At 45.9% G+C, this 72,089-nt stretch overlaps 1 protein-coding gene and 1 pseudogene across 1 annotated transcript; both read left to right on the top strand.

Annotated features, from left to right (window-relative positions):
* Positions 1-61,134: 61,134 nt before the first annotated feature.
* On the top strand, positions 61,135-62,323 carry Ccnq (cyclin Q). The gene has a single exon (XM_027426130.2). The coding sequence runs from the start codon at positions 61,188-61,190 to the stop codon at positions 61,941-61,943; it is 756 nt and encodes a 251-aa protein (XP_027281931.1). The 5' UTR covers positions 61,135-61,187; the 3' UTR covers positions 61,944-62,323.
* A 1,504-nt stretch (positions 62,324-63,827) lies between these two features.
* On the top strand, positions 63,828-70,667 carry LOC113836745 (annotated as a pseudogene).
* Positions 70,668-72,089: the final 1,422 nt, after the last annotated feature.

Raw genomic sequence — 72,089 nt, 5'->3', positions numbered from 1 at the left:
AACCAAGGAGAGAAGAATGAAAGGGTGTGGGTACACGACCATGTGTGCACATTTGTGCATGTCGTATGACAATGGAAGTCCCCCCTCTGCCCTGCTTCCCCTGCAGCCCCAGCTCCAGCTCACAACCACCTGCAATTCCAGTTTCAGCGAGAATCCAATGCCCCTAGCCTCTGTAGGTACTTGCACTACCTCCTAATCAGACATAATTAAAAATAAAATAAATCTTTTTTTAAAAAAATGACAGTTGCTTTAGAGCTGGGGGTGTGGCTTGGCTAGTAGAGTGCTTGCTTAGTAACCATAAAGCTTAGTAACCACAAAGCCTTGGCTCCCAGCACTGCATATACCAGATGTAGTGGTGGCTGGTACATGCCTGTAATCCCAACATTCAGGAAGCAGAGGCAAGATGATCAGATTTTTGTTTGTTTGTTTGTTTGTTTTTGTTTTGTTTTTCAAGACAGGGTTTCTCTGTATTATTTTGGAGCCCATCCTGGAACTCGATCTGTAGACGAGGCTGGCCTCGAACTCACCAAGATCTGCCTGCCTCTGCCTCCTGAGTGCTGGGATTAAAGGTGTGCGCCACCAATGCCTGACTAGATGATCAGAATTTAAGGTTGTTTTTGCAACTATAATAGTTACTTTTCTATTACTGTGATAAAACACCATGACCAAAACAGCTTATAGAAGGAAGGGTCTATTTGGGGCTTATGGCTCCACAGAGGTAGGAGTCCATTACCATTATCAGGGCTGGGAGAATGGCAGCAGGCAGGCATAACAGTGGAGCTGTACTAAGAACTCACATCCAGACTCACAAACAGAAAGCAAAGCGAGGACTAAGAATGTTGGGAGGTTTCTGAAATGTTAAGTTCACCCCCAGAGACATACCTCCTTCAACAAGGCCCCGCCTCCTAATCCTTCCCAAATAGTTCCACTAACTCAGGATCAAGTATTCAAATATATGAGCCTGTGGGGCCCATTCTCATATACACTACCACAGTTACATCACAAAATTTGAGGCCAGTTGGGACTACATGAGACCCTGCCTCAAAAATAAGACCAAAAATTAAGCAAATATAGAAATAGCTGCTTTACTTAAATGTCCAGATGATCTATTATTTGAGGTTCATTCATTGTCAAAAGGGTACTATAGTGGGAAATTACCAATACGGAGTCAGGTAGAAATATAAGGGTATTTAATAGGGAAAAGCCTTACTTACAGAGCAACCTAGCCAGCTGGCGTGGAAGCAGTCTGTACCACAAGTACAAAAGAGAAATCGAAAGAGAAAATGCAGTCCCATTCAAGTATTGCTTTACGTCACCCTGACCACGCCCTCGCAAGCGTGGTCAGGCACATCTGTAGCCAGCCCCTAAGTAGGCGTGGCTACAGCTTCCACTACAGGGTGCCTTTATTTTTCAGATACAAATTTCCCTTGGAGGGTGTTATGATTTGTATATGAAATGCCTCCCCCCACCCAAAGTCTCATGGGTTGAAGGCTTGGTATCCAGCTGGTGGATCTCATCATGAAGAGATGACAGGATTATAAGGGCATAAAGGTCATCCATGGATTAACCCATTGGTGTTGAGACTGAATGGGCTATAAAGAAATGGAGTCAGAGCTAGATCACCAGGGACACATCTTGGAAGGGTGCATCTTGCTCTGGTCTCTATTCTCATCAGATTCTCTGCTCACCTCATGGTAGCTTCTTCTGCCATATGTTCCTGCTATAGTGATATTTATTTCTCTTTCCTCGGGTAACAATGCATCCAGCTGAGCATGGACTGAAACCTTTGACCCTGTGGGCCAAAGGAAATTTTCCCTCCTTATAACTATTCTTCTAAAATAGTGTCACAGTGACAAAAAACAAAACAAAACAAATAAACCCGATAACACTTTGAGTTCAATGCAACAGCTACTAAGCTTGCTGTAGAAATCAGTAATATTGGCTGGAGTAGATTTAAAATTCCACAAATCATTTTGTTTTGTTTTGTTTTTTGTTTTTTGCTTTTTGAGACAGGGTTTCTCTATGTAGCTTTGAAGCCTGTCCTGGAACTGGCTCTGTAGACCAGGCTGGCCATGAACTCAGAGAGATCCTCCTGTCTCTGCGTCCCTAGTGCTGGAATTAAAGGTGTGCACCCCTACACCTGGCTAAGACTTGCTTCTAACGGAGAAAACATAGTTGAGCTGACATTGTGTGGGTTCCCAGGAAAGGCTGGGAAGGGCTTTGCAGGTTCTTTCCAGTCCTCTTTAGCAGACTGTTCACCACAGGAGCTTCTGTTATGAGGACACACAGAAGCCTAATGGTATGTTCAAGGATCTGAGGCCTCCTACCAACAACCCCTGGTGTGTGTTGTGTAACAATTTCCTACCAAGCTCTTCTTAAAGATGTAACAAGCCTGAGCTACTGGCCGGACATTTATAATTCATATTCAGCCTCTGAGTTGGTTGAGACTGGGCAGTAGGGACAGGAAATGTCCAATTACAACCCCAATTAAATGTTTTACTTTATAACAGCTGTTGTGGTCATGGTATCTCTTCACAACAATAGAAACCCAAACTAAGACATTGAGTGCCACTACCATCTGGTTTTGATTTAATTCATTTTCAACATCATAGTGTGTGTGATGGGGCAAGTCCTTCTGTGTATGTTTATCTTATTGGTTGTTGAATAAAGTACTGTTGGCCAATGAGGAAGCAAGTTAGGTGGGACTAGGAGTCAAGGAGGATTCTGGGAAATGTAGTAAAGATAAGTCTTGTGATCCAGGCAGGAAGTGACATAGCAGGTAGACTCAGAATATAAGCAGGGACAAGCAGGAAATTGTGCTCTTCCTCTTCCTCCTCTCTTCTCTGTGGAGCTACCTTGTGAGCCCTGGGAAGAAGGATGCATAAGGCCGGTATCCTCAATATGATAAATCTTATAAAATATATAGATTAATAGTTATGGTTGATAATTAAGACTGAGCTAGCATGGCGAATTTATTGGGAGGAACAAAGGGAGTGTCTAGGGGTATGGAACAGTCTCAGGATTGGTGCACTTCTGGGCTTGGACGACCTGTCCTGTGTTGATTGGTTACCTGGTTGCTATGCTCTGCACATCACTGTTACACCACTTTTACTGTATAGCATTCCTAGAGCCACCAGCTAGCATCTGATTGATTCCTTGCCACGTGGAGGGTATCTGACCTCTTGGTGATCAGGAGGACAGGCAAGGTCAGGCAAGCACATGTTGCTGAGTCAGGGGCCTTTGTCTTGTTAGGTCTTTTCTGCAGCCTGTCATGGCTGCCTAAGCAGGGGGCTGGGTGAAAGTCTGAGTCCTTCAATAACCAGAGGATGGGGAGGAATCCTGTGAAATACTGTCTTCTGGATGGCATGGTCACTGTGTTCATGAACTCATAGCAACAGTGACCAGCAGAGGATTACATCAACACTCCATCTTTCATGGTGGGTCAGGGGATGGGGAGGAGAGCCACGAGACTCAGGAACCCCCACCTCTCCATGAGGAAAAACAGGCAGTTAATGGTTGCAGAGGGAGGGTCACAATCAGCATTAGCACCACTGCTAAGTTGCCCTTGCTCAAGTAAATAACCCCCAACCCATGCTCATGTAGGCAACTTTAACTAAATGTAGTGGGTTATGCATAAAAAAGATATGGAAAAGTAGGAGGAGACTTGTTGTAGTAGGGGAAAGGGTAAGAAGGGGTCATGGGGAGGCTGGAGAGACAGTTCAGTGAGTTAGGATGCTTGCCACCAAGCCTGGCAACCTGAGTTGGATCTCCAGGATCCATGTGGTTAGAAAGAGAACCAGAGACTAAAGGTCATAGTCTCCTACACATGTGCTCCATCACACACAAACACACACACACACACACACACACACACACACACACACACACACACGACACGCACACAGCACACACGCACACACGCACACACGCACACACGCACACACGCACACACGCACACACGCACACACGCACACACGCATACGCACAAAATAAATGAAAAAGCATTTAAGAGAGAGTGATGGGGGAATATGATCAAATCATATTTCATATTTATGAAATTGTGAAAGAATAAATAAATTAACAACAGCACCAGCAATAACAATAAGAACAAACAAACCACTGTAGTATAAAGCAAGGGGCTCAGATCCACAAATGCTCACTGAAGAATGAATGAGTGAAGCCTGGCTGTCTCCTGCAGATGAATGGCCCAGAGCTTAGGGGCCTTGAGCGCAGCACAGGGACGAGACCGTGGCTTGCCGGGTTTGTCAGTAGAGCACAGCCTGCTGCCTTATTTATGTGCCAGGTTTTCACCCTTCGATATACACACTTAGGGGATTAATTCCAGGGACATGCAGTCAGGAACAAGCCAGCCAGCCAGACGACAGATACAGATAAGAGCAGCCAGGGTTGTAATTCCCATCCCATTGACAGGCCTTCAGCAAACAGAGGAAGAATAGGGCAGCTGAAAGCTTCTATTCAAAGTCAGTAACAATGAGTTACAAGTGACTGTGTGTCAAGGGCAAGGGCGAGGTGGGCGGGAGGAGGGTGGGCGGCCAGCAGAGACCACAGGCCCAGACAGACAGATTGTGGGCTAAGAGCCTGATTAGATTTTAGGGAAATGATGAAAGTTTTTCAATTTAGAAAAAAAAAAAAGAATATAAGAGCCTATATGCCCTCTTTGCATACAAAGTCTTTCAAACTTTAAAATTTCTAAGGTGAATATGATCAAGGTATATTATATGCATGTATGGAAATGTCATAATGAGGCCCATTACTCTGTACAATTAATATCCGCTTTAAAAAAAAGAAGGATTCCTTCATTAGGGAAATAGCAATTTTATTGATGAATATAATTGCCGAGGAGCACTGGAATCTGGAAGGACGTGGAACTCTAAAATGAGTCTTAGCCTGAATCACCAACTCACCCTATGCCTCTTTTTATTCTTATAGCCATGAAAATCTTCCTATGATCTCTGAATAATTAAATAGGGTAGATTTGGACAGTGTTGTGTCAAATGGTGACTGCCCCGCTGTTCTCTCTCAGGGCATTGCTCTCTCTCAATGAACCATTATTCCTAAAACATAAAATACAAGATGATTGTTGTGGATGGACTGGGGAGACAGCTCAGCTGGTAGAGTATTAGCCATGTGAGAACAAAGACCTGGGTTCAACTCCTCAGAGCCTATGTAAAAGCAGGGCACAGTGCTCTTGCAAGGAGGAGGGAGGCAGAAACAAGAGAAGGGCCAGTGAGCCAGGAGTACACTGCAGTGAACAGAGAGACTCTTCCTTACACAAGGTGGAAGGTGAGAGCTGACTCCGAAGCTTGTGCTCTGAGCTTCACACCCATGCTCATATGTGCACACACATGACCATGCACACACATGTACACAGAATGACTTATAATGCAATTCTACTACTTAGGTATATTCCCCAAAGAACTGAAAACCAGTCTCAAGCCAGCCCATGCACAGGGATATTTGTTACAGATTATTCAAGAGCCAAAATGGTCATCAATATATGAATGGATAAACGAATTGTCGTACAGCTATACCCTGGAATGTTATTCAGCCATAAAAATGAAGGATATATTGGTACCTGCTACCACGTGAGTGCACCTTGAAGAGATGATACTGAGAGAAGCCAGACACAAAGAATATATATATATATTCTTTTTACATGAAATATCCAGGATAAGCTAATCCATATGCACAGAATGCAGATTGACAGTTGCCAGGGACTGGAGATAAGGAGTAAAGGAAAGTTTCATATTGAGTACAGGGTTTTATTTCAGAATCATGGAAGTTTTTTGGAACTAATAGGAGTGACAGTTGCACAACTTATATGTAGGACACACTCTGGAATCATTCACTTTAACATACCTTTTTAGTTAAGAGTGTGCTTCAGTGGTAAAAACCTTGTAGAGTATCCCCAATACAAAAAAATGTTTGTGGTTTTTTTTGTTGTTTGTTTGTTTTTTAAGACAGGGTCTTATTATGTAGCCCTGGCTGTCCTGGACCTCACTATGTAGACCAGGCTGGCCTCAAACTCAGAGATATTCCCCTATTCCCCTGCCTCTGCTTCCCAAGCACTGCTTCCCAAGCCATACTTGGATCAATCAATAAATAAAGTTAATTTTATGATATAAATTTCACCTTAATTGATTATCTTTGACATTGTATTAATTAGGGCCAGCAAGATGGCTCAAAAGGTAAAGGCACCTGCCGTCAAGCCTGACAACCTGAGTTCAAAACCCAGGACTCACATAATGGAAGGAGAGAACCTACTTCCCCAGGTTGTCCTTTGACCTCCTGACAAGTATCATGGCACATACACATGAACAAAAAATAAGTAAAACTGTAAAATAAAAATTTTAAATTGTATTAGTATACTTATTTCAATACAATGCAAATGAAAAAGAAAATTCCAGTCCCACAGATGGAGATTCCTCTTTAAGCTGAAGCTTAGTTCTCCCCATAGACAATTGTTAGAAAATTTGTGTATTCTTTTGGAGAGAATTCAGTCTATGATGTGTATGTATGCATGTGTGTGTTTCTACACATATTAAGTAGGAGCATACATGCACAATGTTCTTTCACAGAGAGTGTTTCTCAGAGCTCAGGCAGGTCTTTAACTACTGACCCATCTCCTAAGTATTAGCATACACCACCATGCCCAGTTTATTCCATGCTGGAGCGGGAACCTGGAGATTTGCACGTGCTGGACAAGCATTCTACCCACTGAGCTACAGTCGCCTCTCTGAGGATGTTTTAAAACTACAGCTCTGGGATCTCAACCCAGATCTACTAGATCAGAATTTTCAGGGTAGGGCCCAAAATCTGTTCTGAGGCTCACCCGGGACTGACTATGCATGTTCAAGCAAGTGGTTGGCAGGGAGTGGGCTGCCCAGTGGGTGATGGTTTCCTTTCCTGAGTTTCTCAGACCTCCTGCCTCTTCCTGGTTGGTTTTCAGAGTCTTCTCAAAGCCTGGCTTCCAGATCTCTTCAAATACTCATTGTTCCATCTTCCACTCAGGCCACCTCCAGCCCCTTCAGGTGCCCAGAATCTGCAAATACTTCCACATGGGTGAGCCCAGCCCTTACTTGGTTGTTTTTAAAGCATTCTCAGAGGTTTTTTGAGCTTAGATTTCAAGAACCTGGTAGAATTCTCACTTTCACCCTTGTTACCTAGTGCTGTGCAATAAACTCACAAAAAAACTGATTGACTGGGCTGGAGAGATAGCTCAGAGGTTAAGAACACTAGCTGCTCTTCCAGAGGTCTTGAGTTCAATTCCCAGCAACCACATGATGGCTCACAACGATCCGGAATGAGATCTGATGCCTCTTCTGGTCTGCAGGGACACATGCAGGCAGAACACTGTATACATAATAAGTAAAAAATATTAAAAAAATGATTGACCGCCGGGCGTTGGTGGCGCACGCCTTTAATCCCAGCACTTGGGAGGCAGAGGCAGGTGGATCTCTGGGAGTTCAAGGCCAGCCTGGTCTCCAGAGCCAGTGCCAGGATAGGCTCCAAAACTACACAGAGAAACCCTGTCTGGAAAAACCAAAAAAAAAAAAAAAAAAAGTTGACAAGCTTTCTACAGCAATATGTCTTAAAAATATCTAATCATAAAGCCAGGCATGGTGTAACTCCAGTACTTGGGAGGCAGAGGAGGATCTTGGGCTCCAGGGAAGCCTGGGCTACACAGCAAGACTCTTCATTTAAAAAAAAATCTAGCTGTTTTTGAGCCTTTATATACTCAAAAATATTGCACTATCCCCTTGTGGGGGGTGTTATTAAACCCTGTCTTGCAGAGGAAGGTACAAAGCTTAGAAACAGAAGAACGAGCCAGCTCATGAATGCAGAAAAACTAACTAGAAAAGCCAGACTCTTTTTTCACCACATAGCCACATAGTTCAAAAGCCATCAGGCATAAGAAGTGAGTTTCACCAGCAACAAGGATGTGTGCACCTGCTGACGAGTCCCTGGGAAACTACGTCCAATCTGAAGATGAGAAAAACAAAAACGGGGGAACAGAGGAGCACCCTAGGCATTCAACGCCCACGTCAGGACTAAGCTCTCCTAATGTGAGGCTCTCTCAGCCTCTTTCGCCCAAGGCCTGCTCTTGTGGAGGTGGCATCAACTGTGTAAGTTTTTCATCTTGCCCTTCTTTACTGCGACACCTACCCACAGTATCAGGGTATTAGACTTGGGAATCCATGAACCTCAGTTCAAATCCCAGCATCTCCTCTTATTAATGCTGAGGCTTCAGACTTGAGAAGCATCGTTTCTGTGCCCCAAATATTTGTGGCCCTCTCAGCTCAGAGCTCAGTTACTCCAGGTTCCCTTCCCTCCTGCCAGGCATCAAGCAGTCTCTGCTCTTGTCACATTCCAGGTCTGAGGGTTATCTCCGGTCACAGTTCTGGACCTGGGGTGACTCTTAATCCCTTCTCTCCTCAGGGTTCCCATCCCTTCTGCCCTCAATCCACAGAGGCATATGATCGGGTCCTGGCCCCAGACACAGGGTGGATATGAAAAGGACATTGTATCTGAGCCCAGAGCTCCATGGGTCGGATTTCTACCTCCCACAAACACTAATCAGGTCTGCAGAGTCACATGAGGTCCCGTGACCCCAGCCCAGATGGTCTTGTGTCTCCCTGCAGACTGGATGAAGCTGGGGGGCACAGTGCCTGACTCCCAGTTACACAGGCTCTATCTGCTCCCCAGGGGAATGGTCCCTGGGAAAGTTGGGAAGTACATGAATGCATGGATCAAATCTCCTTACCCCAGTCATGCATGCCATTTCAGAGACTCTTTATCCCCTGTTTACAGTCTCAGACAGTGTCCCCTTCTACTGTGGAGCTGAGCTGGTCTCTCTAGAGTATGCACAATACACTAAGTGGATTATATATGAGCAGCCTCATTTCATGCTGACAGTCTTGAGAGGTTGAGTGCTGTTTCTATCCCCATCCTGCAGACCGCAATGACCATGGATGGACAGAATGGGGCAGATGCTATTCTCCATGCCTAGGGACAGTGGCTCCTTCTTCTGTCACCGTGGCTTCCATGGTGTAGATGTTACAATCATTGCTCATTAAATAAGACTCAGAAATGTAGGTAAGTGGCCCAGGTCACCCAGACAGCAAATGACAGAAGCTAGTATTCCAAGCTGGCCATTCTGGCTCCTGGGACTCCTGACCATTCTGCCCCATAGTCCCTTGTGTTTCTTGAGGCAGCCTCTCTGTGTCACCTTAGCACACACCACTTGTATTACAAATCAATGGGTTGTGAGCCAGAAGGGCCCTGGCTCTGCCAGGGAGGTCCCACAAGTGCTGAAAGACAGACCGTGATGATTGATTTCCAGACTGAGCCTTTAAATGTCAGAGTGAACGTGACCACCTCAAACCCTGGGTCCATAAATAAAATGCGGAGGGAGAGGACATTCTAGTGTGTGAGATGAGGAGGAGGAAGAGGCAGCCAGAGCAGCGATGTGGGGTGCACATGTGCGGAATGTGTGGGCTTCCTGGGAAGCCCGTGGGGAGTGGGAGCAGGGTAAGAGCAGCACACTTGACCTTGAGCAGCTGTGAAGCCATTTATGGTATGACACTGGTCAGGGAGAGATGGGTGGTAACCTGATTTACTGTCTGTATTGATTGGTCCCTGTTCAAATCAGCTCATTAGATCAGACTGACTACTGAGCCCCACTCACCCACTCTCACAGCTCACACAGACCCAGTCCTGCATGGCTCTGTGAGCCTGCCCAGTCCAGTCATTATCTGTCCTAGGAGCTATGGGACAGACATACCCAGGACAGATAGAAAGCTCCTCCTATCACATAGTCTACAAGGAGATTGACAGGATAAGGGAGGATACAAAAAATAGATCTAAGGTGAGTTACAGATATATTGTGTGCAGTAAGGCCAGAAAATGAGGTCATAGGAGAGACTTATAGGGAGGGGGTAAGGGAAGGAAGCACAGGAGGGCTTCTCTGAGGACATGGCACTTCAGAAGCTTTCTCAGTAGTGGGGAAAAGGGAATAGTCTGTCTGAGATTTGAGGGGAGAGCTTCCAAGCCAGGGCACAGCAGAGACGAGGGCCCTGTGGTACGAATAGGCTTGGCCTCTTGGGCTGTAAGAAGGCTTATTTATATAGCACGGTAGAGGAGAAGAGATCTGATGGGCACCTCACCCTTATCCCACTTGGATGGCTGTCCTGTGTGAACAGCCTAAGTTGACTGGTCGGTCTTTTTTTTTTCCCCTATCCCTCTCACGACTCTAGACTCAGCTTTGGGCTGTGCTTCCTTGCCCCTACAGTCTGGGTAGAAGATTCCAGACTGTGTAACTTACCCAGCCTTGTCTTGGAAACAGTGTGGAGGATTAAGGCAAGACGCTGGAGGCTGGAGAAACTTTCTGATCTTTAGGAGTCATCCACACCACCTTTCTCCTCTAGCCCACCTCTAGCTCACCTCAACCCCAGACCACCTTGAGCCTGATCCACTCTGCCCTGGGCACATCTCTGGGCCTCCGCTCTAGCTGACCTAACATGAGGCAATGGCCTCATGTCTTCACTGAGGAAAATGCTCTCAAATGCTCAGTACAAAGGATTCCAGCTTGGTGACAACACTCCTGACCCCTGATCCTGGTTATACTTAAGGAATTCCTAAAGGTTTTGAGCCTGGATTCTAGAACCTGATGGAATGAACATCCAGTTAGTTTAGTTGGGGTTGTTGTTTGTTTTTTGAGGCATGGTCTTGTGTAGGCCAGGCTGGCCTCAAACCTATTATGTAGCTAAAGATGACTTGACCTCCTAATCCTCCTGTGGCCGTCTCCCAATTGTGGGGTTATTGATATTTGCCACCACACTTGACTTCGTTTGAAGTTTTGGGGAGTGGGGGCATTTCTTTGTTTTTTTTTTGGGGGGGAGTTTCTTTGTGGCTTTGGAGGCTGTCCTGGAACTAGCTCTTGTAGACCAGGCTGGTCTCGAACTCACAGAGATCTGCCTGCCTCTGTGCCTCCCCCCCCAGTGCTGGGATAAAGGCATGAGCCACCACTGCCCGGCTCTTTGTTTTTTATTTAAGACAGGGCCTCACTGTAACTCAGGGACATCTAGAATTCACTATGTATACTAGGTTGGCCCCAAACACATGACAATCTTCTTGCTCAGCCTCCTGAGTGCACTGGGATTATGGGAGTGAGCACCCATGCCTGACTTTTGGTTTGTTTGAATGTTCCACTGGCATTTTGAATTAATCAGGGTTCTTTAGAGTAACAGAACTTATAGAATGAATCTCTCTCTCTCTCTCTCTCTCTCTCTCTCTCTCTATATATATATATATATATATATATATATATATATATATATATATATATGGGATTGGTTAGAATGACTTACAGGCTCTGGTTCAGCTAATCCAACAATGGCTGCCTAAGAAGGGGAGTGAAGGGACCAGCTCCCCATTTTGACAACCATAACAGCCTAACACATGTTTGCCTGACCTTGCCTTGGTCACTAGGAGGTCAGATGCCTTCCTCATGGCAAGGAACCAATCGGAAGTTAGCTGGTGGTGCTATGCTTTACGGCTCTGGGTGTGCTTTATGGACAAGTGCACAGCAATGACATGCAGAGCAGAGCAACCGCCCTGGGAGGGCCTATAGGCCATAACAACCAGTTGACCAATCAACACAGGGCAAGTCCTCCAAGCGTGGAGGCACACCAATCCTGAGCCTGTGTGTACCCCTAGACATTCATTCCCCTTACGCTGCCCTATAAGATCTCTGTCCTATGGCTTCTCTGGGTCTTTTCCCAGCCATCCACCATGGTGGATGGATGAAAGGCCCAAGATAATGGGGTTAGCTGGTTAAACAACTGCAATAAAGCCTCTTGCTGTTTGGATCAAGCTTTTGCCTCCACCTGGTGATTGGGGTCCCTGCAGTCCTGGGCTGAGATCCTGGGGGCCTGAGCCTCCGGGTGTCTTTCAGGAGGTCCAAGAATCCAGTAAGTATCCAGTCCAAGAGCCTGGATGTCTTAGCTGGTCTTCAGTATAGAGTGGAATCTTGAAGAAGCAGGCTCCAATGCCTGTAAAAAACAGACTTGATATCAAGGTGAGAGCAAGCAAGCAAAAGGCAAGCTTCCTTCTTCCATGTGCTTATGTAGGCTTCCAGTAGAAGGCACAGCCGAGATTAGAGGTGTGTCTTCCTACCTCAAAGATCCAGATTAGAAGTGTATCTTCCTAATCCCCGCACTTGAGAGGCAGAGGTAGGCAGATCTCAGTGAATTCGAGGCCAGCCTGGTCTACTAAGTGAGTTCCAAGACAGCCAGAACTGTTACACAGAGAAACCCTGACTTGAAATACAAAAAAAAAAAAAAAAAAAAAAAAAAAAGTGTATTTTCCCACTTCAAATTAAGGAAAAATTCCTCCCAGATATGTCCCATTTTTGGGTTTTAGTTAATTTTAGATATAGTCAAGTTGACAACCAAAAATCACCACCACACATTGGTTTGGCCTTTTGTTTCTTCTTGTCTTGTACTGCAATCTGCCTAATACCCCCATATTCTCCCTCATATCCCAATGGCCTAGGAGAACAAGAATTCAAATGTGGCTTCTGCCATATCCGGCCCTGAGCTTTGACAAGGCATTTCACTTTTCAGGGTCATAGCTTCCTTTGATCCCTAAAACCAGGATTCCAAAGCTCAGGTTTATCTGGAAGGGATTCCAGGAAATCCTGATGTGGTGATTTGAATAAGAATGCCCATAGGATCAAATATTTGAGTGCTTAGGGAGTGGCACTATTTGAAAGGATTAGGAAATGTGGCCTTCTAGGAGTAGGCGTGGCCTTGTTTATCACTGGGGGTGGGCTTTGGGGTTTCAGATCCCAAGGCAGGTCCAGCGGCTCACTCTCTTCCTGTTGCCATCAGATATGATGTAGAACTCTCAGCTATCATGTCTGCCAGTGTGCCACCATGCTCACCACCATCAGGATAATGGACTAAACCTCTGAAACTAAGCAAACACCAACTAAATGCTCTTTGTTAAGAGCTGCCATCATTGTGGTGTCTCTCCAACAATAGAAGCGAAATGGAGAAAAGAGAGAACCCATACAGGTCTCCATAGCTGCAATGTGCCACACAGCAGCTTTGGGGGCAGCAGAAAGTGCTGTTTCTTGGCCTGGCTGAACACTACAGCACCTGGACATGTAAGGTCTGTACACACCCAAATCCAACCAAGGGTGAGAATTTAGTCGGTGGAGAGGTAGCCTGGCATCTGGATTCTTCTTACGTCTCTAGGGTGGTAGTGGTCTGTGTATGTTAGACCCCCGGAAAACTCAGGTATCCGGGGTCCCAGGCCACGACTGCGGTCACCCCAATCACCAGGCGGATTCGAGAGCTTGATGCAAACTGCAGGAGGCTTTATTGTAATTTAACAAGTTAACCCCATGTTAGCTTGGGTCTTTCACCCATCCGCCATGGCGGATGGCTTACAGATCTTTATAGGGCAGCGTAAGGGGAGTGTCTAGGGGTACGCACAGGTTCAGGATTGGTGTGCCTCCAGGCTTGGAGGGTTTGCCCTGTGTTGATTGGTCAACTGGTTGTTATGGCCCATAGGCCCACCCAGGGTGGTTGCTATGCTCTCTACGTCATTGCTGTGCACTTGTCCGTAAAGCACACCCAGAGTCGTAAAGCATAGTGCCACCAGCTAACTTCTGATTGGTTCCTTGTCACAAGGCAGGCATCTGACCTCTAAGTGACCAAGGCAAGTTTATGGCAAGCATGTGTTCGGCTGTTATGGCTGCAGAAAGGGGAGCTGGTCCCTTCATGTATTGGGGGGGGGGGTCCTCACAACCAGCCAAATGTGAGACTGCTGGTTTAGAACACAGAGATGTCCCATGCAGAGGTAACACCTTAGAGTGTTTATCCATAACTGGACCATCTTTGCGGCATTTCCAGCTGCCTCTTCTCTTCTTCCTCTTTTTCTTTCTTTCTCTTCCCCACACTCAGACAGGGTATCATGTAGCCCAGGCTGGCCACAAGTTTGCTATAAATCTGAGGAGGACTTTGATCCTCCTGTTTCTGCCTCCCAGAGTGCTAAGATTACAAGGGCACAACACCATACCCAGTTTATGCTGTTCTGGGGATCAAACCCAGGGCTTCAGACACAGGCAAACACTCTGCCAATTGAGCTATATTCCTGCCCTCTAATTGCTTCTGAGAGTGGTTCTAACATGTTCCCTCGACCTGAAATAACAACAAAAATTCCTCTCAAAGCTGGGCGTTGGTGGCACACACCTTTGATCCCAGCACTCGGGAGGCAGAGGCAGGCAGATCTCTGTGAGTTCGAGGCCAGCCTGTTCTACAGAGCTAGGATAGGCTCCAAAGCTACACAGAGAAACCTTGTCTCAAAAAATCAAAACAAACAAACAAACAAAAATATTTCCATCAAATTCACCAGTGCCTGCAGCTTTGGGTGTTATGAGGACACAATGAGAAGAACATTGGTGACCACCACGCCTTCCTTCCTTCCTTTTATTTTCCTTTTTGAGACAGGGTCTCACTATTTAGCTCTAGCTATCCTGGGACTCACTATGTAGACCAGGCTGGCCTTGAACTCACAGATATCTGCCTGCCTGTCTCTTCAGTGCTAAGTGAAAGGTTCAGGCATTATGCTGGCCTGCCCCTGTTACCTGGTGGAACAGGCAGTACCCTGGTCAGCCTAAGGCTCCATGGGAACTAAGTCTGCACGCAGGTGCAGAGGACCCCTTTAAAAGACAGGTCCCTGCCCATTTACGCTCTCTGTTTCCTCTCTCTGTTTCCCTGCTCTGTTTCCTCTCAGCTTCCTTTCTCTCTACTCTGTCTCCCACCTATGCTCTCGCTCTGTCTCTCTATGGCGACCGGCCATGGCGGTCAGCCATTTACCCCTGTTCCTCTTCTTAGTCTCCCCATTCTGCCGGGCCTTATAACAAACTTATAGTCAATATGTCTCATGTCTCAGCATTTCTCTTTTTTTTAAACAAAACAATAACACTAAGATCAAAGGCGTGGGCCCCTATGCACAGCTTACAGGTTTCTAAAACAGGGGAACCAGTTTGTAAATTTACATAAGGATTAGCATACAACAGGTACAGCACAAATGCTGGTTTTATGGTCTTTGAGATGGGTTACAGCTCTGTCTCATCAGCACCCAGATGCAGGCTTTGTGAATAGTGAAGGCCCAGTAAAACAGCAACTCTCTGAAGCAGCAATGCAGGAAGTGTGTGACTCAAAAGGGGCTGCCTGGATACAGCTCCTCAAAGTTGACATTCCCAAGACTGGGCAATGATACCTTCCCTGGTGATCTGGTATTTTTAACCTCAGCTACATACTGGAATCACCTGAGGATTCTAAAAGAAAACATGCATGCTTGGGTCCCATGGGTAAGGATTTCTGATTTCATTGGTCGGGGTAGTGCCTAGACACTTGGGGTTTGAAACAGCTCTCTAGGGATTTTAACACTGCAGACTTGGTGATTAATTAAGGATGCAGGGCCAGGCGGAGGGATGAGGAATGAGCAGGAACAAGGTCACATCTCCCCTCTCCTGTCCTCTTCTCTGCGGTGTCCCTTTGGCGTCAGAGGCAGCCTGGAGCTCAGGGTGGTGGGAATCTTGGGAATCCCCACCACCAAGTTCTTATTTAGGTGCCTTTTCACACATTCTGAAATGTGTATTGCCCCCACCCCCCAGACAGTTTGCATAGTCCTGGGGGGGTCACACTAGTTCATCCTTGGATCCCCACTGAGTGTCCTGAAACCTGGCCTCAGGTGAGACACAGGGCACAGAGATACTGAGGGGCCTCCCCAGCACAGGATGGAGCAGCCCTATGCCGGAGGGTCAGAATGGCAGTCTGTGTCCTTGAGTGCTCACAAGAGGTTCTCTGGAAAATCTTGCTTGAGATGAGTAGGGACAAAAATCATTGTCTGGGGCTTTGAGATAAGGTTTTGCTATGTTACCTAGGCTAACTTCATGCTCCCAGACTCACACAATCCTCCTGCCTCTAACTCTGGGGTAACAGAGACTGCCGGTGTGCACTGTTGCTCCTGCTAATATCCTATATAAATGAGGCTGCTGGGTACGGTGGTACACAACTTTAATTCCAACACACTCAGGAAGCAGAGGCAGGGGGAACTCTAGGGTTTTCTGCCAGCCTGGTCTACAAAGAGAGTTCCAAGATAGCCAGGGCTCCATAGAGAGAATTTGCCTTGAATAAACATACAAATGAATAAGGACTCTAAGTCATTGGGGTGAAAAGCATCTCAGACTTTTCTTGATGTTCCAGATAGAGCATAATTACATAATTAATAATGGAAATGATAGTTATGTGGGACTGAGTTAGCAATATGAAGGAAACCCTGGGTTTGAATCCCAGGAATGCCTGAATGGAGATTGGTTGTATACAATTGTAATCCCGACACTTGGGAGGGAGAGTCCAGGGAACAAAAATTCTAGGTCACCCTTGTAAGAACAAAACACCTGGATGACCCTAACCCCGCCCCCTAACAAGCGGGTACTCACTCACCCGCCATGCCTTTCGACCTTTGCCCTACTGCGCATATGCAATCTTCCCTTTAAAAGGTCCTGCCCCACACCCCTCTTCCCTTTTCTCTCGGCTTCCCTAGGGTTGGCTGACTGCCCATCCCCCCTTTCCCCCCTCTCTGATAAATAAACTCCACGTGGGTTGATTATTCGTTGTTCCTTTCCTTATTAGCAGCTGCAGCTTAAACAAAAGAACAACATTTGGCGCCTAACCAGTCTCACTGGCCCCCAAACGGGACATTAGACCCCGAGGTTTTACGGGACTTATCTAACTTCTGTCAGCAAACCGGAAAATGGAAGGAGTTACCTTATGTACAGGCTTTTTTCTATCTATCTGCTAAACACTCTCTCTCTCCCTCCTCATCCCCAATTCTTCTGGCTATGGAATCTAAGCCTGAATTAAATCTTATAGACTTGGATCCAGCTGATGAACCTCCACCGGTTCGCCTTCACCCTTCAGCTGCGCCTTCTAAAGCTTCTACTAAGATCCTTGAACCTTCCCTCTCTTCTGTTTCAACCGTCCCCGCTCCGGCTTCCTCTGACTCAGCTACTTCTAAACAACCACTCTTGGCTCCTACCTTCACCCCACCTATTACCCGTTCTAGGACCGGATCCAGGGCTACTAAAGCTGATCCGGCCACCATCCTCCCCTTGCGTGAGGTAGCTGGTGTGGACGGCGTGGTTAGAGTTCACGTTCCCTTCCCACTATCAGAGCTCTCTCAGATTCAGCACAGATTAGGATCTTATACTTCTAACCCCACTGCCTTTATAAAGGAATTTCAGTATATTGCACAGTCTTATAGCCTTACTTTTCATGATGTCTTCATGATTTTAAGTAATAACTTACTACATGAGGAGCGCGAGCGAGTTTGGAATTATGCAAGGGCATGTGCAGATGAGATACATCAGACTCAGCCAACTCACCCTACTGGGAATGATGCTGTTCCGGAGAAGGAACCCCACTGGGATTATAACACCCCGGGTGGTATCCTGGCTAGAGACCAATTCGTAACCTGTTTAATGTCTGGTCTCCGTAAGGCTGCCCTAAAGCCCATAAATTATGATAAACTCCTAGATATAGTTCAGGACAAATCAGAGAATCCTTCCCAATTCCTACAGCGTCTTAAACAGGCCTTTTTACAGTATACTAACTTAGACCCTGAGACGCTAGAGGGAAGACAACTTCTCATGACATACTTTTTTGCTCAGAGTTGCCCCGACATTAGGGCTAAACTTAAAAATTTGGAGAAAGGACCCCTAACTCCACAGGATGAGGCCCTAAGAGTGGCGTTTAAGGTGTACCATGGGAGAGATGGCCAGACCCTTAAGAACAGATACCAGATGCTAGCTGAAGCTGTCCGACCGGCCTCAGCATCCGCCCGGGATCCCTTGCCCTCCGGGGCCAGAGTACCACAGCGTCCATGCTTCAAATGTGGTCAAAAAGGGCACTGGGCCCGGGGTTGCCCGAACCCCCGCGCACCACGAAAGCCATGTCCTAGATGCCAGGAAGTAGGCCATTGGTCAGTGGACTGTCCCCGTGTCCCAGGTGACAAGAGGACATCAAACACAGGCGGCCTTCCAGTCGATCTCTTAGCTCTGGCTATAGATGAGGACTATGAATGACGGGACCCTGGCTCCCTTGACCCGACCACCATCATCTCTGAAAGGGAGCCCCGGGTGGACATTAAAGTATCAGGGAGGTCTATCTCTTTCCTTTTGGACACCGGTGCCACATACTCAGTCCTAAAGGAGTTTTGGGGACCTACCTCCCCTTCTCGTCTTCCTATTGTCGGGGTAGGAGGACAGCCTTACTTACCTCAGCAGACTCCACCGCTTAGCTGTATTTTTAGGGGGATTCCCCTTACTCATTCGTTTTTGGTTATACCGACTTGTCCGGTACCTTTACTAGGGAGGGACCTCCTAGCTAAAGTGGGAGCGTCTATTTCCTTTGCTCCCCACATTCGCCTAACTCCAGACTCGCCTGCTGCTCCCCTCCTCCTCCTTCTAGCTACTCAACCTACGGGGTCCAATACGTCATTTCCTTTACCAGCCTCTCAGGTAGACCCCAAGGTCTGGGACACCCAGAACCCTTCTGTGGCTAGACACCATCCCCCCATTGTCATTCAGTTACAGGATCCCTCTAAGTACGTTGCTCAAGTTCAGTACCCACTCCCACTCCAAAGCCTTAAGGGACTTAAACCTATTATCTCTGACCTCCTAAGGAAAAAGCTGCTTCGTCCTACCTCCTCCCCCTTTAACACCCCTATACTGGCAGTAAAAAAACCTAATGGGACTTTTCGTCTGGTTCAGGACCTCCGGCTAATTAACTCTGCGGTCGTGCCCCTGCATCCTGTGGTTCCTAACCCTTATACACTCCTCTCTACTATCCCCCCGGGGACATCTCACTTCTCAGTTTTAGACCTTAAGGATGCCTTTTTCTCTATACCCCTCCACACCCGGTCTCAAAATATCTTTGCTTTCACCTGGACTGATCCAGATACTCATGTCTCCACTCAGCTCACCTGGACTGTCCTACCTCAGGGTTTCCGGGACAGCCCACACCTTTTTGGTCAGGCCCTGGCTTCTGACCTGCTCTCTCTGTCTTTCCCTAAATCCAAGTTCATACAGTATGTAGATGATATTTTACTTTGTAGCCCCTCCTTGGAAGTTAGCCGGACTGACACTTCCACCCTCCTAAATTTCCTGTCTAGCAGGGGTTACAGAGTCTCACCTTCTAAGGTTCAATTGTCTACCACTCAGGTTACCTATTTGGGACTAACCATTACCCCAACCCACAAAGCTATTACTGTAGACAGGAAAAACTTAATCGGGTCTCTTGCAGTTCCTTCTACTAAAGAGGAGATTTTATCATTTCTGGGAATAGCTGGCTTCTTACGTACCTGGATCCCCTCTTACTCCCTCCTTGCCCGCCCCCTTTATGAGGCAGCTCTCGGACCTCCCCATGAACCCCTCCTTAACCCTGTTACTAAGCCCTTTCAGAGACTTAAACAGGCTCTCCTAAAAGCCCCTGCTCTTCACCTACCAGATTTAACTCGTCCTTTCTCCCTCTATGTAACAGAAAAAGAAGGATTTGCCCTTGGAGTTCTAGGTCACCAGCTAGGACCTTCCTTTGCACCTGTAGCTTATCTGTCGAAGAAGCTAGACCTAACCACCCAAGGATGGGCATCCTGCATACGTGCTTTAGCAGCTGCTGAGCTTCTTATCCGTGAGTCAAAGAAACTAACCTTTGGGTCACCCATCACTGTCTTCTCTCATCACAACCTGTCCCTTCTCCTAACCTACAGAGGCTTACAAACTCTACCTCCTTCCCGAGTTCTTTCCCTCCAGGTGGCATTAATAGAAGATGCCACACTTACTTTCCAATCTTGCCCACCCCTTAATATCTCAAATCTTCTACCTCAACCTAATGCTAACTATTCTCCAACTCATTCCTGCATTGAAACCTTAGAGGAACTATTGCCCCACCCTTCACACATACAGGAAGGCACACTACCTCAGGCCACCTATACCTGGTACACAGATGGCAGCTCCTTTTTACATGAGGGGACCCGTAAAGCGGGCTATGGCATAGTGTCAGACACCAGGGTGGTAGAAGCACGGGCACTTCCTGCCCACACTACTAACCAACAGGCTGAATTAATAGCCCTCACCCGTGCCTTTCAATTGGCACAGGGACATTCTCTAAATGTTTACACAGACTCTAAATATGCTTTTCATATCCTCCTGTCCCACGCAGCTATTTGGAAGGAACGTGGGCTACTTACTACAAGAGGAGGATCCATAACTAACTCAGATTATATTATGGCTATGCTAAGGGCCTCTCACCTCCCCAAAGCTATAGGAATTATTCACTGTCGGTCACACCAGACTGACAGCTCCGTTATCTCTAGGGGCAATAATCGGGCTGATAGAGCAGCTAGGGCTGCAGCCCTCCGAGGCCCAGATCTACCTCACCCACCACAGGGAGTTCATACACTACAACCCACATCCTCACAGCCACCTCCTAACATGAGACAAATTCTGTCCTACTTACACCAGCTTTTCCACCCTAACAGTAAGGCTCTTTCTCTGTTTGTCAAGGCTCACCTCAAACCTACTTCTGAGGACTTAAATTTCTTAAAAACTATCACTGCCTCCTGTAAAACCTGTCAGATGTCAAACCCTAATTCCAAGTATCGTAACTCCCCTTTTCCCACCCACCAGGCTAGGGGCTCTCTCCCAGGGACTGACTGGCAACTTGACTTCACCCACATGCCCACAGTCAGGCGAGTTAAATACCTCCTGGTACTAGTGGATACTTTCTCAGGATGGGTAGAAGCGTTTCCTACTACTAACAAGAAAGCTCAGACTGTCTCTAACATCCTTCTCAGGGAAATTATCCCCCGGTTTGGGATTCCAGCCTCTCTTCAGTCAGACAATGGTCCTGAGTTTACCTCTCAGATCTCTCAAACCCTGTCTAAAGCTCTCAATATTCCTTGGCATTTTCATATTCCGTACCACCCCCAGTCCTCAGGGAAGGTGGAGAGAACTAACCGTTCTTTAAAGACTGTTCTGGTTAAAATGTCACAGGAACTTCACCTTGACTGGGTAAAGCTTCTGCCTCTGGCCCTTTTCAGGCTTAGGGCTCTCCCTAAACAACCACTTTTCATCTCACCCTTTGAACTCATGTACGGGCGGCCGGCTCTAACACCTGGCCTCTCACCTAAACCCTCGCCTCTCCCTGATCGCTTGCTCACACCTTTACTTCATCACCTCCGTTCCCTCCTTTGGGAATTTGCTGACCACTCTCTACCTCGGCCATGTGCCACCCCCTGTACCTCTCCAATTAACATAGGGGATCAAGTACTTCTTTCTCCCCCAGACCAGAGCCCCTCCCCCCTGTCTCCTAAGTGGAAGGGCCCTTTCAAAGTAATTCTTGTCACTCCAACAGCAGCTAAGCTTGAGGGCCTTCCCCACTGGATTCACTTATCCCACCTCAAGCCCTTTACTTCTCCACCTGAGACTCGCCCTTCATACACAGTTTCTACAACAGGACCCTGTTCCCTTAGGTTTCAGAGGACACTGAAATCATCCACTTTACCTCCTATTTCAGAAGAATAAGGCTCAATTTTTACAAGGCTGTTTTAAACTTTCCTGCTTCTAATTACACTCTGCTCATTAATTTCCAAAGTATCTCACAATAATTTACTTAGCTGTTGTTACAGGAATGCCAGCCTAAAAACCATGGATCTAAAGATACAAGGATCACCAAGTGTTTGTGCCTTCTGGTTAAAGGTAACCAGAAAGATTTCATACCACCTAGATATGATTTAATATGTCTAATCTTTATTTTCCCAAACTTTAAGGACTCTTATAAGTTCCAGGGAGCCGAATCAGATCCAAACAGGTCAGATTCACTCCAGGTAATATCCAACCCTTCCCCAGTCCCAATTTCCCTTCCCTCATCTTGGGACTCCTCGGGAACCCCTCCCTCTTCCCGTCAAATGACAGGACCTAAGAAAATTTTTTTTTCTCTAAACTTAACCTTGTCCTCTATTCTACAAACATCTTGCCAGGACTAAAAGGCATCAGAGTGGCCCGGACTACAATGAAACAACAATCAACTCCAGGACGTGGCAGCACCCCAACCCCCCAAAGACGATCAACGCCCCAGGCCAGCAGGAAGCAGCCTTAAGACATCTTCGCCCCTACTTCCCTAACCTGCCACGCCCAATTCTCTAACTTTTATAATAAACAACAGCCGGGATTGTAAGAACAAAACACCTGGATGACCCTAACCCCGCCCCCTAACAAGCGGGTACTCACTCACCCGCCATGCCTTTCGACCTTTGCCCTACTGCGCATATGCAATCTTCCCTTTAAAAGGTCCTGCCCCACACCCCTCTTCCCTTTTCTCTCGGCTTCCCTAGGGTTGGCTGACTGCCCATCCCCCCTTTCCCCCCTCTCTGATAAATAAACTCCACGTGGGTTGATTATTCGTTGTTCCTTTCCTTATTAGCAGCTGCAGCTTAAACAAAAGAACAACAACCCTGGTCTACATAGCAAGCTTGAGGAGCCCAGTCTGGTTACATGAGATCTTGTCCAGAAATGAAAGAATCTCAGCTGCTGTGGGAGGACATTCAGCTGTGAGGTGTCCACCAGAGAAAGCTACTTGGACATGGGTTTAAGTCGATAGAAAGTATTAGTGTAGCCCTGAGTCTTTATAACCACAAAAAACATCCTGGGTTGACATACTTCAGTTAACAAGAACAGTTAGCCAGAAGCAGAACTACAGAAGCCAAAAGGCAAGGTTAGTACATTTAGAGACTTTCCCAGAACTATGGACTTTGATGGATTAGGTCTTTGTTTTAGTTTTGACAGGTGGTGCTGCCTGAATGGTACTTCCATTATGGAGCCAGTTGTGCTAAGATCTCAGGTCCTACTAAGGTCTTTGCCTCTATTACATCAAATTCCTACAACTCTCTGCTCATCAAACCCCCACAACACACCTGTGAGGCACATATGGGCAACCCGGAAAATCTGAGGTCTAAGGGACCAGGACTGCACCCCAAGCTGTCCACTGGGCTTATTCGTTTACCCTTCAGGTCCATAGCCCCCATCACCCTGTCCCATCCTCCCTACTAAACCCCCAGAGGGAAGATTACTGCCTTCCTCTTTATCAAAGATAATTCAGAGCTCAGAGACCACTATTGTAGGATGGAAAGCTGAGTCTAGTCCTGGCCTCCCAGACTCTACAAGCCTAGATTCTTCACATCAATCTTCCCACAGAGCCAGCCAGCTTCCATGACCCCACCTGTTTGGCCAGGCTGCACTCCATTTACAATTTCTCTTCCTTGTAAAGAGTCCAAAGGGCAGACCTTACCAGTCATATTGGGGCTCCCCTGCCATCACAGACTGCAATGGGAACTCTCAGGGTCATCCAGGTGGGGCTGCAAAATGGGCTTGCCCAGCTGATGCCTAGTGGCAACCCCAGAATGGCCTGACATTCCCTGCCCAAGTTTCCATATATTTTTAACCAGGGATGTGGGGGCACCAGGAAGTCTATACTTTGCTGGGGTGAGCACAGCCTGGGCTGTGTTTGAATCCCCATAGCTCCCTTGAATCCATTGCCCAGATACATGGTACTAAGGCCCCTCTTCTAGACTTTGAGTGCATTTGAGAAAGTCCAAGAGGACCCCTCTGCACTCTGGGAAACACTGTTGCCAACTCAAGGGCTTGGCATGAAACGAATTATGCTGAATTAATTGGATGTCATTAGTACTGTCAGGGAGGGGGCTGGGAAGCAGCAACAGCCTAGAGAACAGAAAGGCGGAGACAGGATGGCCCCTGGCCTCCAACACTAGATACAGCTTGTGAGAAAGAATTCCTATTGTCAGCAGGAGCCAAAATAGCCTCAGCACCCACTATGCAACCGGCAACCCGAACACCCTCAGCCAGCACCTCTATTCTTCAGCAGCCTCCCAGCCTGAGGCTTTGTACAGTGAGCCGTGGGTGCAGCTGTCTCTATTCACAGGAGTCATGGTGAGGTCTGGATAATAACACTGAGCCTGTGGGGGTCCCCAACTCCCCACTGAGCACTGGGTTTGAATTATAAAGGAATCTGAAGTCCCTACCTCGTGACTGCACTTCCAGCTCCCAGTGGGAGAAGCTATGAAGAGTTTTCACGCTGGTCATTGTTAGGACTGAAGGAAAACTCCAAGTGCCCACAAAAGGGCAGGCCCACTCCCTTGGTCTAAAAGCACAGTCTTGGCTTAGCTCCCACTGCAGATACTTTCTGCATTCCTCAGGAACCTGTGAAACTGTCTGCCAGGAAGAGCCACTTCCCTATCTCCCATCCCTCTGTCAGATAAAGCTTCTGGGTCCCTATTGACAGGCACCTCTGGTGCACACCAAATGCCAGCCTGGAGACTCCTCCAGTCCCTAGTCACAGGTACTTGTTATGCATCTCAAAGCCCACGCTAGCATCTAGGCCCTTCTCACCACCTCCTCTACCCTAAACTCTGAGGCTGCTCCAGCTCACCCGCTCCCCTCCCACAGCTACTCATCCTGCTTATAAACCACACGATTTTTTTCCATGCCCTGCTTCACTAGCCCTTGTCGTGTCTGATCTGCTGCTTCTGCTTTCTGCTCTGAACTTTTCTGGATGCTCTCTATCTTATTCACAATAAAAACAAAACAAAACAAAACAAAACTGCCCTCCAGTCATGGAGTGGCCATCTCAAAGTGTTATTGTTTTTCTTTTTTCTTTCTTACTTCTTGGTTTTTCAAGACAGCATTTCTCTTTGTAGACCTGGATGGCCTCAAACTCACAGAGATCCGCCTACCTCTGCCTCCCAAGTGCTGGGATTAAAGGTGTGCACTGTCACCACCAGGCCTCAGGGGTTTCTTTACTGAGCCCTTGAATACAGTCATCACATCTAACATGTGCATCTAAGATTCACATGTGCACATGTGTATACATCTGTATGTGTAAAAGCCAGAGGACAACCTCACATGCTGTCACTCAGGTGCCATCCACTTATTTTGTGACAGGTCTGTCTGTGACAGACTGGTCAAGCCAGACTGACTGGCCAGGCTGATTCCTGGAATCCTCTAGCGCTGTGGTTATAGACTCTTGTCCTTACACCTGACTTTTTCATTGGTGTGAGGGACCCAAATGTTTCTGCAGCAATCACTTTATCCACTGAGTCATCTCCTCAGTCCCTGGTGTTGTTTGTTTTGTCATTTTGTTTTTGAAACAGTGTCTTTCTGTGGATCTCAGGCTGCTCTTGAGCTCATTATGTAGCTCAAGGTGGCTTCAAACTCACCATAATCCTCCTGCCTCAGTTTCTCACAGAACTGAGATTTAAAAAATGTGCCATCACACTTGACTTTTTCTTATATAGGTTCTGGACATAGAACCCAGGTTCTCATGATCATAAGGAGGACATTGGGGGCTGGAGAGATGGCTCAATGGTTAAAAGCACTGGCTGCTCTTCCTGAGGTCCTGAGTTCAATTCCCAGCACCCATATGATGACTCATGACCATCTATAACTGTAGTCTCTTCTGGTGTGCAGAAAAAACACCCATATACACATGGTTGTACTGTCATCACCACTGATCAACTTCTGAAATTCTTCACACTCACAAAGTTGTGCTCATTAAAACATGTCCCATTCCTCCTTCTCCCAATTTCTGGTTACCAGTGGTTATTTTTTATTATTATTATTTTCTTAAATAAAAGACAATCAAGGGTTACAGGTGTAGCTCAGTTGATAGAGTGTGTGCCCAGCATGCACAAGGTCCTGGGTTCAAACCCCAGCTCCCATAAAACTGAGTGTGGTAACGCACACTTGTAGTCCCAGCATGTAGGAAGTGGAGTCAGGGGGATTAGAAGTTTGGTTGCTTCCTCAACTACATAAAAAATTAGAGGCCAGCTGGGTGGTAGTAGTGCACACATTACTCCCAGCACTCAGGAGGCAGAAGCAGGTGGATCTCTGTGAGTTCGAGGCCAGCCTGGTGGGTTCCAGAACAGCTGAGTCTTAAAAAAAAAAGTTAGAGGCCACTTGGGATCCATGAGACCCTTTCTCAAAGCAAACAAAGAACAAGAGCTAGGAAAGATTACTTGTTCTACAAACATGAAAACTTGAGTTTGGATCCTTACATCCATTTAAAAATAAAAATGGCCGGACAGGATTGCTCCCACCTGGAGCTCCAGGGCTGTAGAAGGCAGCAACAAAAGGATCACTGGCCTTGCTGGTCACCAGTCGAGCTCCAGGTTCAAGAAGAGACCCTGCCTCAAAGGCAGAGTGATAGAGCAGGACACACAGTGTCTTCTTCTGGCCTCTATGTGCATTCATGCGCATACACACACACACACACACACACACACACACACACACACACACACACACACACACAAATGCAGTGGCTCTTCAAGGAGAGTCCACCGAACAGCTTGATGGTGAAGAGGAGGCCAGCTTCCTCAAGCCAAGGTGAGATACCTTAACTTTGTAGAACTGAGACTTAATTACTCTGTTTTCTAATGACAGTAGGAAAAAAAATAGTCAACCTGTGAATCGTTTACTGGGATGATGATAATTATCCTTTTCCTTTATGTACAGGGTAGCAGTAGCATCTGTGGTAGAGTTAGCAGAGAAGTCAGAGGATGAGTGTGGGAAGGCTTTAAGAGCAAGAATATTCCAGATTTAGATCTAACAGTAGTCATGTGAGTGTGTACCTCCATTTAAAATGATCATTGATTTGTCTACTTCAGACATATGCACTTTTCTTTATGTATATTATACCCTCAATCAAACCATCTAATCAATCAATCAATCAATCAGTCGATTGATTGATTTCATTTTATTTGGTATTTTGAGACAAGGTCTCATGTTGAAAGACCTCAGAAGAGACCCGCACCCAGGAATCAGCGAGGCCACGAACTGGATGTAAAAACAAGAGGCTTTATTGGAGACGCGGGTACCCGGGGCGACTTAGCTTTTCTGAGGCCAAGCGCGCCGAGCCAAGGGAAAGGGGTCCTTATATAGGGAAAAAGGCGCAAGCTAGGAGCAGGGATTCTATTTGATGGTTCAAATGAGGCACAGAGCCATTCCAGATCAGCATATTCTCAAGGTCTGGTGTCTGGTACAACAGACTTGATTCCTCCCTCCGCGCCCAGGTGGCTGACCTTGGGGGCGGAGACCTTGGGACGGAGTGTTTCTCAACGGGGGGGGGCGTGGGGGCGAGGGGTGCCCTTTCCCTGCTCGGCCCCAGCCCCGGCGCGGTGCCAGGGCAGCCCCGCCTGGGTGAACCGGCTTGGGAGGGAAAACGGCAGCCGGGGGAAGTGGAGGCCGGCGGGGGCAGGGACAGCAGGATGAAGGTGAAGCAGGGCGGCTCTGCGGCAGCTCGCAGCTCCCGGACAATTATCGCCCCGCGCTGCACTCTCCAGCCCCTGGCCGTATCCTGGCTCTGCCCTGCTCCAGAGAGAACACCCAGCATCAGCATAGGCGGGGGGAGACAGAGAGGCAGCGGGCCTTTCATTCCCCCATTTCTCTTGTGACTGAATGGAATCTTTCATTCAGAGGTCTCTGGATATTCTGGATAGCTGGTGGTATTATTGAGTTAAGACTAAGGCCTGTATTTAGAATGCAGGGACCAAATATGAGGATCAAAAATAGGATAACCAGAGGTCCCATGAGCGTGGATATAAGGGTAGTCAACCAGGGGGACTTAGCGAACCATCCTTGTTGAGATTCAAATAGCCGTTGTCTCTGTTTAAGCCTTTCCCTAAGTTTGGCCATGCTGTCCCTAACTATACCTGTATGATCTGCATAAAAAACAGTATTCTTCCTTGAGGGCAGCGCATAGTCCTCCTTCCTGTAGAAATAACAAATCTAACTCTCGTCTGTTCTGCAGGACTACCTCAGAGAGTGATGTTAAGGATTTCTCAAGTGCGCTTACTGACTCTTCTAGGGCCTGGATATCGGTATGCATGGCTTGCTGTAGAAGTTTGAAATGACTAGTTTCCCGTAAGGCAACCGTACCGGTTCCTATGCCAGCTGCTATACCTCCCATAGTTATTCCCCCGAATAATAGGGCCACGGTTAAGGACATTGGCTCCCTCTGATGTCGGGTTGACTTCTCTAGTACCCTATAAATATATTCAGGTTGGTGATATGTGACCCTGGGCCAAAGTTCTGTCAATATACAAAAGTCAATAGTGGCATTGAGAACGGTAGTAGAGACGCAGGGGGTCAAACCAGTACTGCCTATGCATAGCCCCTTTCCTGAGACCTCAGACAATGTGAGCTTGTGCTGCATGGCAGTTTCACAACTGGTAGGCGCTGAGGTCTGGTGACGCCGGACCCAGACAGTGTCCCCGATCTGGTAGGAATGGGGAATGGTAGGATGGTCCCTCTGGTCTTTATAAGTTTTTTTAAAAGGTGTGAGCCCATATGGCCTAGGGGTATGCTAGGGGGAGTAGGAGGACCCAGTCTCTAGTGTCCCCATCAGGGAGTGATAGGTACTGGCATCCCCTCGCAAGGAAGTTCCCTTTGACTTAGCATTTCAACCAGGGAGAATGGACGGCGAAATTCTTTTCCAAACTGCTTCCTGCTGACTTTGGGACGAAGTTAAGGACCCCAGAAGGTTGAAATGCTAGTCAAAAACAAAAAGGAATTTAGGCAACGGGGAATCCATCAGGGGCTTCTGGTTAGCAGACACTGTTGCAGAGATAGGGGGTGTCCATATCAGCAGACTAGTTCACATCCATAGCAAGTCTAGGGTTCGCAGTCTACTTAGAACAGTCTGAAGTCAGCAACTGGTACTCAGATGTCTGTCAGAAGCAGAAACCTGTTTAAGACATATTTAAACTAGGAACAGAGGTTAAAACTTATTTATAGAAGCCCACAGTGCAGAAAAAGCAGATATCTGGATATCTGTTCAAACAGCAAGAACACATTTATAACTTTGAGTCCTAGCAAAAACTACAGATTTGGGCTATAAGCATGTACATTTTTCTTCTGTCCAGAGAGCTAGGTATGGATTGGACAGGGGTGCCTTTGGCCTGATGAAAAGCCCTTTAAGTTTGTACTTAGATGACAACCAAAATAAACTTAAAAACCTTGAGCTTGTGCCTGAACAGTAGATAGTCATTATTTTATCAGCTAACATACTGACTAGTCTATAGTGGATCTGACTGTCTGATGCTGTCAAGCTGACAACCAGTAATATTTCAGAGATCTGAGAAGGGTATATTTTATCCGAATCTACTAAAAATTGACAGAAGCCAGTTAGAAGCAAGTCCATATACAGTTAGCCAAATCCAAGTTTCTCCATTATCGTTGGAGGCAGCTGTCTCAAAGAACAACAATCTTCGCCAGGCCTATATTGTGAGAGGTTTTATTTTCTCTCTGTGGAAGAGGGACATGGAAAAGACTGACCTTGTTTTGTCTAGGCAAAGGGGTACAATCAATTTTCCAGTGCCCAGCAGCTTTGTCCACAGTCTCGGCCAGGTTCTGGCAGGCGGCAGGTTTCATATCTGAGCATCTGCTCATTGGTCCAGGTGCAGGAACTGAGGTGCCTGTAATCTTCGGGTCATTGTCAGGATCTGGCAGTCTGTCTGACATTATAAACTTTAAAGATAACAATTTAAATGCCATATTCTGAAGATCTCTGAAGCATTAGAGGTCTGTTTGTCTGTTTTAATTACTTGCCTTAAGCACACATTAAGTATACAGGTGGCTAGGTAAGGTCTTATTTCTGTAAATAATTTTTAGTCTGACTGTAACTGGTTTTAACTTAGTAAGATGTTTGAAACAGCACAGCTGAACTTAAAACTGCATAGAGCTACCTTATATTCCTTAAACAGTAGCTTAACTTCTTTCTTAGGCAGGGTTTTTCTGTGACTTTGGAGCCTGTCCTGGAATTCGATCTGCCGGACCAGACAGGCCTTGAACTCATAAAGATCTATCTGCCTCTTATTCCCGAGTGGTGGGATAAAAGGCGTGTATCCCCAATGTTCTAAACTTAAGGCGTGTGCTACCAACATCCTGAGCTTAAAGGTGTGTGTTATCAACATCCTAAACTTATTTCTAAAATATAAACTGTAATATCATATAATAGATCAGCATCTTTCATAAAACAAAAACTTTACATTGTCAGGCTTTGCTCAAAAATAATTTTAAATTGAAGCTCTTTAAGTATAAATATTAATAAAAACAAACATTAAAAAAACTGGTTTTAAAAAGAAATTTAAATTCCCTTAAGGTCTTTCTGTAATATATAGAAGTATTAACATTGTAAATCTCAATTGAAAAACTTGTTTCTAAGATGGTACCTCTAATTTCCATGCGGTCATCTTTAGTCAAGATGGCGGTTTAAGTATTCTTTTTTTTTTTTTAATTTTAGCAAAATGGCGACCAGTCAAGTCATATGAACATTTTAAAACAAGTATATATAAAACAGAATTAGCTTAATATGGTTAAAATTTTAGACATGAGAAACCATAGCACAGTTTACATTTTTCTCTGACTTATAATAACCTTTTTTCTGACTTTTAACAACTTTCCTCTGACCTTTTACAACTTGCTTTGACCCTCCATAACTTTCTGTAACAATCTTCTCTGCTATGACTTGCTTGCTTTAATTTTCTATAACCTTTTAGTTCATTTCTCTGACTCTCTTAGACATTCTTAGACAAGTTTCCTTTTTCCTTTCCCTCTTTATTATTTAAGTCTCCTACATTTTTTTTTCATTTCTCAGTTAACATCAAAATTTTATCAAAGTCCTTTTTACAGTTCTTAATAACTTTAAGGCCGTTTAGATGTCCGGATCAGGCCAGATAAGTTTATACGCTCGAGCTGAGGAACAAAGAGTAATTCATTTGCGTTTATGCACATCAATTACAAAACAAAGGCCAAACAACATAGAACACAGAACAGGTTTTCGCAGCGCGGTTTCGACAGAGAGTCGAAAGAATTGAGGGGGGGGTCGAAGAAGGGGGCCCTCCTTCTTCGTCCCCAGTAAAGATTGCAAATCCCTCAAGCCGAGGGCCTTCTCCAAAGAGACTGGGAAGATGTCCAGTCATAGATCTAAGTTCAAAGTACAAATCTCTCACACCGAGGGCTTCCCAAGTTCAAAGTACAAATCCCTCACACCGAGGGCTTCAAACGCTACCAGGACGTCTCCTGGAGCCGCCGTCGGGAGTTCGAACCCGTCAGTCCCTCCTCGGATCCGCCTACAAATGTACACAGCTGTATACTACAAAGGCAAGCGCAATTCACAAGACGGACTCAGACCAGACAAGACAAAACAGCGGATCCGCACAACACTTACCTCCCAGACGTGGGTCGGTGGTCCCTGGGCGGGTCTCGATCCCGGACCAGCCCCCAAATGAAAGACCTCAGAAGAGACCCGCACCCAGGAATCAGCGAGGCCACGAACTGGATGTAAAAACAAGAGGCTTTATTGGAGACGCGGGTACCCGGGGCGACTTAGCTTTTCTGAGGCCAAGCGCGCCGAGCCAAGGGAAAGGGGTCCTTATATAGGGAAAAAGGCGCAAGCTAGGAGCAGGGATTCTATTTGATGGTTCAAATGAGGCACAGAGCCATTCCAGATCAGCATATTCTCAAGGTCTGGTGTCTGGTACAACAGACTTGATTCCTCCCTCCGCGCCCAGGTGGCTGACCTTGGGGGCGGAGACCTTGGGACGGAGTGTTTCTCAACGGGGGGGGGCGTGGGGGCGAGGGGTGCCCTTTCCCTGCTCGGCCCCAGCCCCGGCGCGGTGCCAGGGCAGCCCCGCCTGGGTGAACCGGCTTGGGAGGGAAAACGGCAGCCGGGGGAAGTGGAGGCCGGCGGGGGCAGGGACAGCAGGATGAAGGTGAAGCAGGGCGGCTCTGCGGCAGCTCGCAGCTCCCGGACAATTATCGCCCCGCGCTGCACTCTCCAGCCCCTGGCCGTATCCTGGCTCTGCCCTGCTCCAGAGAGAACACCCAGCATCAGCATAGGCGGGGGGAGACAGAGAGGCAGCGGGCCTTTCAATGTAGCCCAGGATGGTCCCGACCTCACTGTGTGTAGCCAAGGATGATCTTGAACTTTTGATCCTCCAGTCTTCATCTCCCAAGTGCTGGATAACAGGCATGTGCCACCACCCTTGGTTTTATGCTGTGCAGGGCATAGTAGCCAAGTGCATTCATTCTAGGTGTGTGCTCTATCCACTGAGTTACACCCCGGCTCAGTCATACTGTTTTAGAAAAGGAGTGAAGACCTGGCGTGATGGTTCAGTGGGTCAGGCCCTTGTCTCTCAAACGTGAGGAACTGAGTTTAGAATCTCAGAATCCATGTAAAACTGGACATGGTATCATGTATATGTGATCCCGGGGTCCTACAGTGAGAAGGCGGGCAGCAACAGGGGAATCTGTGGATATTCACTGGCTAGCTAGCCTGGCATATACAGGGTCTAATAAGAGACCCTGTCAAACAAGGTAGAAGGTAAGGAATGACACCCAACACCCACACACACACACACACACACACACACACACACACACACACACACACACACCACAATTAAAAGCACAAAACAACAATGAAAAGAGCGAGCCATTCAGCTCAAATGGTCAGCATTCAAGGCAAGGAAGGGTCACATTTTTCTCCTGCCAGCTTTTACAGAAGTCTGAACTTGGCAGTGCAGTCTTTTCTATCCTGAAGTCACACTGGATCAGGCACTATCTGTGCATTCCTCTGTTAAAGTGTGTGGTGTGCAGGCTCTGTGAACCCCCTGGGGGACAAAGGCCTCTGAACTCGGGGTGCTACTCCAGCCATCACTCTCTCGCTGGCCCATCTTGCCCCCATGGCTTCAGCCTGCAGTTGAAGTTCATTTCCTCCTGCGTCTTTCTTAGCAGAGGATATCCTAAAAGTGCTCCTAGGGTATCCTGTGAGGCTCCAGCCAGACCACCGCTGCTCTTTGTCAGGTTTCCTACAAACCTTCTGCCCTGGGTTGGTTAAACACCGACTGGGCGGCCCAGCACTGAAGTGTATCTGCCGTGTTTCTCTGACTCAGAAGCTCTTGTTATACTCATCTTTGTATCAGCGTTATTTGTTGAGTACCAAATATGTACACAGCACAGTGCCTGTCACTCAGTAAGCACAGAGTTCACAGAATGGACAGGTAAGTTTTAAGTGGGTGGATGAATAGAAGAACAGTAAGTTAGTTCAGAGCGGTTAAAGGACAGGCTGAGGGACATACAGCAATGGCCACATTGCAAGGGATGACTGTCGCCAGACTTACGCCCACCCATCTCTTACCTTGGCAGGCAACAAGCCACACCATAAAACTTCTTACCTGTCTCTCAATAGTTGATTTACATCAACCATCGGACAGCAAAAATATGGGCCTTCAAACTTTTATTTCCTTTTTATTATTCCCAGTGACACACAGAAATATCATTCAAAGCATTAGCAATTACTTTGGAAGGTGTGAGTTTGAAGAGCTTAGGGAGGGTATGTTCCAGTGTGGCAAGGTGTTTCTGCCAGTGGGCCCAGAGCCTTCAGTGGGACTTGGAGCTGATTCAAAAGTAGAATTGATCTTTCAAGCCTCATTTTCATCTCCATCAGCACCCTATCAGACACCTCATTCCCTAGCCGGTTCCCATCCATGTATAATTTATGCCCTTGATTTCAGGGGATTAATCTCTGCCTCATTCAGTGGGGGTGGAGCAGGCAGATTCGTTTCTTGTTTCTTGGAGCCAGCTCATGTGCATTTCCATAGATTACATTCTGCTTCCTCCCGGAGAATTGCTTTTTTAAAGATTCATTTCAAAGGCACTGTCGTTTTTTATTAAGTTTGTAGGGATGGGTGGGACGACTGTGTGTGTGGGGGTGGACTTCTGTTTATGCAGGATGTGGACTTGTCCCCAGCCTACCCAAGAGGAGACCAGCTGATCCCTTCTTGCCATGTAGAAATGGTTATCCACTTTGGGGTAGAACAAGGATGCTAGGAAAAGACCCAAAGCCTTACCTGGCACCACAATCAGTGCCATTGACTTCCAACCCAAGTAGTTTCCCATTCCCTAACTCCTAGCTCCACCCCACGCTCAATGTAGTTTTATCAGTCCCTAGAAGCATTCAAGAATATAGCAGAGGAATATTCTAACCTTTTTCCTAACCTTAGGACATTTTCATAATGTCAGGCCTTCTTGCTCCACCTCTTCTCTGTGTTTTGCCCACTGCCCTCAGGGAACAGTTCGCCTAACTCTGAAGTCCCAGAATTCCATAAACAACCTTGAAGACCTCTGAGATGGCTCAGTGAGGGAAGGTGCTTGCACCAAGGCTGATGACCTGAGTTCAACCCCCTGACCCCATATGGTGGAAGGAGACAAGTGACCCCAACAAAGCTGTTCTCTGACCTCTAGATGCATTCTGTGGCACCTGCACACACACAGAAAATACATAAACTTAATTTAAATAATGTTTTAGGCTGGGCATTGGTGGCACATGCCTTTAATCCCAGCACTGGGGAGGCAGAGGCAGGCAGATCTCTGTAAGTTTGAGGCCAGCCTCTGATCTCCAGAGCGTGTGCCAGGATAGGCTCCAAAGCTACACAGAGAAACTCTGTCCTCGAAAAACCAATAATAATAATAATAATAATAATAATAATAATAATAATAATAATGTTTTAAAAGAACAATCTTGGCGGGGTAGTGGTGGCATAAGCCTTTAATCCTAGCACTTGGGAGGCAGGGGCGGGACCTCTGTGAGTTCAAGACCATCCTGGTCTACAGAGTGAGTTCCAGGATAGGTTCCAAAGCTACACAGAGAAACCTTGTCTCAAAAAACCAAAGCAAAACAAAACAAAACAAAAAAACAATCTTTGTGTTACTGAATTCTCCTTTCTCATTCCACTGAAGGCCTCTTCTTCAGAGGACTCACAGTTTTCTGTGCTCTGGTGACTGGAGCTCTAGAAGCCAGGCCACAACCTTCCTTCTGTTAGTTATTGCAAGTGGACATAGTAACGGATTGTATTGTCTAAGATGGCTGTAAATAATGCTCCCACGTCACATAAGCCTAGGAAAACACTGCTGATCCTGCTGTGGCAGACGTAGCCTGCCATTTCCTCTACTTGAATCTGGGCTGACTTGTGACTGTGAAGTTTTGCTTCTGCTTGGTCCTCAGGAGCTCTTCTTCTTGGACCCCAGTTGCTATGCTTCCATACAGAGGCCATATGACAGGTTCTAGTCAATAGGTAGCATTAATGTCAGTCATATGTGTGAGGAAGGCTTTGAAAAAAAGTCCAGAACCAAATATTAGGAATGAGAACCACTTTATCAACTAACTACCTTTAACCTGCAGACCCATGGGTGGCAATCCAATGACTGTTGGTTTAGGGATCATTCATTTCACAACAATACATAAGTGAATCAGGCAGGGTTATCAGAACAAAAGGAGACATAAGTGAGCCTCTGGCAGCGTTTCCACCTCCCCAGAGTCACACAGAAATTGAGTTCTGGCAGCTCCGGTCCTGCCTACCTCCCTCTGCAAACATTTGGATAGGAGGCAAAGAGGAAAGATGAAATATCCATTGTGTGCCTGCTACGTGGCAAGCAGGTGTCTTCTAAGACTGGAGACGGCTGTAGATACTGAGGGCTAGAGAAGTTAGGTGGCATGACCAAAGCCACATAGCTGATAAGTGTGCCATTTATTAATGAGGCTGAATAAGCAGCCTGTGGGTGAAACAGGTTTAGAGGCCAGAGATGCTCAGCTGGGGCTGAGTGAATAGAAGAAAAGGTGATAGTGACCCACTCTGTTTCTTCACACACATCACTCCTCCTCTTCCTCTTCCTCCTCTTGTTTTTGCAGATAAGGTTTTGCTATGTAGCCTGGCCTGGTCTAAAACTCATGACCCTCCTGCCTTAGCCTCCCAAGTGTTAGGATTTCAGACTCCCATCGATACCCAGCTAATTGTGCTTCATGTCTGTTTACAAGACATTGAACTTCAGACATCTAGGGCAGGCCCAAACTCATCCCTGAGCCAAGCCTGCTCCCCACCATAGCCTGAGCTCCGACTCAGAAGCCAAAAAGCTCACATTCCTAGTTACACCATTTAACCTTGCCTACCACTGAGCTCCACTTTTGCCAAGTCCCAAAGTAGCACTTGAATTGAACATCCCTGTGATACTGGAGTGACACTCTCTGAATGCAGATCCTGGCTCTTAACACTATCAGGACCTCTAATAAATAAGTTAACCTGTCCTTGGCTTGGCTTCCCCATTGTCAAAGTAGAGGTAATGAGAAGACCCTTCACTCAACAGATGAAGGGTTAGGAGAATTCAGCGAATTCAAACATAGGAAAGCTCATGGCATTGGAAATTGGCCATTGGTGCTATTTCTGGCTTGAGCTCACCATGGCCTAAGCCCCATGTCCTTCACACCCTGGGAGAACCTTTTCAGAGCTGTAGAACCCACACTTCACAGCCTGTTTGCCTCCAGTGCTCTTTGAAACCGGCGGGATGTGTCCTTATTAGCTCACCAGCTGGCCTCTTCCCAACTATGTCTATGTGGTACAAACTGCTTCATCACCTTCGGGCCTCACCTGGATCCCATAGAGCATTTTTTCAACTTGCTTATGCCTGGCCTACTAAGGCTCCTCCTCCCATTAGGATGAGAGGGACTCTAAAGCCAGAGGGTGAATTTCTCAGCTCACTGGGTTGTAGTCATCTCAAACTGCTGTGGCCTTTCCTCTCCCTTTGACATATCCATTCTAGATTGTATGATGGTTGGAATCCCTCCCTGGCCCAGAGCTCAGCCGCAGAACCACCTGGCATATCAACAATTCTAGATTCTAAGAAGTGAATGTCAAGGTTTGCTGCATCTAAGTGGTTTTCTCCCTTCAGGACACTGACTGCTGAAAGCAAAGTCCAAGCCAGCTTGGCCCAAGCCACAGAAGAAAATGTATTCTGTATGATGCCTTTTGCTCCCTTTAATGAACACATCCAATACACAACAAGATAACTCCATTGTCTTCAACTGTTGGAACTGCTGTAACAATATGCCAGGAACTAGGCAGCTTATAAACAACAGAAATTTATTTCTCACACACTGTTGTAGAGTCTGAGAGGTTCAAGATGAAGACATTAATAAAATTGTTATCTTAATCTATCTCCTGGTTCTTACATGTCACCTTTGAAAGGTTCAGGCAATATGCTGGCCTGCCTCTGTTACCTGGCAGAATCCACTCAGGCAGTACCCTGGTCAGCCCAGGGTTCCATGGGAACTAAGTCTGCACGCAGGTGCAAAGGACCCCTTTAAAAGACAGACCCCTGTCCATTTGCTCTCTCTGCCCCTCTTCTCCTCTTCTCTCTCTTCTCTTATGCTCCTCCGTACCTCTCTCCTCTCTCTGCCCTACTCTGTTCTTCCATTTCCCGATCTCCCATCATAATAACCTCTATGATTAATATACTCTTTATGCTCTCCATGGTTCATGTTCCATAGAGCGCGCCTTTAATTTAAGCACAAATCTAACAACCTTCTCTCACTGTGTCCTCGTGTGGAGAGAGGGTTGAAGGTTCTTTCAAGCCTCTTTATAAGGACTCTATTCTCTTTTGTGAAGCTTTCTTCCTCATGACCTTATGGTCTCCCAAAAGGCTCACCTCCTGATATCATCACCTTGAGGAGTAGGATTCCAACATGTGAATTTGGAAGTGGGGTGCACACATCAGACCACAGCAATCCATCCACCTGTCCACCTGCCTTTTGTACCTATCTCTCTTTCCACCATGTGGGTCCTGGGGATTAACTCAGCGTTTCAAAATCTGTTCTGTGGAATACGCCCGCTGAGAGATGTTATATCAGGAAAGGCTCGTACAGTCCAATGAGTGAGAAACATACAGGTGTGGATACAAGCCAGCATAAAATCATCCTTACTTACAACATTAGATTTGTTGTTGCTGTTTTGAGCCACAGTCTCACTATGTAGCCCTGGATGGCCTGAAACTTGCTATGTAGGACTATTCTGGCCTTGAACTCAACTGTTTATGCCTCTCAAGTTATTAAAAGCATGTGCCACCACACTCTGCTTGAGACTTTATTATTAATATTATTATTAATATTTTTTGGTAACTGGATTGCACCATTTTCAAAGTGTGACCTTTGTAGATGACACCATCAAGTCTCAATGTCAGAAGGTTGGACACCCCTGCATCCCTATCTAAAGATTTACAGTGCTCTTCAGTGAAGTATGAGCTTGAGATTTATCACTACAAAAATAGGCTTTGTTTTATTTAACTCAGGGTTTCTCCAGTTTATTTAACTCCAGGCCCTTTTGTAAACTGGAGGCAGGAAGATGGGCAGGCGTCTGGGGCTGCTCCACCTGAGACAGTGGCCATTTCGGCTCCAAAGGCAGCAGTGGTCTGTAACCACTTGGCGTCTCCACTCTCCTCAGATTACCAATCTCCCTGACAACCACCTACTCTGTAGGTGGTACCACCAAGGCTGGAAGCACAAGTGGCCTGGGCCCACGAAGAAGAGTTTACTGGAGGTACCCTGGCTACCCTCCCGATCCCTGGAGCCAGCAGCCTACCCAATACTGAACTGATGAATTTCTCCCTTCAGGCACTTCCTGCCTTCCTGACTTGTGGCAGCCCTATCAAAGAAGCCACAGTAGCCTGCCTGCCTGCTTCCGGCTAGACAAGACACACTGAACTGAGAGGGTGAGAGCCATATGAAACGGGATTGTTTGGAAGACAGGTACCTAAGGCAGTGTTTAGCAGTGTTACATGCTTGGGAATCAGCTTTTCGAAGAGAAGGCATCCGACAGCTTGCAAGGCGAAGAAACAAACGGCTCTCAGCATGAAACACCTTCTCAAGTGCATGGGGTGCTAAAGAATCCACCGATCTCAACCCCGATGCACCCACCCAGGTGACACAGAAAGCAGCAGCAGCCACCACCACCTCCACCCCCAACAGCCAAAGTCATGTGAGAGGCGTTAGTCTTTGCCTGTCATCACTGCAAAGAGGGCCAAAACAACTGGTACATTTTGTCCAACACAAAGGCCTAAATGAGAGATCAAAAAATAGGAACGAATGTGAGAGGCACAGACCGGGCCAAGTCAGGTTGGAGGGACCTGTGAAATAATGAAGCTTTGTAATATATTGTGACATGTGCTCTCTCAGGCCAGGCATCTTCTTTGTAAATTACCTGGGCTAATGTCGTCCACAGCTAACAGCATATGGGTGTGCACGCTTGGATCTAAAACAATGGGATGGTGTTGCATGCCTGTAACCCCAGTGCTCAGGAGGCAGAGGCAGAGGCAGAGGCAGAGGCAGAGGCAGAGGCAGAGGCAGAGAGGCAGAGGCAGAGAGGCAGAGGCAGAGGCAGAGGCAGAGGCAGAGGCAGAGGCAGAGGCAGAGGCAGAAGGAGACCAGTATTGCCAGTATGAGACCAACCTGAGCTTCTTAGAGAATTCCCCTGTCTGAAGGTTAAACAGACTTTACAGTGGGTAAGGGCACTTACTGCCAACCCTGGAGACCCAGGTTCTACCCCAGGCCCATATGGTAGAAGGAGAGTCTGACTTCCCCAAGTCATCCCCTGACTCACACTCACCTTGGCAGGAATGCTTATATATACAAAATAAACAAACATTAAAAAAATTAAGTCCCAGTTGTTGCCAGGCATGGTGGTGCATGTCTTTAATCCCAGTACTCAGGAGGCAGAGGCCAGCAGATCTCTGTGAGTTTGAGGCCAGCCTGGGCTTCAGCATGAGTTCCAGGACAGGCTTCAAAACTACTCAGAGAAACTCTGTTTTGAAAACAAAACAAAACCAAAAAACTGCAAAAACCCCACAATTGTTTAATCCCTCTACCACCACAAAAACAAAACCAAACCAAAAAAACCAGTAACATGAATGAATACTTACATAAAGGAACTAACAATGGCCAGTTTTAGGTTTGGCTGAGTGAGTTCACATTATATGTATACTTTGTTGATAGATACCTGGGTATGTGTAAGCAGCAAAGAGGAGTCAAGAACACAAGAAAAAAACAGACTGGAAGGGGTCAGAGAAACATTCCCTAGGAAAGAACCCTATTTTACATGATTGATTATTAACGCTGGCATCTATGACTTTTCTTTCTGGCCTTCACCCACCCTGGAATAGGTTCCCCTGGCAAACAATTTCCAGACCCCTCTGGCAATGCTACACTCCGGGGCCAGCACAATAATCAGAGGGCAAAGCAATTACCCATTTATCTCCTAGGCTGAGGTTCTAGGCTCTTATTGCCTTGATCATGCACTCTGTAAAGCCTTGATCATGCACTCAGAAACCCTTCGCAAATTTGTTGAATGCTCTTTTGAGTCTGATTTCACTCTATGAACAACACACACACACACACACACACACACACACACACACACACACACACACACACCAGAAAACAAAATGAAACCACAATGAGGTTTTAGCACCTCCTTGTAAGGTACTAGGTGTCACTTCCCTAGCACTTCTATTCTTCTTTTGGGGTTGCTTTTGTTGAGAAAGGGCTTCTCTGTGTAGCCCTGACTGCCATGGAACTCGTAGACCAGGTTGGCCTTGAACTCAGAGGTCTGCCCACCTCTGCCTCTGCCTCTGCCTCTCCAGTGCACCCCTACACCTTGCTCCCTTCACACTTGTTCAAAAGGCCCCAATTACAATACTAGAAAAATTTCTGAAAATCTTCCTTTTCCTGGTACACTAAGAGGTAGAATAAGTGGTTTTATTGTTTTTTGTATGACATCTTTGGAGCAATTAATCAAAAATTACATTGAAGGCTGCTGTTCATTTTTTATCACATCTTATTTCTGCCAAGAGCTTGGAGCTTTTAGCTTCAGCTTTATGTTTCTTGGGGAAAGCTGGGGAGGCTCGAAGCTTTCAGGGGAAACACAAAGCCTGGAAATGCTGGGGAACACCCACCCTGGTGTGTGTGGAGGGGCGGGAGTCAAGAGCACAGGAAAGGCCAGGAAGGACTGGAGTCCTCTCAGTCCTATCCCTGCTGGTCCAGCTCTGACACTCTCACCCCAGCTGCACCCCCTCCCGTTTGATTCTGTGAAAGGTTCCACTACCCTCTGCTGGCCCAAGCCACAGATGTCAGTCACCTGGGACTGAGCCACCTTCCTCACGCACTTGTGCCTTGTCCAACAGGCTTTGTCAAGACCATTTTCTCTTCTCCAGTTCCTGTTATCACCTCAGTTCAGACTACCACCCCTGGCTTAATGGGTCAGAAGTGCCTTACTCCTACCAGCCTTCCTCCATCTGCCCACCCACTACACAATAGCATGAATAGGATCGCATCAGCACTCAGCTTAAAACCCCTCAGGGACTGCCTGATCATCTGGATAGAATACATTTTTTATTCATCGATTTACTTACTTACTTACTTTTTATTTTTGGCGTGGTCTCATTATCTCAGGCTGGCCTTGAACTCACTCTGTAGCTGATGACCGCCTTGAACTTCTGATCTTCTTCCTTCCACCTCGTGGTGACGGAGTTACAGGTGTGTACCGTCATATTCAGTTTAGGCCATGCTCTTTTGTCATTTTTATAGTTCAGGGTTTTTTATTTTATTGATTGATTGGATACATGAACTAGCTATACAGCTCAGATTGGCCTGAAGCTCATGCTCCTCCTGCCTCAGAATGCTGCAATTACGGGCATGCACCCTGCACCTAGATAAAAAGCTAACACCAACATTAGGACTCCGGGCACTTCATGATGGTACCCCGGGTCGCCACTCAGTTTCTCATCACTCTCTCTTGACAAATATGAAACTCCTAGAACATGTACACCCTGTTCTTTTACATCTCTGGCCTTTGCAATATTTCCAGCATTCTGAGGCAATTTCCCATGTTCTTTCTCCTGGCCGTTCATTCTAAATCCTGTTCAGTCTCTAAGATTCAGCTAAGCATAGCATGTTCTGGAAATAGAATGTGTATGAAGACCCTTGCCACCAAGCCTAACAACCCGAGTTTCATCTCCAGGCCCTACATGCTAGAAAGAGAACTACTTCTACGAGTTATTTCTGCGCCCCACCCCCTATAAACACTAAGACATGGCCCTCACAAAATAAATAAACATTTAAAACAACTTGGAGCCCATAATCTTAAGTTACGAAAACTATTAACAGCTGAACAAATAGTTCAGTGGTAGGTTGCTTGCCTAGCATGTGCAAGTCTTGGTTTTGATACCCAGCACTGAAGAAAAAAAAAAAAAAGTATGTGCTTGTGGGGTATTCATGGAAAATAATGGGATGACTTATTTAAACTGATTTGACTCAGGATTTCTCTGATTTCAGCTCATTTTTAGCAAAAGAAGAATGTTCCACTTTAGAACAGAGTCCGGGTCACAGGACAGAATAAGTGGGGCATCTGCAGTGAGTTCTGAATCCAAGCAGGAAGCCCCTTTGCAGACTGCCAACAATTTAAACAGCCCCTGCTGTGTTCACAGTGCAGAGGAACACAGACACAAACGCAAGCCCTGGGGGCAGAGAGACTGCCAGCAGCTCTCTACTCCAGCACTGGTTTTGCAAAGCCTATTGGATGGAGGTGAAGCCTGGCATGGACCGATTGATGAGAACTCTTTTCCTAACCACCGCTGTGTGAGCAGGCCTGGATAGTAACAAGGGTTCTGAATATTAAAGCTGACACTCATCACCTACAGCAGGGGGCAAGAACAATGCATGTGCCACCAAAGAGCAGAACAATTCAAACTGCCCACCTCTGAAAAGAACATCAAACTTGAGGATGCATCAGAAACACCTTGAACATCACCAGAAGCATCAGAGATGCATTGCAGGGCCTTGTCCCCAGAGGCCCAGACTCAGTAGTCCGCAGTGGGCCAGAGTTGCTTTTGTAGAGTTTAAGGTGATGTTGAGTCTGCTGGTACAGGAATGGCATTTTAAGAGTCATTGGCTTAGGGAATCCACACTAGGCCAAATAACTCAGCCACATAGCTAATGATGCCACTTATGGAAGTGGAGCTGGCCTTTAGCTGGTATTAGCATGCTGGCCAACTGATCTAGTTTTCTTTGAAAGGTGGAGCCCAGCGCAACAATCCTTGACAGTGAAGTGCTTCTAACAGCTCACAGGAGCCAGCTGCTAAATTTTCAGAAAATTTTCAAGCTGTTTTGTTGGTGATGCAGTTTGTTTTGCTTTTTGAGACCGCCTGGATATGTAGGTCAAACTGGCTAGAACTCAACATCTCCCTGCCTCTGACTCCCAAGTGTTGGGGTTGTAGGTTGGCCACAAACTGGTTAATTGATATTAAACACTGCTTCTTTTTTTTTTTTTCAGTACCAAGACTTGAACTCCAGCTTATTAAAAGCTGAATAAGCACTCTATTACTGAACATTCTAGAATGTTTAGACTCATTCATCCATGACACAAGCACCTTCTTTATGAATTGGCCCAGATTTGTGTGCATGTGTGTGAGTTTGTGTGTGTGTGTGTATGTGTGTGTGTGTGATTTTTGTCCAATTATGATTGAATTAAAACCAGTTTAGTTCCAACAGTTTAGCAACAGGCAAGAGAAGTACTATAAGATTCAATCAGCAATGTGGAATTTATAATTAAATAATGTAATTTTATTTCTTTATTTAAAAACTGTATACTTTAATTTTTTGTTTTTGTTTTTAAGTGTGTGTGTGTGTGTGTGTGTGTGTGTGTGTGTGTGTGTGTGTGTGGTCTACATGTAGGTATATGCACATGAATGCAAGCACCCATGAAGGCCAGTGGCATCCCATCTTCCTCCTCTAACTGCAGTTAGAGGCAGTTGTGAACTGCCCAATACTGGGAACAGAACTCTTGTCTTTTGGAAGGGCAGCATGCACTCTTAACCACTGACTCATCTTTCCAGATCCTGTAATTTTCTTTCTCTTTGTATATTGTGAGTATATATATTCATAAGGTCAGACCATATAACAAAATACCATAGATTGAGAACCTTAAACAGCAGAAAATTACTTAATTTTAGAAGCTACAAACTTCAAGATCAAGGTTCTAGTTAATTTGGTTTCTAGTAAAGCCATTCTTCTTGGCTTGATGGGCCGGCCACCGTCTCTCTATGTCCTCACACAGCCTTTTCCTCCTAGTGTCTTTCCTTATGCAGTCACTAATTCTGTTGGATCAGGGCTTCATCCTTATGGCCTCATATAACCTTAATTACTTTCGTAAGCCTCAGAGTACAGTGATACTGGGATGTAGGGCTCAATGTAATAACTGGGGGAGGGACACAGGTATTTTAGTCAATAAAAAGTGCTTACATATACATAGACACAAATTTTAGGTATTCTAAGAAGATAGTGTTTTAAAGCACTTTTTAAATTGTTAATTTTTGTTTCTGTATGCACACTTGCCCCCACCTTTGTTTGTGTGTGTGTGTAGGCCAGAGGTCAACTTCATGTATCTTCTATTGATCGCTAAGTTACTTATCTATTTATTTGAAGCAAGCTCTCTCACTGAACCCAGAGCTTTCTACTTTGGCTAGACTGGCTGGATAGTAAGCCCTAGGGATCCTCCTGTCTCTGCCCTTTCAGAGCTAGGGTTTCAGGCAGATACCATGTTTTTTATTTATTTATTTATTTATTTATTATTCATTTATTTATTTTTTTGTCTTTTGAGACATGGTTTCTCTGTGTAGCCTAGGAGTCTGTCCTGGAACTCGCTTTGTAGATCATGCAGGCCTCAAACTCACAAAGATCCGCCTGCTTCTGCCTCCCAAGTGCTGGGATTAAAGGCTTGTGCCATCACTGCCCCAGCCCATGTCTGTTTTTTAATGTGGGTCCCAGGGATTTGAACTCAAGTCCTCATGCTTACTCAGTAGGTACTTTACCCACTAAAGACTGGGGAGCCAGTCTTTAGAGCTGGTTTTTAAATATTGCCCCATCTCTTCGCTTTTTATATTCTGAACAGTTGAGTCTGGCTGAAGATTTATTTGGGCTGAGTCTTGCCCAGAGTGAGCACAACTAGTCAAGAAATTCTTACAGAATTCTGTCCCAATGGACAGGTTCTCTTGAATGTGTTTCCTGTAACACTTATTACAAATGTCCTTAAGTGGGCTTCTGTCTCTTCCTTTCTGCCAAGTAGCGTGGTGTGCTTTCCTAGGCAAAGAGATGCACTGTACTTGCAGACCCAGGGACACACTCTTCCCAATAGCTCACCATGTTCTCTTTTCTTACAAGGTTACCATGGCACAAAAAGCACTCATGACAGAGGTTTCCCCTCCTCACCAGAAGTCAGGGGAGTGTTGTAGCATGCAGAGGGGCAGCCCAGAGGTGACCACTGGTGACAGCGTGGGCAGCACAGCATCTCTCACTCAGAGACTTCCAGAGCCACAGAAACAGGGCCCATTCATAGAGACCCTGGAGAACTCCATGATGTGCCAGAGAAGGAGACCCAGGCCTGCAGCTGCCCATAAAGAGCTGTCCTGCAGCAGCCTGCTGCTCTGGTGATGTATGAGATCCCATCGGTACTTCATTTGTCAGATGTCATCTTCCTTTTGCAATGGAGATGCTCATCTTGGGAAGGGCAATGATTCAGCCAAAGGGATCAGCCATTTGCTATGTGTTAGACTTTTTGTCTCTATGAAAAATGCCCCAGAGAAATAGTATAAGAGACGAAGAGGTTATTTTTGGATCAGTTTTGAGGGGTTCAGTCGGTCATACTGGGGAGAACAGAGCAGAGCAGAGCAGTTCACACCATGGTGGCCAGGAGCAGACAGGGAGAAAGAAAGCCTATTGCTAACAGATTTTCTCCTTGCTTCCCATCTGTACCCCCAGCCTCTGGGCTGCCCACATCAGGGTGGGTCTCTCCACTTAGTAAGTCCTCTCTGGTGATATCCTTACAGACACACCCAGAGGTCTATGCTTCACTGATTTTGATGGTTCTCAACCTAACCAGGTTGTCAATCAGTATCAACCATCACAAGTCTGCCCCATGACCCCAAGACCCAAATGTATCTTCTTAATCATAACTTTCCACCTGGGTCCTCAGAGGACTCAAGGTCACTTACTTCATAATGCAAAATATAATCAGTTTATCTTCAAGGGTTCCGGTGCTCTAAGCTGTTCTAATGCTATTTAAAGATTCAAGTTCAAAGTCTCCTCTGAAACTCAAGCAAAAGTATCTTCTGTGAGCACCTGTAAAATACGAAGTTGTGCTTCTATTATACGGTGACACAGAGTACACATTCTTATCCCTGAAGGAAGAAACAGGGCCCTAAGAAGGAGGGATGAGATCAAAGCAAGATCAGAACCCAGCAGGGAAGACCCCAGATGCTGTAGCTCCATGCCTGGCATCTGGGGTACATGGTGTCCAGATATGACCTCCAATAAGCTTAGGCATCCTGGAGCGTCCGGACTTTCTGATTGCTGTCCACATGGCCTCTATCCTATGACTGGCATGCTCTTTCCCTGCAGGTTCCGAGAAAATATCATCTTTCCTACTGGGCTCTCTATTGCATCTATGGCTTGACCTTCACAGCATCATGCATTGATCTCTTGGGAGCTGCCTGCAGGGACTCAGGCTCTGCCACACACTGCCTGGCTTCCTAGGTCTTTCCTTTGAAATTTGAGTGGAAGCCTCGTGACTCTGGAACTCTTGCCATCTGTCCGCCAACCAAACCAGCATCACATGGATGATGCTGTCATGACCCCGAGGAAGATCTGCTCCAGCTCAATCTATAGCTGCACCCTCTTGGACCATGGCTTTAGGCCAGTCCCTAACCCAAACCTTAACCTCTGAGTGCTTATGTAATAACCACATGTGGGACAGCCGCACTCAACTGGCAGGTCAGACAGAGACAATCTCTGGGTGACTGCATTAGTTGCTTTTCTCAGGACTATGACAAAATACCAGACAGAGGCAACTTTAGGAAAGAGGGTTTACATTGGCTTACGGTTTCAGAGTGGGGGAATACTCCATCAGAGAAGGAAAAGAATGAGGCCGTGAGGTCACTCTGCAGTCGCATTCAGGAAGCAGAGAGCAAATGGAATATGGGTGGCCTATAAAACCTCAAAGCTGGTCTCCACTGACCCAATTCCTCCAGTGTGGTTTCACGCCTACAAAGTTCCATGACCTTCCAAAGTTCAGCCAGCTGGGAACCAAGTATTCAAACACACGAGCCTTTGCAGTACATTCCACAACCTCCACCACAGAGGATCTGATTTATCCCCCTCAGTCTGAGATAGTGGAGTCTTGCTGCTTCCCAGGAGGTCCTCAAAGTACCTTTCTCCTTAAAGAGCAGAGGTCGGAGCTCCTGGTCCAGGAGGAAGGGGAGCTGGTGTGTCTGTGAATCAGTGTGAGTGCTTCTCCCACACCTCACACAGGTCTGAGGAGGACAGTTCAGAGAGAAGGTGCCCCACTTCTTATGGCAAGGCTGGCCATCCTTGGTAATTCCGGATCCACCTGTTTCATTTGTTTCTGTCTGGCACCCCAGCTGAGCGTCTCTACCAACATGATGTGCACAGGCTTGTAGCCAGAACTGGCTTCAAATACGAATGCCGCCACTCATAAGCTTCAATATTGAGCAGGTCCATTTAGTGGGAATGAAAATTTATTGAGAATTGTATGTAAGTCAGGGTGTTTGGTTGTTATATGTGATTAGAAACTATAATAGTTACTTTTCTCATGGTTGTTACAAAAGATCTGACAAAAGCAACTTAAGGAAGAAAGGGCTCTTGGCTTACAAATTGAGGGTACAATCCATCATGGTGGCAGAGGTATGGTGGCAGGAGCATGATGTAGAAGGTCACATTGTTCTGCAGTTATGAAGCAGAGGAGAGAGAGAGAGAGAGAGAGAGAGAGAGAGAGAGAGAGAGAGAGAGAGAGAGAGAGAACTTGCTGGCTTATCCTGAGGCAGATCTTGCTGGCTTCTGGTATGGCTGCATCTAGAGAATAAATAATTCCTCAGGACCTGTCAACACTCCTCTCTTTGCCTCTAGACTCCACTTCCTCTATGTTGGCCCCCTGTCAGATGGGCATCTGCTCAGGGTGGGAGGATGGCTGCCCAAACTTCAGTCATACATATGGACAGACTCCCACTCTGCAGTAAGGAAAACAACACTCCTCCCAATAACACCTACACAGACCCTAGGCTTCACTTTGGACCCACGTGGGTCACATGTTACATGCTGAACCAATTCTGGTGGTAAATACAGAGCACTAATGGCTCTATCTGGATCTCCTGCACATAGGATCAAGCCTGGCCCAGAACAACGGGAGCACAGATGTACTGAGTGGCTTCCCACTGAGAAATAAAGAGGTAGTTATGGAATAAAGCAAGGAATGTGTGCTCCACCTACCTGTGCCAGTCTCTCAATTCTGGTTTTGTTTTGTTGTCCAGATGTAGAACTGGATCGATGATATGGCTCAGTGCAGAGGACCCGTGTGGGGTTCCCAGCGCCCAGACCAGGCATCTCCCAACTGCCTGTAACTACAATTCCAGGGGATAAATCACTATCCTCTGGGCTCCTCAGGCACCTACATTCATGTGGTACACATAAACTTACGAAGGCACACATATATACACGTTAGTATCATCTGCTGATGGCTGCCATTTCTGGAGGTGGTGGTGCAGGCCTTCAGTCCCAGCACTCTAGAGGTGGCATCAGGAGGATTCCCAGTTCAAGGATAGCCTGGCTACACATCAAGATCCTGCTGTCAGCACTCTCCCTCCAAAAACAATAGCTAGGACAGGACTAAATGCTTTGTGGGGTCTCATTTAATTATGTATGTCAGAAAATCACTGGAACAGATGACAGAAAAGATCTCATGCATAATATCCAGCATATAATAGGTAATAAATGTTTAAGTAAATGTTATCTGCATCTGCCTCTAATTTCCTGAAGGATTGATTTGTAACAGATACTGATCTTAAAACTTGAATGAAAACAACAAGTGAAGTATTTCTGCATTTACTTACTTCACCTGGTTACACAAAGGATTTGGTACAACATATAAGACATCCGTTCAACAATACAGCAGAATATAAACAAAAAAAAAATAACAACCAGGACCAATGGAAAACATAAATTAGAATAGATTAACAAGATGTGTAGAAAAAGAAGATGCATTCAAGGAGATTATGGGATTCATTGGTGAACTTGGCTTTGGGTTTCCTGGCAACCCAAAAAGGGAAACTATGTCAAAGTCTCAAAGTTCAGCAGTATGGGAGGAAAATCTTTCCTTATGAAAAATAGTTCAATACAGTGGCTTTTGGATAAACACTTGTGGGGTGGGATGGGGGTGAGCTGGAGAAGGGGAACAAGACCAGGCACTGAAGATTTTAGCTGGAGAAAGAACAGCAGTCAGGAAGTGAGGGACAATAGCTTCCCTTTAGATAACAGGACAAGGTGTCTCTTAAGGGCTTTTATGTAACATTCAACTCCTTGGGGAGAAATGAACCCAAGAGGGACTCAAGGGGACAGGCTCCTGAGTTTGTCCCTTAGAAGAGGCTTGATTCAGAATCCCTGAAATTGCCAGGTGCTGTCCCTGCAGCCTCAAACCAGGCACTAAGAAGTTTTCACAGGGCCTCACCCATAGTTTGGACACCTCCTCTCAGTCCTGAGGTCAGGAAAGAGTTAAGTGTGGTGACCCAAATCTGCAGTCCCGTTTTCCAGCACGCTGAAAATTACTTTTTAATCCTGGCTTTCAAGGCTTGACTAGGGAGCCATCTGCCGCCCCTCCCCCACAGCAGGCACACTGGGGATTACTCCCACCTGCCTCACTGCACTTGCTTTCCTGTGGCCAAATTCTGCTCCTGCCCTTCCAGACAGTAATAATCTGGAGGATGACAGTTTCATTTGTGGAGGGGGTGGGGGCATAGGTTTTTGCACAAGACGAAGCTTAGTCTTCCAGCTCAGACAAAAGGAAAAGAGCCTGAAAGATGAGACTCCTCAGGGGAGGGGACTTATGATGATCAGAACCCACATCCTCAGTGACACCCTGCCATCTGCTGTGGGTGTCTCTGCGGTAGTGTGACACTGAGCTTTTAGCTGGGCTCCAATATTTGAGGGACCCAGAGTTCCAAAAGTGAGTGGTGGCTGGAGGTGTACCTTAGTCGGCAGAGTGATTGCCTAACATTCGGGAGTCCTTGGTTCCACCCCTAGTACCTCATAAACCAGAAGTGGTGACTTATGCCTGTTACCAGCACTTGAGAGGTGGAGTGCAGGCAAGAGGATCTGAAGTTCAAGGTCACCCTTGGCTCAGAGACGTTTTGAGTCCAGCCTGGGCTACAGACCCCATCAAAAAGAGTGGCACACCCAAGCAAACTGCAAAAAGATACCTAAACTTCACTGGACCAACACCCAGAGATAAGCGCTGACTGCCCAGTCTTTGAGCACCTATGTGAAGTAATTCACATCAGTGACCTATTAGATACTTTGTACCCTAAGGACTTTAGTAACCAGTGTGGCAGAGAGATGAGTCAGCAACAAGGCACCAGGATAATGTATGCTATGATGGGATCTTTGAGCTGATATTTAAAAAAAATAATAGCACCAGGTAGACTGATGAGACAGGACATTGCAGGGAAGGGGAGTTGGAAGGACAGAGGTCTAAGACGGGACAGAGAGACTCCATCCTGCATGGACGGAGAGAAATTGTGAATGGCAGGTGCAGCCCTGAAGACGAATGGCCCAGCAATGATACCTGAAATCATGAATGCACACATCCTTTCACCCAGAAATCCCACTTGCAAGGATTTATCTCGCAAATACACACCCACATGGGCACAATGACGCACTGACAATGCTATTCAATGCGGCATTGTCTGCAATGGCAAAAGGTTGGGAATGACCTAAATGTCCACCAACAGGAGGCTGGCTCCGGGAATGATAGTGTACCCACACAAAGAGCACTCTGCCATAGGAAAGGGAATAAAGGGGTTCTTTATGCTCCGCTATGAAACAACTCCAAGAGCATTGTTAGGTGATAGAAAAGCGAAGGAGTCGTTCAAGAGCCTGAGTGGTCCTGGTTTGATTGTTTTGTTTTGTTTATTTACACTGGCGATGAGTGGGTAGTTAGGGAGAGGGGAATAGGAATATTCCCCTGGGATCTTTCTAACTATGTGGAATATGGGTAGTGTGCATATGGGGTAAGGGACAGAAGTGAGGCTGAATGGTACATCCCTTGCCTAGCATTTCCAAGGCTCTGAGCTTGATCCCCAGTACCACAAAAACTTATGACAACAATTCGTGACCATAGCAGCAGTAATAACTAGTGAGGGGTATTCGGGGGCAAAGAAGGAAATGGTTAGCCATTTGTGGTGAGAGGGGCAGTGGAGGGAGGAGCATCCTCCAGAGAAGACAATAGATGTTGTATCCCAAGGGTATCTGGGAGTTGAAATAAAACCCGGCAAAGCAGAGGAATACAGCATGTTAGCCTAAAACCAGCCTGCATGTTCATATTACAAACATCGACACTGGACTGTGGTCTTATGCATGGAATTTCCAACTCCTTAACTCTTCACTATGAAAGGATTTACTCACCCCCCCACCCCCCCACCCCCCCACACACAGTTGAATGCCATTATCTGTCTGTTCGCTTGTACTTCTACCCGGTCTCTGGAAGAGAGTACATGCAGCTGCCAAAATCGAGCCCAGGAAAGTGGACCCAGGGCTGAAAGACGGACTGGCAAGGACATTTGACCATTTTTTTCTCCCCGCTTTCTCTCTTTGTAAGATAGGGTCTTCTAAATTTGTTTTTTTTTTTTCTTTGTTTTGTCTTTCAATACAGGGTTTCTCTGTGTAGCAGCTCTGGCTGTCTTAGAACTTGCTTTGTAGACCAGGCTGGCCTCGAACTCACAGAAATCCACCTGACTCTGCCTCCCTAGTGCTGGGATTAAAGGCATGTGCCACCACCACTCATAGCCTCCTACCTTCCCCCAGCTAATTTTTTAAAAATGTAGTGTGTGTGTGTGTGTGTGTGTGTGTGTGTGTGTGTGTGTGTGTGTGTGCAAGTGCCCACAGAAGCCAGAAGAGTGAGTCAGATCCCTTGGAGCCAGAGTAACAGGCATTTTTGAGCCGCCTGATGTGTGTACTGGACTTCGATAGTTCTCATTATAGAGCCCCAGGCACCCCGAACGGCTGCACAATCTCTCCAGTCACAAGTCTTGCTACTAGCCCTGGCTACTGCATTCTCTGTACTCCTGCCTTAGCCTTCTAGCCTCTGAGAGCACAGCAAGCACCACTGTGCCCAGCTTGTGTTTTATTTTTATTTTTTGTACCTTTGTGATTTTGAGTTGAAGAAATATATTATCAGAGTTTTACAAGTTAACTTAGCCTGGCATGATGCATGGCACAGACTTTATACAGGACTATCCATCCTCCCAGCCAAACTGCCACCATCTTCCTGGGTTTAGCTGTGCTGGCTTGCAAAGATCCTCACAGTTAGTTTGTTGACTATGTAGTGACATTCCTTCATAGAAGGAGAGCTGGGGAGGGTGTCACCCAGGGGTCTACCCCTCCTAACAAATTTTACGCAATCCTTTCCTAATTTCCTGTAGCCCCAAGGAGGGGCTAGAGTATGACATCTGGAAAAGTTTGGTGGAATTCAGTTTGTCTTTGAGACCTTAGGAGGACAGGTAGACATTGTTTACATCTCCCCGAGGGAAGGAAGTTTAGTAACACACCTGTAATTCTAGCACTTGGGGGGTAGAAGCAGGAGGATCAGGAGTTCAATGGCATATTAATTAAGTTAGACAATATCCCAGGTTAGGGCTACCATTGATATCATCAAACACCATGGCCAAAAGCAATTTGGACAAGAAAAGGTTTATCTAGTTTAAACTTGCAGATCACTATTCATCATAGAAGAAAGCAAGGACAGTATCTCAAACAGGACAGGAACCTGGAGGCAGGAACCTGAAGGCCTGAACCTGGTGTCGAGAGCTGATGCACAGGTCATGAAGGATGCTGCTTATTAGCTTGCTTCATGCTGCTTGTCAGAACCCAAAACCACTGGGCTAGGGGTGGTCCCACCCGTAACAGACTGGGCCCTCTCACATCGTTTTCTAATTAAGAAAATGTCCTACAGGCTTGCTTATAGCCTGACTTTTTTGTTTTTTGTTTTTTGAGACAGGATTTCTCTGTGTAACTTTGGAGCCTATCCTGGATCTATATCTTGTAGATCAGGCTGGTCCTGAACTCACAGAGATCTGCCTGCCTCTGCTTCCTATGTGCTGGGATTAAAGGCATGCATCACCACCACCATAGCCTGATCTTATGGAGGCATATTCTCAATTGAGGCCCCCACCCCCATGACTCTAGCTTGTGTCAAGTTGACATAAAACTACCCAGCAAAGGTAATAAGTTCAATTCTACATGGAAAGCACCCCAGGAATACCAGCTGATATTCACACAAGGCAAAGCCTCCACTCATGACTATCTGATTCCACAGCTTGGGTTTTTCCCTCAAGTGAATCACAAAATCACATTGAAGAGTGGCTGGTTACAGAGGAGAAGGCCTGGAGCTGAAGGTAGGAATAGGGTCAGTGGAGTCCCTGACACTCAGAGGCTATGGCTTTGAGGGTCTTCATCATCCACAATCATCTGTGCCAAGAAGTACACACAAATGTTTTTGTTGTTGTTGTTGTTGTTTGTTTTGTTTTGTTTTTTGAGACAGGGTTTCTCTGTCGAATAGCCCTGGCTATCCTGAAACTTGCTTTGTAGGCCAGGCTGCCTTTGAACTCACAGAGATCTGCCTGCCTCTGCTCCCAAGTGTTGGGATTAAAGGTGTGCACCACCATACCTGGCTTACAAATGCTTTTTGTGGGCTCATAGATGTATTCATGTCTGGAGGTGAAACAGATAAAAGTGAGGTCACTAAGACTCTAACTTCCCTTAGGAGAAATGTGTTCTCAGAGCTAAGGCATCTGAGTCCCATCTCAGAGAATTCTGACCTGGAAGGCACTGAGCCCCAGACACTGTGGACTAGGCCCAAATCATATACTTTAACTTCACTGGACTGCAGTTCTCTCATCTGTAAATGGGAATGCAAAGTATCTCTCCTAGCTGTCTCTTTAGGTTGATTATGAATGATTAATGAAAGGAGATGTGTTAATGACCTCATAGGAGACTGCAGACTAGGATCGTCTCCAAGTCATTTGAACCAGACATACTCTTTGATTCCACCAATGTATAAATTTTAAAATGTGATCAAATGGAAGTTGCAAAGGCTCACTCTGCATTAGCAAATCAGAACTGCCACCTTGAACTTCCCTCAGCTGTCCCCCTGCTCCTCTAGATTACAATACCCACAGGTGGGTGGGTAGGACACTGAGGCCCATAAATACACACAGGCAATATCCATATATTTCAAATGTTTGTCCTTGGCAAGAGCTGCAGCTGTCCCTTAATGTAGCTAAATGAAGTAGAGGAAAATCAGAAAAATGCAAATGAGCTTCTTATTTTAGGCAAATCAATCTCAGCCCTGCTCATATCTGATCAAGCTTATCTTTAGGATGATCATTAGGATAATGGATTAATGTGAATGTTTATTTTTACCCTGTCTGCTCTCACTCCTTAAAACTCTTCAGAGCTTAAACTGACTTTCCCCGACACCCCCCAAAAAGAGAGACCCTTTGCAAGTCATTTAAAGGTCAATATCCCCACCATTAGTTGGAGACAATGCCAGAGACCACAAGGTCACCCAGCACCCAACTATTGCCACCCTCAGACTTCAGAGCTTTTTCTGAAGAAGGCCCACAAAGGGACGAAGAAGACGCATAGGAGGATAAGGACCTTTTTTCGTGTTTAATTGTTGAGAGGAGGTCTCAATGCGCAGGGCAAGCTAGCCTCAAACTTACCATCAGCCCAGGCTGCCATGCCCTGTACAGGGTTGTGGTGCCATCTAAATGAGAATTGTGTGCATAAAAAGCACTTCATGAAATATCTGGCTGGGGGTATGTGGTAAAAATGACAGCTACAGAGCACTTAATATGTACTGTCTATTTGAGATAAGGTCTCTTTTAACCCAGGCTGGCTCCAAATTCATCCTACAAAAGATGTGTCTCATGTGCTATCATGACCAGCTTTATATGGTACTGGCAATGGCAGTCATTGCTTTCGTGGTATGTGGGTGTGTGTGTACAGGAAAGAGAAGGCATATACATGCACAGCTGAATTACACTCCCAGCCACTAGCACTGTCCTTTATGTGCAAATATTTATTTTAATACTAGCAACAATCTTATAAGGCAGGCATTATTAGCTCTGCCCCGCCCCCCAAAAAAACATTAGAAGTGTTCTGGTAGGGAAGGAGCTCTGGCGCCCCATTCTGAGGCTACAGACTAGACTAAGGCTCTCTCTAGTTGGTATTGAGGGGGCAGCTTGAGCAACCCACTGGAGCCCTGCAGAGCTGAAAGTCATAGCTTACTCATTACAAGCATTAGTTCACTTTCTGTGGAAGCCATAATGAAACTGGGATACCAGAAAACTGAGAAAATCGGTGTTTGTGTATAAATTCAAGACTACATGTGTCTGTGATGAAAACAAAAGCCCAAATTCTTAAAAACAGCTTACTCGAGGCTGGGGAGATGCTTAGATAGCATCCTTAGTTTTATTTCTGTTGCTGTGATAAAATACCCTGCCCCCAAAAAACAATTTAGGGGAGGAAAGGGTTCATTCCAATTATAATTCCTAAAATACCCTGGACCCCCCAAAAAAATTTAGGGGAGAAAGAGTTCGTTCCAATTATAATTCCAGATTATACTCCATCATTCCAGGAAAGTCAAATCAGGGAAACTTGAAGTGCTAGTCACATCCACAGGCAAAAGAAAAGAGAGACAGAATGTATGCATGTCTGCTATCCAACTCACTTTCTCCACTCATATATATATAGTTCAGGGCTCAAGACTAGGGAATGCTGCCACTCAAGGTGGCCTGGGTCTTCCCACATCAACAAACGCAATCAACACCATACACACACCTTGTGGGACAGCCAATATAGTCTAGACACTCCCATTGAGACTCTCAGGTGATTCTAGATTGGGTCACCATCACAATTAAAACTAATCACAGTTGGTGGAGTGCTGGCCTTACAAACACAAGGACTGTGACAGAGTGTGTCTGTAACCCCAGTGCTGGGAGCAGGGACAATATCTAGGGCTCTTTGGCTAGTAACCTAGTTGAACGGATGAATTCCAGGTTAAGTGAGCGACTCTGTCTCAAAAAAATAAGATGGAGAACAATCAAGGAAGATACATGATATCAACTTTGGCTTTCATTTACATGTATACACTCATTCCTATACATACAACACACACACAGACACACACAGAGTATAATCATTAATGCTGGTCTTAAGAAGGGATGTAATATTCATTAGACTATGGGTGATCTCTTTAATCTTTTTTATCAATTATTTTATTTTTTATATGGACAAGTACATGCATGTATGTCTGTGCACCATGTGTATGTCTGATGTACATGGAGGCCAGAAGGCATCAAATTCCCAGGAAATGGAATTACAGATGGTTGTAAACTACCATATGGGTGCTGGGAATCAAACCCAGATACTCTGGAAGAGCAGTCAGTGCTCTTAACTCCTGAGCCATGTTTTCAGTCCCACAATTTTCTTATTTATATGTAAGATAAACGATACCTCCCTCATAGAATGTCTGGAGTTAGACAACAGAACAAATGTGTAAGGTCTAGATAGCTAATAAGAAAGTACCCGTGTTCTTGAGATCTCATCACTCTTGCTTGCTATTTTACCCAAAGACTGGGAGACAGAAATTGGGAAAGAAAAGGATTTGTTTACAGTTTTGGCCAGACTGGGGAGAGAGAAATTCTTAGCTTCTCTCAGCCCTGCCAGTAGCAGCATTGCAGTTTATAGAAAGGATGAAACAAAAGCCAGGAAATATGCATATGTACATTTAGCTCTGAGATAAGTTATTGGAACTCTGAGATAAATCTTCTCCTTGGAGATGCTTCTCCTCTGACTCCAGGGCTCTGAGGCTGTTTTCCACATAGTCTGGAATTTTCTGAAGAATTTCTAATTTTTTTTTTTTTTTTTTTAGAATTTCTAATTCTTTAGGACTCTTATTACTACTTTTTTCCCTCCATTAGCTGAACCTTAACATTTAAAATAAATTTTGTTATGACATTTTTATATACTGTTTATCATCCTATTTAGTAGTTTTACATTTCTAAGAGATAAAAAGACATGTTCCACTTAGTTGACCATGTATGTGACAAGTAGGGAATGCACAATCAACATATGGACATGCTTCCCTAGACATGTCCCAGAAAAGCCATTCCCTACCTCTTCCTAGGTCCAATGAGATACGCATGACAGTAATCCTTGTCCTCATTTTAGAGATCAGGGATCTAAGGGACTTAATCAGCAACTGGGTAGCTTGTTCAAGGATTTCAAGGCTAGGTCATTCATGCCTATAATCCCAATACTTGAAAGGATAAAGCAGGAGGAGTTCAAGCGCCAGCTACACAGTGAGACCATCTCAGAAGGAAAGGTTAGGACCTGGAGAGATGGATCTGCAGTAAAGAATACTTAAGCTCTTCCAGAGGCCCAGGGTTTGATTCCCAGCGCCCATGTCAGGCAGCTTACAACCGTCTGTTACTCCTGCTCCAGGAGATCTTATGCCTCTGGCCTCTGCTGGCACCTACACTCACAAGCACAAAACCACATCCAGACACACAAACCAACACATAATTAAAAGTAGTATCTGTAAACATTAAAAAAGAAAAAAGATGCCGGGCAGTGGTGGCTCACGCCTTTAATCCCAGCACTCGGGAGGCAGAGGCAGGCAGATCTCTGTGAGTTCGAGACCAGCCTGGTCTACGAGAACTAGTTCCAGGACAGCCTCCAAAGCCACAGAGAAACCCTGTCTTGAAAAACAAAAACAAACAAAAAAAAAAGGAAGGAAGGAAGGAAGAGAAAGAGAAAGAAAGAAAGAGAAAGAGAAAGAGGAAGAGAAAGAGAAAGAGAAAGAGGAAGAGAAAGAAAGAGAAAGAGGAAGAGGAAGAGGAAGAAAGAGGGTTCAGCTGAATGTGATGGTTCATTCCTGGGATCCCAACACTTAGGAGGTAAAAGCAACAAGATAAGGGGTTCAAGGCGAGCATGAACTACACAAGATTTGTCTAAAAAAATAAAGAAACCAGATGGTGGTAGCCCACACCTTTAATCCTAGCACTCAGGAGACTGGGACTGGCAGATCTCTGAGATTGAGGCCAGCCTGGTCTTCAGAGAAAGTTCCAGGACAGCCAGGGTTACACAGAGAAACTCTGTCCCCAAAAAAACAAAATAAAACAAAACAAAACAGAAGAAGAAAACAGAAATGAGGGTTAAGGCTAATGCAATCCTCTTTCTTAATTTTCCTAACATTTAGATGCATTCTGTACACTCCACTCCATTCTCTACAAAGTCAAAGGATAATGGGTATCCCCCAAATAGCCTGATAACGGGGAGAAACCTGGAAAGGATAAGGACAAGAAAGAGAGTGCCAGACACGGTGGTGAAGACCTTTAATCCCAGCACTTAGTAGACAGAGGCAGGCGGACCTTTATGAGTTCAAGACCAGCCTGGTCTACATGTGGAGTTCCAGGCTAGCCAATGCTGGGCTACTTAATGAGACTCAAAAAAAAAAAAAATGGAAGCTAAAGACAGCATTGGGGTTGGCACCCTTTATTCCCAAGACTGAGTTCTTCCACGAGGCCATCTATACTCCCCAGGCTCACTCCCCCTAAGAGTACAGGGAAAACCCAAACATGTTCCCGCAGAGATGGCTCTGTACTGGCTTCAGGGCGTTAGGACCCTGAAAGGCCTTTGTGCCATCGGGGCTTTTTTTTTTTTTTGAACAGGGTGTATAGCCCTGGCTGTCCATGAACTCTCTGTGTGGACCAGGCTGGTCTTGAACTCACAGAATTCTGTTTGCCTTTGAAGGACAATATCTAGGAGACATTCCAGGGAGGAAGTGGGTCTTGAGGAGAAGAACTTTGGAGAGTGAAGGCTTGATGACAGAAGGTGGCCTGACCCCAGGAGACAAAGGTGCAGACTCTGGGGAGCAAGGATCAGAGAGAGGAAGAGCACCCAGCATCAGGCCTGGCACACAGTGACCTTGAACATGAAGGGTTAAATAACCTCTGTCCCCACGGAAAACTGGAGGCCATCACCTGCCTGTGCTATATTTCAATTTGCCTCACACACTGGGGCTTCACTTCATTACCCATGGAAATTCAGCTTCATTGATATGAAGAGGCTAATTACTACATGGGACATAATTACAAGACAGGAAATGGATTTACAGCTGCTCTCAGAGGGAGGGGGGCTGCAGCAGGCCCTGGCTGCTCTGCCCTCCTGCCTAAAGGGCTAAATGCAGCCCCCAGGACCCAGGAAGGACATTCTCACGGTACCAGACAATGGGCTCCTACAGAAGTCAGGGGTACTCTGGAAACAGTCCAGTTTTCCCTCTAAACTTAGCCCACCATTACTGATGTGTTGCAAGAGGATCCTTTGACATAATAATAATAAAAAAATCATACTGACGGGCGTGGCATTTAGCTCATGGGTAAAGTGCTGGATTCTATCCCAGCACTAACAACAACATAGGGTTTTCTGTGGCATGTGGTAGTCCTCACCTTTAATCCCAGCACTTGTCAGGCAGAGGCAGCCAGATCTCTGTGTGTTTGAGGCAGCCTGATCTATATGGCTGGTTCCAGGCCTGCTTAGGGTATTACATAGTGAGACTCTGTCTCAAACAAACCCCTCAGAAATGTAGTCTCTTTTGAGTTCCTTATGGCTTAGATTTTTTTTTCTATTTTAAAATAATGTCTTAGCCAGGTGGTGGTGACATGTAATCCCAGCACTAGGCAGAGGCACAGAGAAACCCTGTCTCGAGAAACAAACAAACAAAAAAAAGTAAAGTAAAATAATGTCTTAATTCATAAAGACATATAAAGATACAAACATAAGTGGAAAAGGTCCATCTTTGTTGCTAACTAAAGATAAATTAGTAATAGCCAAAGTTTATGAGCTGAAGCATGGCAGTGGTAGCACACACCTCTTTAATCCCAGCACTTGGGAGGCAGAGCCAGAGCGATCTCTGTGATTTCAAGGCCAGCCTGGTCTACATAGTGAGTTCCAGGACAGCCAGGGCTACACAGAGAAACCCTGTCTGTAATTTTATTTATTTTTTATTTTTTAATAATTTATTATTTAACTTTATTTTGTGTGCATTGGTGTGAAGGTATCAGATCCCTTGGAACTGGAGTTTCAGACAGTTCTGAGCTGCCATGTGGGTGCTGGAATTGAACCCAGGTCCTCTGGAAGAGCAACCAGTGCTCTTAACCGCTGATGCATCTCTCCAACCCCTGTAATTTTAAAAATAAGTTTATGACCGGGCATTGGTGGCACATGCCTTTAATCCCAGCACTTGGGAGGCAGAGGCAGGCGGATCTCTGTGGAGTTTGAGGCCAGCCTGGTCTACAGAGTGAGTTCCAGGACAGCCTCCAAAGCTACAGAGAAACCTTGTCTGGAAGATCAAAAAATATTAAAAAAAATAAAAAAGTTTATGAGGTGAGTGTGGCGATGCACATCCGAAATCCCATTACCAAAGAGGCTAGGGTAAGAGGCTCAAAAGTGCAAGGCCTGGGCTAAGTATAGAAATCCTGCCTCAATAATAAATCACAGTCAAACTTACGAAGCACTCTTGATTTGCCTACATCACTTGTTCATTTTTCACAAGAGTTCCACGAGGAAGGGACAGCCAACCACCCCAACTTGCACCTAAGGAACAGAGACATAGAGGGCCAACCAAGGTCACAGAGGCGAATGCTAGGGCGAGGGCCAACCCTTATCCTATCCAGAGCCTGGATATTCTCAACAACGGTGAGAAAAACCTCCTAAATTAGAAATGGTATTTTCTCAAATGTCTTAAAAATAGCACTCCCTCGCCTCCAGCAAGCATCTCCTGAGATCGCATTTTTAATCCAGGGGAAAAAGCCTGGTAGGGTGGGTGCGGCGGCAAGGCGGGGCGGGGGCGTGCCGTCGATCGACCACGCCCCCTCCGCGAGGACCCCCGGAGCCGGAGCCGGCCTCGGCGCGCCGGAGCGCTTCTCCTTCCGGGGCGGCCTGCTGGGCCTCATGGAGGCTGTTCGGCCGGACAGCGGCGGCGAGAGGGGAACGGTGGCGCCGCGAGCTGAGGAGAGACCGGCGCCCGAGGCGAGGGTGCACTTCCGAGTAACCCGGTTTATCATGGAGGCAGGCGTCAAGCTAGGCATGCAGTCCATTCCCATCGCCACCGCGTGCACCATTTACCATAAGTTCTTCTGCGAGATCAACCTGGACGCTTATGACCTCTACCTGGTCGCCATGTCTTCCATTTACTTGGCCGGCAAAGTGGAGGAACAACACTTGCGTACTCGTGACATCATCAACGTGTCGCACAGGTACTTCAACCCGGGCAGCGAGCCGTTGGAGCTGGATTCCCGTTTCTGGGAGCTGCGAGACAGCATTGTGCAATGTGAGCTTCTTATGCTGCGAGTTCTGCGCTTCCAGGTCTCTTTCCAGCACCCACACAAGTACCTGCTGCACTATTTGATTTCTCTCAAGAACTGGCTGAATCGTTACAGCTGGCAGAGAACCCCCATCTCTGTTACAGCCTGGGCCCTGCTTCGAGATAGCTACCATGGGGGACTGTGCCTGCGCTTCCAGGCTCAGCACCTAGCCGTGGCTGTGCTCTACCTGGCCCTACAGGTCTATGGAGTCGAGGTGCCTGCAGAGGGTGAGGCCGAGAAGCCTTGGTGGCAAGTGTTTAGTGACGACCTTACCAAGCCAATCATTGACAATATTGTGTCTGATCTCATTCAGATTTATACTATGGATACAGAGATCCCTTAAGGCTCTGGCCGAGACCCGACCAAAGACCAGGATGTGGGTGTGCTGCCACCAAGTTGCTGTGATGGCAGGTCTCAGCTGTCATTTTGTTCCCAGCAACCCAGTCCAAATAATACCAAGAACTTCCATGTGGGCAGGACATTCTCAGCTTCCTAGAAGTGGCAGCATTATCCACTTTTGCCGTGTGAGAAGATGCTGCCTTTGAGGCATGGACCATTGCAATGGAGGTGTGAGATCACCAACAGGAAAATTAAAGAATAGATAGGACTGCGCCCTTAGGAGTTTTTTGAAAACCGGATTTGGAGAAGTATGAATGTGTAATACAGAATCTTATTTTGTTTAATAAAAATTATGCAAATAAAATATGGGAAAAGTTTAATGCACAAAAGGCTGCCTGTTGGTATTACTTAGTTATAATAGGGGAGATACTGGAGAATAAATGATCAGTATTGGGGAAGTGGTCGATGATTCGTGGTATATCCATAAAATGGAGTATTATTCAACCATTAAAACCTATAAAGGGTTTGTGACAGTGTGGAAAAAGGTTCATATTCGACAGCATAAAAGCAAGATTCAAAAACATAGGTGCACTATAATCTCCACAAAAAAAGAAATATACAAAGATGCTCAAATAAAGTATTTATTAGCTGGGGGTTTTAAATGCATAATGATGACTAAGAATTTCTGTCTTTTGTTATAGCTTTTGTTTGCATTCTCAACAGTTTTCCCTGGGCCCTGCCCATGATTATGGACCTTTATGGTGAGGTCTTGCTTATCTTTCTTCACAGATGTCTATTTAAAAGAACCACCATCACAGTTTATTATCCCTATAAGTTTCCACACAATGGACTTCCCTTAAGCATAAGACAATTGTGTTAGAGCTGCCTCCTTTGTCCTGGCTGATGGCATCAGAAACAGAATAATGACCACTTGAAGACCAAGGGGAAAAGGCAGGAGGATCCTGAGTTCCTGGCCAACCTAAGCTGCAGAGTGAGACCCTATCTCAAAAAACTTAACAGGCTGAGTGGTGGTGGCATAGGCCTTTAGCCCAGGCACTCCGGGAGGCAGAGGCAAGTAGAGTTCAGGGTCTGCCTGGTTTACGGAGTTCCAGGACAGCCAGGGATACGAAGAAAACCCTGCCTCAAAATAACAAAAAGCAAAACAAACAAAAAACAAAAGCAGGGAAACAGGACAAGGGCCCCATGAGTCTCTTGAATAGCTATTCATTTATCCTTTCATGCTCACAACAGAATTTTCTCCACATCCTTACCATGTGTCAGGCACGACTCTGGGCTAGGAAACTATATGAATAAAATCACAGCAAAGCTTAGTCACTTATGTGCCTGCTGATCATATAAAAGACAGGGAGAGGTTAGGGATGTAGCTTGAGTAGTAGAATACTTGCCTAGCATGCACGAGATACCGGGTTTAATCCCAGCACTGCATAAACCAGGCATGGTAGTACATGCAGGCCTGTAATCCCAGCAATCAGGTGGAGGGGAGGGTGAGAATTTCAATGTCAATTCCAGGGCATCCTGGGCTACAGGAGACTGTCAAGAAAAAGAAAGAAAGGAAAGAAGGAAAGAGGAAAGGGAAGAAAGAAGAGAGAAAAGGGGAGCAAGCTGAGATCAAAACTCATAATTGAGGGAATATATTATGAGCTAGAAAATGATCTAGAAATCAAGTCGTCCAGCACCTTGAAATAGATGAGAGGGAGAGCTGGGGAAAAGGAATTGTCTTGGTTGGTCTGGGGTGGTAGCCTCTGTAATGATCCTTCAGCAGTGTCTGGAGCCCATGGGACAGGGACAGTAACATGAAGGGCTTGTCTTCCAAGTTTGTTCCCAGGCCCATCAGGTGGTTAGCAAGCTTGCATTGTCTAGAAGCAGCATGCAACTCCTGTATTGGTACCTCCCCGCCCCCCAACTCTCCAGGGACTTCCGTGCCAGATTGGAGAAAGCAACAGGTAAATGTGGGTTCTGCCCCTACCCCACCACTTTCAAGATGATCTCCAAGTTACTCTCTTTTCCTGACATACAGGGACTTGGAGGTGGAAATGGGATAGTGACAGAAAAGGCTCGGGTCACACAGTCTTGCTCAGAAAAGCTCAGGCTGACTTTGGAGTTTATGTTTCTGGGACCAGGCCACTGTTTCCAAGGGGCCTTCAGAGTCCTGACTCAGGCTATTCAGGTAGTGCTCTCCCCTGAGTGAGAGTGAGCCTATGGGACAGTGGCAATTTAGCTTCTCACCTCCTTCTAATGCAACAAGGCCTACCTTGTAAAACACCTGAATAGTAGAGGGGATCTGCAGTCTTGGGGATGCAGTTGGGACCCCAGAGACAGATAGCTACAGGTCCTGGGCCTTAGGGTGAGGTAAGCCCCTGAAGGTGACAAAAGTCAAAGCTCGATGACACCTAAGATGTCATTGACAACCCAGGTCCAGAATAGGATTTCCCTGGGGTACACTGCCCACTTGTCATTGCTAGGACCAACTAGGATGGGGTTAAAAGGAAGGAAGAAAACCAGACGGCAAATCTCTAGGTGAATCAGGGAGTAGAAAACACATGGGCTTTGGGAACAGAAAAAAAAGAGGATTTTGCCCGAATGGGTTTCACTACGTGTTATTAATCTCTGAACTGTTTTCACTGCAAAAATGTAAGGAACCACACTCTCTGATATGAAGGTATGTTCATGCCCCAGAGATGGAAGACCAAGTGGCTCCCCTGAGAGATCTCTCCTTGTCAAGTCACCATAGTCTCAAGTCTCATGGTCTGGGGAATTCCAGAACCTGGCTTTTTTGGCACACTGATGATCCACTTCCCAGAGCGGAGGAATCAGAACATAAAATTCAGAAGGCCAGAGCTAGACCACATTGTAACATTGGCTCTGGAAATGTTTCTATCCTATGGCCTGGCTCCTCCCACCCTATGAAAGAGAACTTTATTTTTGGTTTCTCTGTGTAGCCCTGTGTGTCCTGGAACTTTCTCTGTAGACCAGGCTGGTCTTGAGGACAAAAATCCACCTAGGTCTGCCTTCCAAGTGTTAGGATTAGAGATGTGTGTCACCACCAACTGGCTGAAGCCTTACTTCTTTTTGTTTGTTTTTCCAGACAGGGTTTCTCTGTAGCTTTGGAGGCTGTCCTGGAACTTGCTCTGTAGGCCAGGTTGGCCTTGAAATCACAGAGATCCACCTGCCTCTACTGGGATTAAAGGCGTGTGCCACCACCGCCTAGCTGAAAGCCTTACTTCTTAAGGCTGCAATGAGCCTGTGACTTGCTTGGTTGGTCTCCGCCATGATCTCCGGTCTAAGGTGTCTTTCAGCCCTCACCATCCAGTTCTTGCCGTGGGAAAGCAACCATCTATGTTAATCCCCTCCATTCTCTTCGATGTTTTGGTACTGCCAAGTTCTTTGTCATTACTTTGCCATTCTACTAGACCAACCACATGCCTTCTTTTCTCCCTGCCAAAGAATAGAAAGAAAGCAGTTGTCTGGGCACAGGTGGTACATGCCTGTAATCACAGATTCCAGGGACAGAAGCAGGAACATCTAGAAATTGAGGACATCCTGGGACTGTATAACTAAATCTCCCCTTCTCTCTGTCTGTCTGTCTGTCTCTCTCTCTTTCTTCCTCCCCCCCACCGCCCCCGTGTGTGTGTGTGTGTGTGTGTGTGTGTGTGTGTGTGTGTGTGTGTGTGTGTATGCTTTTTTGCTCCGTAATTACAATCCTTCCAGTGATGCTCCTTGGTCACTTTCAATGGCACTGGAGGTAGGCTAGGAATTCTCAAAATCTTAGTTTGCAACTTCTTGGTTGGTACTCATTTTGCTGTAAATGACTAGTGTCAGCTATATGCAAGTTCTAAAGAATTAGACTCTCAAGAATGAAGTGTTCTTTTCCTTATCTTCACAAAGGCAAGGCAAGGATGAAATAAAATAAGTGTGTGTATATGCAAGGGTGCATGTGTGCACACACGTGTTCATGCATGAGTACTTAGGCACTGCAGTACCTACAAAACACTCTGAGTTGTCATCCCACCTACTTCCTGAGCAATAAATGAGATGAGTGAAGAAGAGAAAGTGAGGATCTACAGATCTTCACCTGTGTCAGAAATAAAGCTGAGCTAAAATTGGGAAAGATGGGGAAACCGAGGAACAGTGAGTGAAAGTGGGAAAAGACAAGTTCAAAATTTCTATGTTCAAAATGATGGCCTTTACTGGTTCTCACCCCCTGGGCTGAACAATGCACTTCAGCATCCTTTCTCAGGGAATTTAAGGAGGTCTAGACACATTGAAAAACCTAGTTATGTCACCTAAGTGTCAAGGTCTTACCAGTCTGTGAATATAACATGAAGAGCCACTAACTTTTACTGCCCACATGACATGGATCCCCACCTGACCCAATTGTCTCTTCTGAAGGCATCCCCCCATTATTGAAGCAATGGCCGTGGTAATGTGCTAAATGCCTATAAAACAATCACCACACAACATTGCTCATGTTCTTGTCATCAGTTCCAGGGACCCTATCCAGCCCTGAAAGCAGCTGAGGAAAATCTTTGGGTGCTCCTTGATGATCCATGGTGACCTGCCAAGCCCTGGCTTTCAGGACTCTGTATATCTCTACCATCCAGAGCCTAGAACACAAACTCTGTGTCACGTTTTTTGTCTCCCAGGGCCCAAAGAATGACTGCTCAAACCCAGAGACCCTAGAGTCATCACAGTAATCTTCAGGCCTTATGCTTCCTCTCCGTGGCTCACCTCCCAGTCAACCTCTCACCCAGTGTGAAGGTAGTCATCTTGCCATGAAGAGCTGAGCTCCAGCCACACCCCCCACCCCTTAGTTCCAGTATGGTGACTGCCACCTCACTTGGGGCAGGCAGCTCTGGCTAGTGCCAGCTACTCCTTTGTTTGCCAACTGTTTTCCTCACCTGGAAAATAGAAAAGATAATGGCTCCTGCTTTAGAAGATTTTCTTTTCTATTTTATTTTCTTTCAATGCATTTACTTGTGTGTGTGTGTGTGTGTGTGTGTGTGTGTGTGTGTGTGTGTGTGTGCGAGCCAGCTTGCAGAAGTTGATTCTCTTCTTCCACCATGTAGGTCCCAGGGATTCAACTCAGGTCCTTATGCTTGGTGCCACCCCCCTCCCCCCGCACGACCCTTGGGGGGGGCTTATTGTGAAGGTTATTTAACATAAACCATATATAAAGCACCATTTCACAAAATTGTCAAAGAAACCAGTGATGGTAAGGGGACAGGGAGTCTGCTTCCATCTATGGATTACAATTCCCAGGAAGGGGCTCAGAAACTGTATTGTTTGTTTATTGATTTGTTTTTTGTTAATTCTTGAAAGAGGTTCACTATATAGATCTGGTTAACATGGAACTCACTGTGTAACCCAGGATGTCCTCAAATCTATGGCAGTCCTTCTGTCTCTGCCTCCCAAATACTAGGACTACAGGCATGTGCCACAGTGCCAGGCTAGAATCTGTATGTTTAATGGACATCCCAAGTAGTTTTTATAATCTCTTGGTAAGTGCTTAGTAAGTGGTACTTTGCAAAGTCATAATTTATAGTATCAAAATCTGTGGTTAGTTTAACAAAGATGTCATCATTTCATTTAAGAACAATAAGTATAGTGTTTTACATCTGGATAATTAAAAGGACATTTTGAGATTTTAAAACTTTTTTTGTTTCTGTTTTTTGATGCTGTCCTGTAGCTCACTAAGTAGACCAGGCTGGCCTCGAACTTGCAGAGATCTGCCTGCCCTGACTCCCAAGTGCTGGGATTAAAGATGTGCACCATCACCACCTGGCGAGATTTTAGAATGTTTAAAAATACTTTTTAAATTTATGCATATGAGTGTTTTGCATATATGTAAATCAGTGTACCTTATTTGTGCCTGGTGCCCACAGAGGTCGGACGAGGGTATAGAACCCCTGGAACTAGAGTTAGGGATGATTGTGAATCACCATGTGTTCTCTAGGAACCCGGGTCCTTTGCAAGGGCAATGAGCATTATTAACCACTGAGCCATTGCTCCAGCTCCAAACAAGAAGTGCAACAAGTGCTTTTTTGTTTTTGAAAGAGAGAGTGTTTATGTAGCCCTGGATGTGCTGGAACTCACTCTGTAGACCAGACTGGCATCAAACTCAGAGATCTGCCTGCCTCTGCCTCCTGAGTGGTATGCACCACCACTCACAGTTTTTAAAATCGTTCTACTTACCTGTGACCAGTTATACCTGCCCTTTATAATGATGGATTTTCTATGGTTTCTCCAAAAACTTCCATATCATTTCTAAAGTGTCACTTCTCATCTGATGTCATCTGATTTTCCAACTCAGTAGACTGATGCATTCTCCTCAGTGTGAACTTGCTGACATCCACGGGGTGTGACTCCACCCTCCTGGGTTTTGCTTCTGAGTGATTTCTCTGGAGAACAATGAGTCATGACTTCTAGATGAGAACGTTGCTCTATTTTCGTTCACTGACTTCTTGGAATAAGCCATCTGTAAGAGTGCCTTTGTGTCCGATGAGGCTTGAGCTGTGCGGTCTCACCTCAGCAGCTCATATATCAAAATGGAATGAGCTCTCTCTGAAGGCTTCCTTCATGTTCAATAGGCAATGGGGCTTTTGCAGACAAATTCTCTGTGGCTCCCATTCTATTTGGAGGTGGTCTCTGGAATACTCATTGGTCTTTTATTTTGAAGAGAGGCCTGCCTTGGTCTTCACAGGCCTGCTTTGGAGAACTTTGCTCTTCCACTCACCCAGAACCCAGCACAAACATCCAGGCAGACCTCAACTTGGTCCTCTTCTAGGAATAATGACAAAATTAATCTTCCATGTGCATTCTGTAAAGAGCTTCACCTACGTTATTGCATGCATCCTCGGTGCATTTGGTGAAGAGTTTCACCCACATTGTCACATGCATCTTCAAAATAACACCATCAAAGGAGATAGCACTACAAAGTGGATATTATCCAGGAAGTAAAACAAGTTGTTCAGGATCACAGGTCCCTGGGTTCTAATAGCAGCTTTCTTGTCTTAGGGTGGCTGCCCTGATTCCATCTCTATTCTCATCCTGTCCCTTGTAACTTCTAGGAGCTCCAGTCTGGGCAAAGGGAGGTCCACAGTCTTTAACACTTTCAGCCCATGCATGTCACTGAGAACTTGCTCAGGCCAGCTGGCCTTGTGTGACAGAGAGGCTTTATTCTCCAGTCCTGGGCTCCTCCACTGCTGTTCTCTGAGCAATGAGGTCATCACAGAGGTACTTCCTGCTACCCCAGGCACTCTCTTCCAACTCCATTATACCCTAGAAGGCCCCAACTTCCCAGTTCTAGTCATCACCAGGCTGACTGGGTCCTTGGAGTAGGCCAAAGAAGCAAAGGATACTAAAAATCCACACTACTATATACTATATTAGCTATTTCTGTATAAGAAAGTATCCTGAAGTTTAGCTGTTTAAAAGAGAAAAGGGGGCAGATGAGATGGCTCATGTGGAAAAGGAGTTTGCTGTGCAAGCCAGAGGACCTGAGTTTGATCCGTGGTTCTCAGACAAAGGCGTAAGGAGAGAACTGACTTCACAAAGTTGTCCTCTGATTGCCACATGTGAGCTTGTGGCATGTACACATACACACACACACACACACACACACACACACACACACACACACACACACACACTAATATAATAATACAAATAATAATACTAAAGTTCTTCATCAATGAACTTGAGGTATCTGATTTCCTCTTGTGTGACCTCTGGGCTTCACAAGGACAACACATTTCATTAATGTCTGAAAACTATATTTATCTTCCACATGACCTTAAAGGCCATGACAAAAGAGGAGAGTGCCCTTGGAGAAGTAATGGAAATAAATACCGAAGGGAACATTTGTAGAGCCAGTGAAGCAGTGTCTGCAGCATGATTGGTAGGCCTGAGACCAGGGCTTCTTAAACTTTTCCCACTCAGAGTCTTTTTTTTTTTTTTTAACCCAGGAAACATAACGTCAGGTATATAGGTATATAAGTTTACAGAGGCAGGATAGGGAAACCATTCCATTGGCAAAGTGCTTGCCACTGAAGCAAAAGGTCCTGATTTCCAGCCCCGGCATTGACTTAAAATGCCTGGCATGACCGTGGTACCTGTGATCTCAGCATTGGGGGAGGGGAAGCTGGAGGATCCCTGGAGCTTACTGACCGGCCAGTCTAGCTAAGTCGTTGATCTCCCACATCAGGGACAGATTCTGGCAAAGAATAAGGCAGGTCATACTTGAGGCTTTCCTTTCCCACAATCCCTCGCGCCTGCCATTTCCAACTCGGGCGTGGCAGAACGGTTCCCACAAAGAAGGGTGGCGAGAAGGAAAAGAGCTGTTCTGCCACCAACTAGATGGCAGACCCGATGGTGACCCGAAACTAGATGGTGACCCGAAAAATAAAACCATCAACATTCACAAGCGCATCCACCGAATGGGCTTCAGGAAGCATGCTCCTCGGGAATTCAAAGAAATCCGGACATTTGCCTTGAAGTAGACGGAGACTCCAAAGGTGCGCATCGATACCAGACTCAATAAGGACATCTGGGTCAACGGAATAAGGAATGTTCCATATCGAATCCACGTATGTTTGTTCAGAAACGTAATGAGGATGAGGACTCACCTAACAAGCTCTAAACATTGGTAACAGACGTCCCTGTTACCACATTCAAAACTCTACAGAGAGTCAATGTGGATGAGAACTAACCTGCTGAATGTCAAATAAAGCTGCAGAACTGCTTTCAAAATAAATAAATAAATAAATAAATAAATAAATAAATAAATAAATAAATAAGGTGGGGAGTGACTGAAGAAGATACCTGTCATTGATTTCTGGCCTTCCCTTTCCCACATTAGCCTGTGGGCTCACACATACCAACAATATATAGACAAAACATTTGCTGTACTTAATCATAAAGAAATCTATTTTAAAGCAATTCTTTGGTATTCACATAATTTAAGCACTTATTAAAGATGAACATGTACTAATGAGATGAATGTGCTTGTTTATTTTTACATCAGAATTGCATCTTGGCTGAGTACTTGATGCTGCAGGACACAGAGCATCTTCGACTAATTTCAGAATTGACAGATGCTTTGATTTTATCATTGTCAATGCTGAGAACACTGCTCTGCAAAAACACATGGCACAAAATGGCAAAAACATTGCTTAGGGCCATTTCAGAAATTGTTGCGAATTCTGTCCTTAATTGCAATTGCAAACCCTTTTAACAATTTTTTAAATGAATCTCAAGTCAGCAATTCAAGCAGCAATCTAAAAGGCTCTATTACATTTAGTGTGTGTGTGTGTGTGTGTGTGTGTGTGTGTGTGTGTGTGTGTGTAGAGGGTCAGAGGGCAGCTTCCAGGAGTTGGTTTTTTCCTTTCACTGTATGGTTCCCAGGGACTGAACTCACATTGTCAGGCTTGGCAGGAGCACCGTCACCATCAGGTGACCATCTCATCAGCCTACAAGCAACAACTTTTTGTTGCTGTTGTTGTCTTGTTTTTTCAAGACAGGATTTCTCTGTGTAACAGCCCTGGCTATCCTCTCTTTTTGTAGACCAGGCTGACCTCAAACTCACTGAGAGCCACCTGTCTCTATCTCCCAAGTGCTGGGATTGAAAGTATGGATGGACCATCACTGTCCGGCAACCATTTTTAAAACCATATATTCTGACACAATTCAATCTAAAGATACACTAACTTGATGCTTACATGGGAAAGAATGATGGAAGGAACTCTCTAATTAAACCTTCATATTTCTGTAAAAGCAAAGTCTCACATATACAGTAAAAACACTAGTGTTCCCAGCATCCACTAGTCTCAGATCTGAGCTGAGGTGTTTGAGCAAGTCTCTTTGGTGTTAACATGGGATGAGGCATGCACAGTGCAAAGTACAGATGCTCTGCATCCAGAACCAAGGCCTCGGGGAAGGCGTACACTGAAACACAGGTAAATGCTGTCAGAAACGCCTCAGCTTCATCCCTGGTTCAATTTTGAATTACATTTTGGTGGTTGTGTATTCACTTTTACTATTGCCAAATTTTAGCCCTGTATTCAGTCATGTGACCTCATATGCAGCCTACCTCTGTGGTTTAAGAAGATGGATTGTAGCCCGGCATTGGTGG

The sequence above is a fragment of the Cricetulus griseus genome, chromosome 7, assembly GCF_003668045.3.
Source record: "Cricetulus griseus strain 17A/GY chromosome 7, alternate assembly CriGri-PICRH-1.0, whole genome shotgun sequence".
NCBI classification, from domain to species: Eukaryota; Metazoa; Chordata; class Mammalia; order Rodentia; family Cricetidae; genus Cricetulus; species Cricetulus griseus.
The sequence above is the reverse complement of the archived record's forward strand: the minus strand, read 5'-3'. Positions and strand labels throughout refer to the sequence as shown.

What these genes read in the sequence shown, in the direction of transcription:
- Ccnq (XM_027426130.2), top strand. Translation starts at nt 61,188, where the DNA reads ATGGAGGCTGTTCGGCCGGACAGCGGCGGCGAGAGGGGAACGGTGGCG.